We start from the raw sequence: 72,089 nt of genomic DNA on the forward strand, positions 1-72,089 counted from the left end.
CCCTCTGACAGAGAATCAATGTCTTCATGTTCTCACTTTATCCATTTTCTTGCGTACCCCTCTACGGCATTCAAAGGAACTTTAAATTATAATTCCAATTTATGGAGCGTGGTCCACGGTACTTGGGATCTTTAGAAAGGATATTACGCAGAGATTCGTTTTCGATGATGGTTAAACCTCCTGTAGCGACGTGACCGGAAGGACCATATTTGATTGAGAGTTTTTGCAAGAACAGTCAGATGGTTTAACCTCGAATTCCTCAATCTCGAGGTTCTGCAATAGCATTTTGCAATGGGTGAAGTGTAGGAATATGAAATAATTGGTATGGATTTGTCTTTGAAATACGAGGGAATTTTGTTGGTAACATTTTTTTTGTGATGGAGGATGTTAGCCAAATTGCATCTATACCTTTGTTGACAAACGGTTGTTGGAGAAATTATCGGTTTTCTTCATCTTGACTTTTCACACAAACTGTTTTAAATAGTCCATGGAAACCAATATCCAAAATAATGGCAACAAGTCTGTATCATGATGAGGAAGGTTCAGGAACTAGAGTGTCAAGACTTGTTTTGTAAAGGGAGTGTAGTAGAGAGGTATAGAATAGAGTTTGGTTCTAATGTGATGAAGACCAAGAGGTTTTTGTATGAAAGGAAGGAGACTATCTATGGAGACATCGTGTAACTTAGGTGACGTATAGTGGCGATGGCCATGGCTCCTTTCCCGTCTTGGATTTTTGTCAAATAAATTTACCACATTTATGCTATTGTTATATTGGCTTGAAAGGTTTCCTATACTTTTGATTTTGTCATTGCGTCCGTAAGGTATTGCAGTACCTAGTCTGCGTATCCATTACTCCTCTCTTTCCCTACGCTAGTTTTTACTTAGAATGGGACTGTTCGTAGGATAGCGAGTTTTTTTTCTAAAATACGAACTTTCATAGAAAGAATTGAATGATCTTGCTGATTAAAATGTTGATAAACTGTCAGGAATTTGGTGGTATTCATTCCCGAACGATGACCGCACATACTTTTGTTTAATCGTTCTGGTGTTTCATCGATATAATTATACTAAACCACACAAGTTGCATTCTAATCCATATATTAAGTTTGTCGATTTGCAAGATTAGACTTCTTGTATGGGAGGTTTTGTGTGTAGGGGAACTAGAGAAGTAAGAGTCGGTTATAAGAATGTTGCATGTTTTGCAATTTTTATACCACATTTTGATATAGTACAATGTGGTTCGTCATCGTTGTAGTCAAATATATCATTTAAAGTGATGGAACATGGTTTGATTATTTGAGAATTTTTGTACTGGAATAGATGGTCTGCAGACTGAACGTGTGATATGGTACTTTTTGTTGAAATAATCGGGGCACTATCCATACCAGATGTGAGCGTGCTAAGATTCACATCTGGGGACACCACAGCCTTATAAGACAACAATGGGTCAGATCTGCTGTCAGGTTCGGACATTTTTATACTGGGCGACGTCCAAGCCAGTTTTTCTTTCATTCCTCTTGTTGAAAAGTTCTAGAAGTTCCCGAGGGTATTCACAACTTCGGAAGTTATGATTGTCTGACATTAATTTCTATCATAGATTATTAACTGAAATTTGCAGTATCCCTAAAAGACTGAGGCTTCAGTGTTTGAATTATAAAATGTAAAACTTATCGGTGCTGGATTTGGTTCTCAAAAAATCCTGTTTGAAATTCACTTTGATAATCAAATCCATTCTGTATTCAATATAAACCCGGAAACGATTGTCAAACGAATGTCAAATTGAAAAAAAATCTTGTTTGATATTCAATTTGAAATTCAAATCCGTTCTATATTCAGTATATATATATAACCCGGAAACATACGTATGCGGACGAATATCGAACCCAAAAAAATCCTGTTTGGTATTAAATTTTATATTCAAATTTGTTATATTCAATATACAACGCGGAACGAACAGAAAAAAATCCTGTTTGATATTCAATTTGATATTCAAATCCGTTCTATATTAAATATAACGTGGAAACGAATATAAAACAATTATCGAACGAAAAATAACTGTTTGATATTCAATTTGATATTCAAATCTGTTCTACATTCGATATATATAACCCGGAAAAAATCCTGTTTGATATTCAAGTTGATATTCAAATCCGTTCTATATTCATCATGTACCCCGGAGACGAATATCAATTGAATATCGAACAGAAAAGAAAATTCTGTTGGATATTCAATTTGATATTCAAATCCATTCTATATTCAATATATAACGCGGAAACTAATGTCAAACGAATATCGAACAGAAAAGAAAAACCGATTGATACTCATTTAGAGTTCACATTCTTTAGATTAACCAGAAATGAATATTAAACGGTAAAATTTTACAGTTCGCGTGATTTATCTAAATGAAGGTTTCGGCTCATGGGGAAAATCAGTGACAAATTTCGGGTGTCTTCCCAAAATTAACTGTCAAAAGAAAAGTTTTCTAAAACATCAGCGTTTAAAAACTCCAAGGAAAATAAAGCAGTCATGTTATTTGAAAAAAAAATAAATGTGTACAAGTTTCTGCTCATTTGTTCATGCTTCAATTCTTTAAGTTCGAGCAAAATTTTGCATATTTAAACAAAAGAGGAGATAACCCACTGGACCAAGGACATGAATATTTTCATAAAACGTAAAACATGCATCTTCACAAGTATTACATCGATCTATTAATGTACGAATGTTCGACTATCCACAATCAATATTTCCACCCAGTTTCACCGTTAAGTTTTAAGTTTTACTAAACAAGACCGGATCAACTTTGTGTACTAAACAGTGCAATTCAATCGCATCTGTATAGTGCAACCTTATTATAATTAAAGGAAATGGGCTGAACGGAACCTATTCCGGGGCTGCAATACATTCCTTACACATGAATGACTGATGAGAAACGGGAAAAGAAAGGAATTGACAAAGAGGGGACCTGACAACGAGGAAAAACAGTGAGGACGAACTTGCACTTACGAACTTTTCCAAAATACAAAATGACAAACAATTTCATGCAAAAAAAAATTGAGTGTCTACGGCATTCACATAAATACTCTACTAAAGCTATAGAGAAAACAATAAAAGAAAGTGTTTGAGTAGAACCATAAGTTATCCGAACCTTTATATATAGTCGAACAGTTTTATCATTAACATATTACAGTATGACACCCCATGGTACAATATCAGAGATTCAATCAATAGTCTATCCGTGCAGGTCCGGGTGTCAAAAGAATAGGCCTGCAGCAGCGCTAAGCTTGTCGTAAAAGGCGACTAAATAGTGCTCAGAATCTTAGCCAGGGGCTAGGGCGTTCTGCTCACAGAGCAACTGGGTTGTGTGCCCCAGGTGGTGGAATTGGGTACCCCTGGTGTGTTACATGCTGGGGTTGTCAGGCTATAACACGGAAAACCTGACCGCAAACCATAGTGGTGCACCGTGTTGGGAAAGATGCCAAGTTCCTTGCACGTTAAAAAAAAACCCTACTGTGGTATTCTCCCGGAGTAGGAACCATAGGGCTCCACCACAGGAGGCTAAATTGCCCGACCCTACCCACCTCTCCCTATTTCCCAGTGGCAATCAACATTTGTCGACCCCATTATCTTTGTGTCCCATCCCATTTTCATTTCATCATTTCATGTTCATTTCATCATCCACTTCATGTTCATCGCCTGAATATAGCTGAAAAATTGATGCTCGGGCATTAAACCCAAACAAACATCAATCAAGTCCGGACATCATGAAAAAGATTATTTCTCGGCTAATTGTCCCCTAAACAGTCAAAACCCTCACATGCAATCCAATCCTTCCCTTTGTTGTATGACACCTTGCAGTAAGCTTTTAAAGAGATGCATTCACAATTAATCAAGTTAATATCCAAATAGTATGAAAATGATTGTTCCTGGTCCATAATTCCAAAGCAGTTCAAGTCACAACCCCGAAAATTAATCCCAGCATTCTTTTAATGGTATGAAACTTTGTGGCTCAATTTCAAAGAGTTGTAATCATGTATTACTCAAGTTATTGTCTGGACATCATGAAATTTTGTTTCTGGTCCCATTTTGATTCAAGTCACAACCCACATAAGCAATCTCAGTATGACAAGTTGTGGTTTGAATTCATAAAGATCACAGCCCTTGTATTCAAGACATGAAATGTCTTTGGACGACAAAAACACCTGCAACAACAGCATGATACTATTATATGGCTGAAGTTTAAATGTGAGAATATTTATTTGGATCTTATAAAATGCTTCACAGAGCTCAGCTTGATACAACCCCCAAAAATTATTCTCTGCCTACCTATTGTTGTACATGGGTAATCTCATGGTACAATTTCAAAAGAGAATTATACACTTATTGCATATGCCAACAACAATGTTGATAACAGCACCATGCCAAAATAAACAACATAGTGGTATAAATTGTCTTCTTGAAAAGCATTTGTCTTTGAATATTGACCTACTAACTCCAAGAACAACTGATCTTTTCCAAAACCCCCAAATGGTTGATTGATAATACACAAAAGCCTTCAGAAGAGATGTTGTGAAAACGTCTATCAGACACAATATGAAAAGAAGCCCAAAGAAATTGCACACTAAAATCTTAACAACACCATGTCATTTTAAAAGCCATTGAACACTTTCATATATTTTATTCAACATTTTAAACATATGGAATATTCTACATAATCTTGTACACAATATTTTATACTTGACACAATCTTGTGGACACCATATGATATTTTATCCAAGCTATGTAATATCTATGAAACATTTACAGGAAACAACGCAATGTATCATTTATACATTCTTGTTAACATCACAGATCATTTATACATTTGTGTGAACATCATGGCTCATTTATACATTCCTGGGACCATCAATGGTCATTTACACAAGCTTGTCAATACCCCCTGGATCCACCACTGCATTTAATCATCCCCCTTCATTTTCTAACTTTTTCTGTAATAATCTTATTCTGTATTTGCTATTCAACTCATCACTAAGAACCTTGATACAATCAGATATTGTTTGCTTAATCAGGTCCTTTTCTGATGCTGAAAAGTTACTCAAAACATAATCAGCCACTTGACTCTTTGAGGCGGGTCTATCAATGCCCACGAGGAGCCTTGGCATTGCCTGAAATAAAATTGATTCAAAATGAAATGAATTTTAGTGAGTATTCTTTTTTTGTTATCAAAGTGAATATATGTAAATAACAATTTTAGAGCATTATTAGGATATACTAATATAACATCAGTTGTAATAATAATTGACCCCAAAAAAATTTTGCAATGTTTTACAATTTCACAATTTTACAAATTTACTTATTTTAGAGACCAACCTATATCAACTTCTCTCATATTTAGTAAAAAAATATTGGTTCACTGCATATAATAAAGATAGTCTTCATGCACCCATAACACTTATAATAACCACATTAGGCTAGAAATAATACACAACACACCCCAAATGACTAATGTCACATAACTGACATTGTCCAGGTATGGAAACATATTAACGCTGATAAACAGAATATATATTGATTTTTCTATTTCATACCAATTGGTTAACCCAATAACACCTCCTCCCACTGTCTCGACCAATCAAAAACCTTGGGCAAAGCTCTTGGTTAGTACCTTTCTCCAGGTTGTGGTATAGCAGGGGCAGACCCAGTCACTTTCAATACAAGGGGCCAGCCAATTCCTCAAAAAAAGTGAGTGCTAAGACATTGTATTGCCATTTTTGTTAATTTAACACTTGAAAATGACAAATTTTGAAATAAAAAGGGGGGATGCTAACTCCCTAGACCCTTCCCCTGAATCCACCACTGCATAAAAAATGTAGTATTTTACTAAAGCCTGGTCACTTTCAAAGGACAGAATAATTTTCTCTAATGATACCTGTATAATTTCATATAGTATTTTGAGATCATGGTAGGTGTTAACTTTAACAGCAGTATTGCAAAACGGTTTTTGTGGCAGTAGAATTGATGATGTAGTAGAGATTATAAAAAGATATGTACTACTGATAGCAGATCTACCGGAATCTCATGACCTCAATGTCATCTATGAAAACAATCCACTACATGGTATTTAAAGTTTTAATTTTCCTGTACGAATGAACTATATAAGAACATCAGCTTGACAGTTTGTCTAATCATTTAGCGAGTACTCAAACAATAAAATGTGTTAACTTGAGCTACTATTTTGATCATGGTGTGAATATTGTGATACTAAATTTCATTCATAATCAGACAAACAGAACAGGAAGTTCAATAACTCAACATCAACCTTTTACAATTCTTCATTTAAGTACAAATATAAATCTAAAAAGTTCTGCTATTAGGGTGCTTTCATGGATCAATTTGTACCCCATTACCTCAAAAAACAGATAACGATAGAGCTTTGCATGACCCAGCTTAATAAGACTGCTGAGGTCAAACCCTGAACAGTTAGAGCAAATATGGAAATACCTTACAATCTTGATACAGTTTTGAATTTTGATTATGATTAGATATTTGACACAGAATAAGAGTTGGACTAGAATTGAAGAGCTCATTGTTTTGGCCCCATATTCCTTATTTTTTATAAGGCAAAAAAATTGCTGTTCTTTTTCCCTTTAATGTGTTCCTTGTGACATACTGCAAATAAAAGAATTTTTGTGAGGTTTCAGTTTTTTTTTACAGTTTTGTTGAATTAACTTTTCATGAGAAAGTAAATTTTACTATCAAAGGTCCCTCAATTTATATTTCACTTGAAATAACTGAAGTCTAAGTTGTATGGATGAGGGATTGGATACTTTATGATGTATTTAAAATTACCCCAACTTGAAAATTTGATGATTTTATTATATCTGTCAGAGAAAAACATTGATCTTTTAATACATTTTCAAATACATGTACTAGTATTAAAGAGTAATCAAGGGAACCAAGATTCTAGCGGAAATCAAAAATATGTAATCCAGGGACAAAGACTAGACATTGAAAACAGACATCCATAACAAAGAACATAAAATAACCAAAATAACACATACAAAGTAACAAAAGTAAATGAGCAACTTGGACTCCATTCAAAAATGGGCCAGGTGCACCGGTAGGGCAAGCATCAGAAATGTCTTCAATCAACTGTATCAATTTTTTTATAACCTACCTCAGACTTTAAACACTGCTGAACTGAGCGAACACCATTGTGACCTCTACAGAAAAAAAATTTCATCAGTTGTTATATATAATCAAGGGCAATAACTCAAAAAACTTGTCACCAGTTTTATTAATCTTGTACTGTTGGATAAAACTTCACAAATTTGAAAAGTATGATTCTTTAACACATCATGATTTTTTTTAATGAAAATGGTGAATGTTGTAACTCTTGGTTGCTATGAAAACTCCAAATCATATAATTACACATATTAATCAAAATTTTTGCAGCTGTATAAAAATGTTTGCACAAATGTTTTCAGGCACTGCAGGCCCTTGTTAGGCTGTTTGTCAATCCTGAGCACCTGATACCACTCCCAATTTCATTAGGTAGTTTATATTTCAAATGCTTTATTTTTTTTTGTGTGTGACATCTTGTTTTTCTTATCATCAGCTTTCATATTTTATTGCATTTAATATGTTTGCTACATTGTGTTTCTGTGTTTTCATGTTTTAGCTACATACTTTGATTGTGACGTCTGTGAATTGTCTTTTTTATGTGTGGAATTTTTTTTTTTTGCAGATATTTATACAAGTGAATCAATACTCCAGGTGATGTTTACCAAATCACTAAACAGTAAAACTGTTTATTCATGACCCTAAGGCCATAAAAACTTGGTGGAGCTTAGCTCAAGATAAATCCAGAGGGGTCAAACCCAGAACAAATGGGGCAAATTTTGACACAAATTTGAGCTTGATACAGATCTGAACTTTGTTTGTGATAAAATATTTGACACAAAATATATCAAAGTAAAAAATAAGCTAAAATTTTTAAAAATTACATGTATAAAGGAAGTTCATATTATATATTTAATGTCAGTCTCTGTTAGAATCAGGCAGGTAGGTGAAACATGGTATGAAAAAAAAACATCATTTTGATAGTGTAATTTTACTATTTGCACCATCAGAATCAAGGAAAACAGACAAGATTTTCCATATCAAGTCAATGAAACTTTGGTGAATTGTTTAATTGTATTGATGTTGTAAGCTTCCTTTCAGTTTTTTGTAAATTTCCAGTTTCACTATCTAGAGTAATGGGACTTTGTTCATAAAAATAGAGGGATTTCACAGTTATTGGAACACAGTTGTGATTGCACCCATTTACATCAAAATCCTTTGTTAATTACTATTAATGTAAACTCTCTTTATAATTGTTATAAAGTTTAGCTCATTTTTTACTTCGATGTATTTTGTGTCAAATACTAAGTGTAAGTATTTGTAAGAATCAGGCAAAATGGAATTCAGAAACATGCATGTCAAAACCCCACTGATCTGACAATGTAATATCACTCAAGGATACTTTCTCTACTTAAAAAGACCATTATTTGATCTCTGCATCACTGGCTTTGCTCAGAAATTTTTCTATAGAATGTTAGAAAATTGTGGTTTTTGACCGAGTTGTCTGCCCTAGAATGTTCATTTTCACTGCATTTCAATGGAATTCTAACTCAATGTACTAACATATGGAAAATATTGGTTTTTTTCCCTTGATTCTGATGGTACGAATAGTCAAATTACACTATCAAAATGATGATGGTTTTTTTCATACAATGTTTCACACACTGCCTGATTCTTATAGAGACAGACTGGCACTAAAGAACTTCACAACAAAAAGAAAGTGATCAAATTTTCTTTAGAACAGCATGAATTGAATTGTTTACTGCTTACCTTGCACTTCCACCATACTTGAACCTTATTTGGCCAACACTTTTGTCAAGTTCGTCATGAATCAAAAACACATCTTCTGGTTCGATTCCAAAATACCCAGCTGCAATACAAATAAATAATTTGAATTTTATTCTGTTTCCAAGTCATGGCAGGAATTTTCATGACAATGAATAATTTTAGGAGAAAATTTATGAAACTTCAAAGTGAATGCAGATATAGAACAAATGCAACGAAAAAGTGAACTGTAGTAAAACCAGAACAAACCTTGCCCTTAACAGGACTAATACCCATGTTGAACCCTGTACATTTGAAAACCAATGTGGACTTCATATTAGACACAATATTTACGGTGGATAGACTAAGCACTTTTGACACATAATTTTCTAAAACATCCAACTCCAAACAGTAATCAGTACTATTTTTTATTGAGAACACAATAATTGAATATGACTGCTGTATAATTCCTGCCAATAAGCACATCTGCATATGGTAATCTAACACTCAAGTTTCATAACAATTCTGTAAGTCATTAAGGAAGAGTTGTGGACAAGGCATAAAACCAGGTTTTGCAGAAATAAGCATAAGTTCCAATGGTCATCATTTCTACAATTTTTGTTCAAACAAAAATTCCTGACAATATGCACATTTCTATATGTTAATCTAACACTTCATTGAGTTTCATTACAATCCTGCAAATTGTCGAGGAGGAGTTGTGCACAATGCATCAGACCAAGTTTTGCTGAAATATGTCCAAGTTCCAACAGCCGTCACTTCTATAATTTTTGTCCAAACATAAATTCCTGACAATATGCAATGTCTCCATATTGTAATCTAACACTCCACTAAGGTTCACAACAATCTAACAAGATGCTTACAAGAATAATTTGAACAGACAGAAAGACGGTTGGACAAACAAACAGACAGACAGGGTGAAACCTATATATGCCCCCCGGAAACTCATTTGCGGGGGTATAATAAAAAGCTTCGCAGGTCCCAGATGTTGAACCCTGAACAGTTTGGAAAAGTTTGAACAACACACTGAAACATGATACAATTCTATAATCACTAAACCAGATAGTGATAGAATGTTTAACACCATAAATGAGAGTCAAAAGATTTCAAATTTGCAATAAGACAACTTGCTTAATTCTGACCCCTTTTGACACCTAATTCTAGTAAAAACTTTACTAAGGTCATTATTATCTTAATTTTTTTGTGTTCATATTAAAATAACAATGTCTGTGAATCAACAAACTTTTGCAGTTTAATATGACTTTCGTCTTTCAGAGGTTGTATGTTGTCAGTTACAAAATACATGCTAGGAGTTACCATTTCTTGATAAACAGTTTTTACTACACATATCAACCTTACAAGCACATGGAAATCTTAAATTATATACCTGTCTTCTTAACACTTTTACCATTCAGGTTCATAGCTAGTTTTGGTTTCAGTAGAACACACTGTTGTTGATTAGGTAATGTATAAACAGCTACCATACCCCCACATGTCTTCCTTTCTGTCCTCCAAGAAGTCCCAAGCTGTGCAGCCAATTTGTTTACTACTTGCATTCCAACGCTATGTCTTGAATTTGGCATGTCATAATTGCATAGTCCAACTACCTAAAACAATAATTGCTATTTAAAAAATCTACTGTTATTTATATATAAATCTAGTGCTATACATATAATTTATTTATTCATATATTACCATGATAATACATGTATATAATTCTATACTACTACAGAGGATGAGCCATGTGTGTCTGCAATAAACTATTTTCAATGATATATAGTTTATTCTCACTGTTAATAAATATGTTTGTTTGTTTATATTGTTTTGGTAGCAATCCAAATATGTGGATTTTACCCAACAAAAATTATGTATTAAATTGGAATAAAGTTGTTCATAAAAACAAGGCCAAAATTTAAATCAGAGCAGAAAACACAGCATAGCAAGTTCTTTCCCTGAGTTCTATAACAATAATGATTACCAACTGACCTTTAAATTATTGAAAATTGGATTTCAGTCTAACAGAATTTGTCAGAAAGTAAATAATGATTTGTGGGTTCTCATTTGTGCATTCCTATCCAGAAAATTGAGGTCCCAAATAATACAGCTGGACTAGTTATGTAAGCATTCCTTTCTAGTAACATTGAGTAGAAAACAAGGTCCTGGGTTATAATTAGAAGGTCTTGAGTTCTTTCAATTCTTAAAATGCTATTATAAACAAACATAACTGTTATCTGGGTATTAACTTTTTTTTATTTCAAAAGTGCCAAGTCTTAGGGCAGGGCCTACGGTTTTATGACGTTTGCCTCTTACAGATCATATCTGTCTCATCCTATAAAATCCCCGCTTAAAAATGAATCCGTTTTTACTCTAATATAAACATACCAATATATTTCTTCTTTCTTGAGTTTTACTTTCAGTTTCACCCTGGTCAAATCTATTTGATGCCATATTTGAACAGAAATGGTTTGATGGTTGAAGTAAATATGCGTTTCTCTTCCAAACATCATCTGTTCTTGCTCTCTGATGAAGAAGTGATGAAATTCTAGTATGTGTCAACTTATATAGCAACCTATGACAAGGACTTCTCATGCCTTATGAAATCCCCTTGTCTGAATTAATAAAACCTTTATTACTCTCATAAATTCTGCTGGTCATAAACGCTTACTCGACTAAGACGCACTTTCAATTCTAAAATTAGCTCATCATTAGACAAGGTCATTATGTAGACTGGTTCCCGATCGCAATATTCAGTATGTTTCACATATAAATATAACCTCGTGAGAGAGTAGTGCTAGTAGCTGATACCTGGAACGTAGTCCCATGAACCAGGATAGTCATTATGTAGATCGACGCAACCACAATAATGTCTTTATAGATTGCGTTTTGGCAGGTTATTAAAGAAATTAAAAGTAAGTTACGAATAATTAAGAATCAAGCTATAAATTATATTAAATGGGACATCCCGATTGAGTCATTAAGGTCTTTGAAAGAATCATGTGATGGCTGCATGCTTCCTAATTATATAGAATGTCAGTTGTACTGATACGACTTTAGCCAATACGCTATGCCTATGATGGACGGAGCTCAATGTCTGCCCTCAAACTGTTTTGTTAAAGCATGTTAAATTGTTGTGTATGGTTCACTTCCATGTTACTAAAAGATAAGCTTCATTCAGTGAGGCAAAGCAACTTGGTAATGTATTAGGTTGAATAAGGTAACCCTGGCATGCAACATGCTGTGGTCATCAGACCATGATATGGTAAACCGGAGCGCAAACAATAGTTGTGCAACATGTTGGAAAAGATGCCACGTTCCTCTCACATTTAAGAACTCAGCTGTGATATTTGACAAGAGTAGGAACCTTGGCTCCACTACATGACTAATGAGGCAAAATCGCACAACCCAACCCACCTCTCCATATTACTAATGGCAATCGAAATTTATTAATCTTGCTATCTTTGTGTTACATCCCATTTCTCATTTCATCATCATTTAATGTTTATTTTATCATCCATTTTATGTTCTTTGCCCAATATACAATGTAGATTGAAACATTGCTGCTTGGGTATTAAGTAGCACTCTAGATAAGGAACATGCAAAATGTGATTCATGGATGAAAAGCCAACATAATTTTATTTTTGATATTTTGTTTGAAATGTCACAGTGAACAGAAATAAACATGTGGTTTTTCATATAACCTGTGCTCTTAGGAGATAAAAATTATATAGAATGCACTGTAGATTTCAAAATTAAGGGAGATAACTCTGTAAATGGCACTCAAATACAATAGAATCTACTGTATTTTCAATGTCGATTATCTCCTAAGAGCATGCAGATTTGAATGAATAATTACACATTACATAGTATAGACCCATAAAACAACTTAATTACAAAAATAAAAATATGTAACCTTTTTTGGGGTGTATCACATTTTTCAGATTTTGCATGATTCTTACAAAGACAGCTACTTAAACACCAACAATCAGTCAATCAATCATTCAGTGAGGAGAATGTGTGAGACTTTGTTCTGGGAAAGCTAAATACATTTCTACACAGCCAATGATTTCCAAATCATTATTGAATAAATAAATATAAAATCGTATCCATTGACGTTTTAAGACAAAACAGGATCTCTGCACTTGTGCAGTTGTCTACTCTCATATCAACAAATTTTAACACTTTTGTCAAAATATTTTTAGCCATTCATAGTTCTGGTCTTACATTCTACATATACAGATGTCGATCCATCCATATTATTTTTTGGTTATTTTTTGGTTGTCTTTTTTGTATAAGTTCACCTGGATAAGGCCATGTGAGCTATTGCCATCACTTGACATTTTTTTTTATAGTTAATGCCACTGACAGGCAAAAATGAACCATGTGAGTGATTAAGGCTCTTGGGAGCCTCTATTTTTTTTGTTACTTACCTTTCATCAACTTGCTGCTAGCCTGTCATCAAGTTAAAATTGCTAGTTGCCAAACTGTAGTTGAGGAATGGCAAATTTCTTTTTCAGGATCTTTTATTTTAATTCAATTTATTGGTACTGAAAATTTCTTATGATTTTCTTAAGTGGATCTCAAAACTTGACAACTCTGACAGTACTGGTATGTGTTCTCAATTTGTTTTGTTTTCTATATATAAGAAATTTGGAACTTAAAATTTTCTGTGACCATTTTAAAAGACTGAAATGGATATGAAAATATAGAAAAAAATAATCAGAATATAGGTATGAACACTGAGGGTTGTGTAATACTTTAGTATTTTTAAATGTAATTATATATTGAAGATTTTAAACTATAAAAGTAGAACAATTAATTTTTTTTCACACATTTGAAAAATAAATTGTCTTATTCTTTGCCATTAGCTTTTTTTGCTTGTGCAGGCGTAGATTGCTACCTGATTCAGTTGAATGATAGATAATCCTATAATTTTGTGATTACAATTGTCATAAAATTTATAAAAATAAAAATGCCTGTTAGCAAAGAATTTTTTGGACAAAAGCTTGAAAATATTTGGATACCAGAAAAGTAAAGTACCGTGAAATTACTTTAATTCATGGATACCAATTTCAGTGGATTAGGGAAGAAACACAAATGCGTGGATTCTTGAATTCGTGGTGTTGGGGTTTTCTATACAAACATCGAAGGGAATCTTATTTTTGTTGGGAACCAAATTTCGTGGTTTGGCCTACCCACGAAAACCATGAAAATTGGTACCCCACGAACAATCATACTTTCACAGTATCATATTACATGTATATAAGTTAGATGACATTTCCTGCCTCCTTTGAGATATCATCCTAACTTCAAGTGCACTTTATTAATAAAGATGAAAAATTAAATTTTACAAAGAACTTTAAAAATTTTTATTACAGATTTGAAATTTTTTAGATCAATGGTTGATTTTGAATATAATTTAGACAGATGATAATTCCATGACATAATGACCAGTACTGTGGTTTCAATGGACAGTGGCCAACAGGCGACTTCTGAGAAATCAATTGGTTGTGGGGTGAAATTTACTGATGCTGATGATGATGTTAGCGAATCAAGCAAACTGTTCACAGAAGGATTAGGTTGGTTTATTTATATGTACATATAAATTAATTTGAGATAAATACTGTAATCTGATTGGTTAAAATAATTTTGTTATATCTCAGTGGATAAAAGAAATATTAACATGCCCCTATTCAGTTAAATTCAGAGCTACTTTTCTCATGTTTAAAGATAAAAATATGTTTTAAAATTAATTAATAAGAATTGGCTATGATAAAAATTTTGTCTATTGAAAAATAACCTAAATTTTCTATGTGCATATTGTTTATTGCACGAAGTGCAACAAACAAAGTATATAGTATGAAATAGACAAAATTTTTTTTTATTGCCAATTCTTAAATGTATCAGTTTCAACTTATTCAATTTAATAAAAATAGACCTACAAGTTGTAACTTTCACCCAATGTATGTAGAATCTAAAAACACTTTATTCTACTAACTGATTTGAAGACGTCTTCAAAATCCTTGGATTTTCATTTTAGATAATCCTTTCAAAATCATGGATACTGAAATCTGATTGGCTGCATGATTAGAAAGCTCATCTGAACAGAAAGTAGAATGGATTGTTACATGCAGTGGCTGAATAAAATGTTCAGGGGGTCTGATTTTAATTACTTAGGCCACATAATAAAAACCTCTATTTACTGCCAACCCTAGACTTTTTTTCTGCCTAAATGAAAAAAAAATTAAATTTCTGTTTTTTTTAACTCTGCTATTACTTGGTTCAGTCATCATTGTAACAGGAGGAATAAAGTTTTGAAACACAAAATTTGAGTTTATATTGAGATTAAAGAGGGTATTAATTAATGAAAATGGCAGTCATTTAACATGTGGAGTGATTTCATAAAAAAAGAATGAAAAAAGTCCCCTACCTACAAACCTTGTTTTTCTCTATTAGGTGACTGGAACCACACATAATTTTTATTTGGTCTTGGATATCAACTTATTATATACTATATTAAATATGAATGTCCAAAGGTTGTATACTGCATCTTATAGTTGTCATTATTAACTATTTAAGATATGTGTTGATTGTACATATAAATTAGAAACTCTTTCATGGATTTGTTTAATAGTTCTGTTTGTTAGAGATGCAAGAGTAATCAAGGGAACCAAGATTCTAGTGGAAATCAAAAGAATGTATTCCAGGGGCAAAGACCAGACATGTAAAACAGCAAAGAACATAAAATAACCAAAATAATACATACAGAGTAACAAAAGTAAATGAGCACCTCAAACTCCACTAAAAACTGGAAGCATGGACCAGGTGCACCGGTAGGGTAAGGGTCCTCTGCTTTTCTAGAAACACCTGCTGAGTTGCTCATAAAAAGTCAAGTCTGGTGTAAACGAAAGAGGAAAGGAAAACTATGACACATTGAACAAATCAGTTTTCATGGTATAGTGGGACAATAAAGAATAAAATTTATGGTTCTGTCCCTAAAATGTAATTATTACCATTTATTATCCCGCTTGCATTTAAGTTTTTTGAGGAATATATGAAAATTAATTTCTCTTTCTGCCTGTGCCCCTGTTCCTTATCAGTGCAAATTCATTTCGATAAAAAAAACATAAGATGGATCAGCATCTCATTTTTATTGAGACATCAATCCCGTTTTAGCTGTTATATAAAGAAGTTAATCTTTAATTGGTTTAGATGCTGACATGATCACCAATGAGTCTGAAGTACAGATTGAAATGAAGAAATTTGAGGCACCAGATGGGGGATTTGGATGGATCATTGTTTTCAGCAGCTTTATGGTCCATTTTATTTTTGGTAAGTCCTGCAATTAAAGCAAAATTTGCAGAGTATCTCATTCCAACTTATATGTATATGCTAGTGTCATAATTCAAGCTTCATACAAGATAAAAATGTACAGGTCTCTGAAATATCATACAAGTGTGTTCTACACAGCCAAATGTGTCACATATGATAATCATATGGTGCTTGATTCATATGATAATTATATGGAAATTATATGATGATCATATGATAATTTACATATGATAGTCCTATGATTATCATATGATTCTCATATGTCAATTTTGGCCTGAAAACATGTGATAAACATATGTTTGTGAAAGAAGTTATGATTATCATATCATTATCATGCAATAATCATATAATTAAAACTGAAACATATGATAAGGATATGATGCTTATTTCATGTTATTGCCATATGTTGCAAACCATATGATTCTCATGTGTGGCACATTTGAGTGTGTATGTATGTTTAAAGGTAAGTTTACATGAATTGATCGGTTAGCGTTGAATATTAACCAGTTCCCGATTCAGGCACAGGGGCTCGTTACAAGACTATATAGGTCATATACATTAGCAGGGCCTTGATATCTATAAATATTCATTGCAATTTGTTATAATATGGTTTTCATTCTGGCCCCTGGTCAATATCATAAGCGACCCAAAGATCACTAAAATGTACCTCTTTTAAAAATATACATATGTCTATGTGTTTTTTAGCTAGTTTGAGAAAGGGAAGTTTACATTCAAAGATGAACTGATTGATTAGCATTGAATTTATGTAATATTTCCCAGTTTACGATGCAAACACAGGGCCTTGTTACAATGGACTATATAGTTCATATACATTATCAGGACCCCGATATCTGTATATAGCCATTGCCAGTTGTTTAATCTAATTCCTGGTAACCAGTTGCTTTGATTGAATACATTCACGTCATCATGGTTACAAAAGAGTAATCATATCAAGGGAAACCAATATTCTAGCAGAAGTCACCTGATTTTAGAGCATATCACATTCGTGCCATTTCCGATGTCGAAAGTAAGCCAAAAATCAATGGCAGAGAATATTTGACGATTATTAACTTTGAAGACTTCAGTCTTTGATTTTAAAATTTTGCACAAATGTTTAGTACTATACAGTTTAAATTCAACTGATAGCAAAATCCAAAATTTAGTTTTCAAATTAGGCCATTTTGAACATTTTGTCTTCCCCTTTTTTTGCTCACCAAGGCTAAAAGGCTATATAAACTTTTGTCATCTCTTGGCATCTGTAGTAATCTTTGTCATGGCTGTTGTTGTCTCTTGTCCATTTTTAAGTTTTCTTTAAAAATCTTCTCTGAAACCACTGAATAGAATTTCATAGAACTTGGTGAAAATCATCCTTGGCATGTTCTAAAAATAGATCATAGGGGTATCTCCATGTATTTTTGTTTATATCTCTAAAATCATTACAGATAGAAGAAATCTGAGACATCCTGGGCTCTTTAATGGTTTGAAAAATTCATCTGTCAGAAAAATCTGTTCACACCTTTTGGAGTTATGTGCACAGAAAATGTCATTTTAACCATTTTCCCATTTTTTAAATTGTTTTTATTATAATTTTTATTTTTTTTTTTTACGATAATCAGCCCATGGTTACATGTTATATGCAGACATAGTGTACAAAAATGTACAATAATACTATTATGATATGCAAACAAATATATTCTAGCTGATTGGTATGCACTAATTTATAATACCAAAAAAAACTGGGCTTACAATTAAAGTATTGCAGTATGTAACAAACATCATGGTAGGACTCTGTAACAATATACATACATGTGTGCACTTTAAAGTAATTTTCTGTGTGACCAAGAGTGCTGACCTACATGTATACCAATAATTGAATGAAAATAGGGTTTGAAATGATAAAAAAAAATTGATGGAACTGAAAAGTGAAAAAGTGGAGGAGTATTCTCCTACATGTACATCAACATTACTGAGTTTTATCTTGTTTCATTATCATGATAAAGTTTGTGTTCTATTTATACATATTGACATGATAAAGGTGAAAGCTTGCCATTTCTTATAAATTTAATCTTGTTTTTTTTTCATATCTAATGGCAGTTGACTTCACTGTATTATACAAGTACCTTACTGTAGTTTTTACTACTTTGTCTACCCCAGACTTGACTTTTTATGAGCAACTCGGCGGGTGTTTCTAGAAAAGCAGAGGACACTTACCCTACCGGTGCACGTGGTCCATGCTCCCAGTTTTTAGTGGAGTCCGAGTTGCTCATTTACTTTTGTTACTTTGTATGTATGATTTTAGTTACTTTATGTTCTTTGTTGTGTATGTCTGTTTTCCATGTCTGGTCTTTGTCCCTGGATTACATTCTTTTGATTACCGCTATAACCTTGGTTCCCTTGATTACTCTTTCAATGAAAGTTGTTTCTTAAAACAGTTAGAATTATATCTGTATTATTTAATCTTCTGTAATACCAGATTATATACACTATTAATAATTCATCATGTAATGTTTTCAAATAGTATAAAAGATAAGATTTTGGAAGTAAAAAAGCAATATTGTGCTTTAGTTTATAACTATAATAATCAAAATTAGAAAATGAGAGCCTACATTTATGTATCAACCATCAGTTATTTTTTTAGATTTTCTATGTTTTTGCATGTTGTTAACAAAACAGTAGCTGATTGAGGATTAATGTAGATTGTAAAAATAACAATTATGTAAAGATCTATAATTGTTGCAAATTTGGGAAACATCTGTTGATCGCATTTTTTAATGTTTTTTTGGCACTTTTAGCCTGATATTCAGTCAACTTAAATAGAATGATGATTAATGTTCATAGCAAAAATGATCAGTATCTGACATGATATATATAATTCACCTGGTGCACCCTCCTTCCATCTTGCAAGAGATATTTTCATTTTTTGTCTACCATTAAAATGTGGAAATTAGTACACCATGAAAATAAATATGTTTACAATAGTCTTTTAAGATAGGTTATTGCTGAATACTGGTAGTCGCTAAGATAGATTTGACTGTATGTATCTGAATGGAGCTATCATTACAGGTGGCATTGAGCGGTCAGGAGGACTGTTATATCTTCAGTTTAGAGAGAGGTACAACCAATCAGCTACAGCCTCTGCTTGGCTATTAGCAGTGGCCTCTGGTATCAGGTTGATGTTAGGTGAGTTCTTAGAGAGGGAATAAATCTCAACTACAGCCTCAGCCTTGCTATTAACAGTGGCCTCTGGTGTCATGTTGATGTTAGGTGAGTTCAGAGAGAGGTATAAAAATCAATTACAGCCTCTGCCTGGCTATTAGCTGGGGCCTATGGTGTTATGTTGATGTTAGGTGAGTTCTTAGAGAGGGAATAAATATCAGCTACAGCCTCAGCCTTGCTATTAGCAGTGGCCTCTGGTGTCATGTTGATGCTAGGTGAGTTTACAAAGAGCTATAGCTTCAGTCATCAATTTGCAATGATTTCTGATTTCAAGTTGTTGATAGGGGCTTTGAGTGGCTTATATGTAAAAACTGCAACAGAAAATTTCCATAAAAAAACATGACATAAGGGTAGATATAATTTGGCTTAAATACAAGTCTTTGTAAGAATCAGGCACAATGGCTATAGAAAATCTGAAAATGCAAGTCAAAGGCCACTTATCAACATACATGTATCTGACAAAATATCTTCTGTGATTCTCCACTCAAGGAAGTCTTGTCAATTTGAAATAACCATTATTTGATCTCTGCATCATAGGTTATGTACAGAATTTTAGAAAATTGAGGTTATTGACAAAGTTATCTGCCCTTTGAATGTTGCATCATAGTGCATTTTTATGAAATTATAACTCATTTAACTAAAATTATATGGATAATCTTTCCTTGCTTCCTTGCTTCAAATTACACTGTCAAAGAGGTTGATTATTTCATACTATATTTCACATGCTGCCTGATTTTTACACAGACCCAACTTATTTATTTTCTTTTTGTGAAAAACAGCTGTTAAATGTTCTTTTGTGCGGACTTGAGAATTAATGAATGTGTAAATTAGAACTGAAACATGTCTCAACCAAATCCTGAGTATATACGTGATTGAAATCATTTTTCTGGTTTGAGTTTTGTGAAAAGATCAATTTTAGACAATTCTTTACTCTACCTCTAAATTTCTTTTTATTTACCAAAAATTTGTTTTTTAGGTCCTATTGTCAGTGCCATAAGTGAGAGATTTTCCTGCCGGACTGCAGTAATGTGGGGAGGTTTTGTCACCTGTGTTTCCATGGTAATCTCAGGTTTCTCTCCCAGCCTCTATTATCTTTTCCTCAGCTTTGGACTGCTTGGAGGTAACTTTTACACAAGCAGTATAACAGACAACCTGTTTTATGATGCTTTCTGATACATAAAATAACAATAACTAAAACAAACCCTGAATAAACCTAAATCTTGTCTCAGTCTGCACTTTTTGAATCCTTTCATATCAGATTAAATGCATTTTAAAACTTGGTTTGAATTGAGACTTTTCATTTGATTTAGACATGTTTAACTGTATATATATTCATATGTTCAGTGTTCTAAGAACTTTGAAAATTGTAACTTTCCACAGAAAAGTTCCACATGAAAATCAGCTTTTCATTTATCATAATCTGCTTTCCAAGCTTAAAATATATAAAAATTTCTTTAATTTCTACTTTCCAAGGGAAAGTAACAATTGAAAAATAACTTTCTCTGACTCAAATTTCACTTGCCTTGGGTGAAGGAGAGTGGAATCCTAGAACACTGTATGTTCAGTGCATTACAAATTTAATTCTATCTGAAAGAATATTTTCTATTTTTTTGTTTTTACTATTGGGAAATTTCAAATCATGCCATTCAGTCAGAAATATAGAAAATGTTATGCCCTGTCTGAAAATATGCATCATTTTCGAAAAGTACTGTGACAGTATTATATCGGAAACAAGATTGTTATAATCTAATTGAAATGAGACCTATCAACTGTTCCATTCAGTCACTGCATGTACAATCTAACAGCTCTATTCTACCTTTTGTTCAAATGACCTTTCTGATCAACCAATCAGAACTCGTCTGTCATGATTTTGACAACATTATTTAAAGGGGAAAACCCGAGGATTCTGAAACGATCATCTGAACAGAAAGTAGAATGACATGTTGTTATTTTGGCACTGCAAACCAACTTGTTTTTGTGGATATTTATTTTTTGCATTGCAAGATATTGAATAGAATTTGTTTCTATTTATTTTTTTGACCAACGCTCTATTGTCATGTTTTCAATAATAAAGGGACCTGTGCACAGTGATTTATTATTGCAATTTCTTGCTAAATAAATTTCTCACAAAAAGAAGTTGATTCACACTATTCTAAAGTTCATTTAGCTCTGTTAGGTAATGAATATTCTTAGAAAAAGTCACCACTTTTAATTTTTTTAAGGACATAATTTGCACATTAGTGTAAATTGGGCTTCCCATTTGCTAACATGAGGTAAACCACTATAGTTTATGGGAGCATCTTCAAAATTTTGTTGCATTTAATTTAAAGTTACAGTTTGTTCCATAATTATAGTTTTTTTTTTAATTAGTATTCTTTGTAGAAAACTTAAGACTCATTCAAAAATTATGTGCATTTTGCTTGTTAGAATATCATAGACTTTGCCAAATCATGTGCTTTTTGCTTTTTGGAACTTTTGCTTGTTAGAACATTATAGACCTCATCAAATCATGTGCTTTTGTGCATTTTATAACATGACAGACCTGGCCAAATCATGTGCTGTTTTGCTTTTTAGAACTTTTGCTAGAACATTACAGACCTCATCCAGTCATGTGCTTTTGTCCTTTTTAGAACATGACAGCCCTCACCAAAGTGTGTGCTTTTTACTTGTTAGAACATTACAGCCCTCACCTAGTTTTCATGATATGAAGTGGTTCCTCCCTGAATTGGCATGTTATGCATATTTTACAACTTAATACACAGGATCCCTGTTCATTGCATAACCTGTAGCTTTTTGTTTGAAAACATCATACAATTACAAGGTAACAGAAATTATCATTTGAAGGAAATTTCAATGTAGAACTGCATTCTAGTTAGATAAATCCTTCTCTAAATATATATTTAGATGCCTATATCTGTGTACAGTCAAAGTATAGTAAAACCTGTCTAAACTGAACAATTTCAACCGTCAAAAGGGGGTTTGGTTTAGACAGGTTTCAGTGTGACAGAAAACATTTTGTTGCAGTAACATATTTCTTACAAAAAATTTTGGATTTTCATCAGCAGTATGTAGTTGTTTTATCCTTTTTATATGTTTTTAGGTCAATTTTAAAATTATGCAAATGAAGAGGGATTATTCGTATGACATTTTTATGTATAGAGATTCTATGCAATTAAGAGGGTGTGGAAACTATCATATACTAGTACAGTATATGATTTTTAAAATGAAGGTGGAAATTAATCAGATTTTTTATTCAGACAAAAGTAAATTGTTTAAATTTTTGATAAATTACTAGAATATGGGCACTGGTTTAAGCTATAAATAGCCTTGCAGCAATTTCAATGAAACTTTGATGAATTGTTTAATATTTAGGTATTGCCATCACTTGTGTCATTGTTGTCGTCGTCCATCATTGTTAACAATTTTTAAAAACTCTTCTCCTCTAACACTACTTGACCAACTGGAACCAAACTTGGTTTTAATGTTTCTTGGGGAATCCTGCATAGAATTGATGTGGGGATTTCTGATTCATCGAAAAACATGGCTGGCGTTACTAAAAATAGAACAGGGATCAGATATTTGTTTTTTGCATATATCTCAAAAATCATTAGGTTTAGCCAAATTCTGAAAATGGGGTAAAAGTGTTCAGCATGGTGGGATGGATCGATATGTTGTCAAATTTTCTTTTTAATCTGATGAGCCTTGTCGGAGTAATTGCCCTATTTCGATGTTTTTTTTTTATTTTTAATGTAATTTCTTTCAAAAATTTTTCCTCTGACACTACTTGACCAATTGGAACCAAACATGGTATGTATTAATATTCCTTGGGGTATCCTGCATGAAACAGTGGAGGGGATTTTTGATCCATCTAAAAACTTGGCTGCTGTTACTAAAAGTAAAGCATAGGGGTCAATCAGACGTTTTTCTCATATATCTCCATAACTGTTAGATTTAGCCAAATTCTTTCAATTGTTGAAATGATCTTTATGATAAGGCCTACAAAAGATTGTGGGGATCAAAGTTTTTGGATGAAGAGTTAGAGTTATTCCCCTTGAAAGGCAAAAAACTTTTTTTTTTTTGGCAGTTTTCAGTCAATATTTGAAAACTATTAAAGATAAAATGAAACTTTCAGTTGATGAAATGATCCTTATGATAAGTCCTACCAAATTCTTCTTTGAATGAAAATGTCAGACAACTCCTTGTTAGAGTTATTGCTCTTGAAAGCAAATATTTAACTAGGTTAAGGATTCGGGCTCCTGGGAGCCTCTTGTTTTGTTGTAAGCTTCCTTTCAATTTCTTTTTCTTTCTGATTTTATGATTTAGAGTTGTAGGACTTTCTTTGTGAAAAAGGAAATTTCACAGGTTTCAGGTTAACTCAGTGATGGTTGTTCCTATATTCATGAAACTTCGGAAAATAGTTTTTTACTATTGAGTTTACAGTAGTTACCTCTTCAATTGTTATGAATTTCTAATTTTCATTTTTCCAGTTTTTGAATTTAATTCATAGAGGGGGAGGGGGGGGTTTCCATGATTGTATAATAACTTCGAAATGCTTCAAGCTTATTCCATTAAACTTTGTTGAATTGTTTTGGCTTTTTTTTTGTCATGTAAGCTTATGTTTGATTTTTATACATCTTGTGTCAAATATTTAATCACAATCAAATTCAGAGCTGTATCATGTTTGAATTTTGTGTACAAATTTACATACGAGACAGTCAGTCAGGTAAATCAATTTTCCACACTTTTTTCTGCCATGCTTGCTGATGTATATATATTTGCTAGGTAACAGATCAAGTTCGAATTTGTTCAGGTCACTTGATTTTTTATTAGAACCTGTATAGGTCCTTGGACTTTGAAAATTGATGTGGACTCGGTTTTACACTTTTTTCATTAACAAATTATGCACAAGGTCAGATCGAATTTAAGGGAAAATACTTGCTAAATGCAAGTTGAAATTCAATTTTGTTAGTAGAAATTATTTCCACTTACTAAAATTTGCTAGTGGAATTCTATATGTCATTTAAGTCCAGAAATAACCCAAAAAACTTCAATTTTAGTGAGTGTAAATTTTCAGTACTTGCTAAATTTAGCTAGTAGAAAAAATTTAGAAATTCAATCCCTGGAGGTCAGCATTCTGTTCTCATTAACAGTACAAGTATTTATTTCAGGTATAGGAAGAGCTTTAGCTTATTGTCCTGCTGTAGTAATTGTGGGTTACTACTTCCATAAAAAGCGTGGGAAGGCTGTCGGCATAGCAACATCAGGCGTTGGATTTGGAACCTTTGTTATCCCACTGGTTATAGAACTTGTGTTTAAAGAGTACTTGTTCACTGGTGCTTTCCTTATCATTGGGGGTATAGTTTTTAATTTGTCAGTTTCTGGCAGTTTAATGAGACCACTGTCAGTTTACAGGAAGATACAAGATATTGAGAAAAGGTGAGCATTTTATGGTTGTGTCATCATATGGTGCTGTTGTAGTTGTCAACCGTAGACATTAGGTTTTTGTGTGATAACTTAAATATTCAAGTAAAAATTCAAGTAAAAACATATGATATTGTTCTAAAATATTATATAGGTTAAGATTTGAATTATGTATGAGTAAGTGACCGAAAAGGGACCAAAACAAGCGTTTTCTTAAAGTCTGGACGGTTAGTTGACATAATAATTATATTAATCTGTTTAAAGTTGTACCACTTGGTGTCATACCACTGTAAGAAGACTGGGATTTATTTATAAGGAGTTATAAGTTTACCCATATTAGGAATTAGAAGCCTAAAAAGGGCTAGAAACAAGTTTTACTTATGTCAAGCTGATAACTTGAGTATAAAGGAATGGATCTTTTTAAAATTTTACTGTTAAGTGCAATTCACCCAAAGGAAGGTTGTAATTGATTTATATTATGACTAGAGCTATTTAGGAACTAAGACCCAAAAAGGGGCCTCTTATATTCTGGTTAAATTCTTATTCTCCATTAAATGTCTAGTTGCAATCCAATTTTTAAGTTGTAACAAGCTTATAATTTGTGTCAATACTTGCCCCAACTGTTCCAGGTGGGACTTTTGTGGTTACAAGATTATCATATGAATCAAGCAAGACATGGTTACCATGGGTGGCACTAATGGCTGCTTACAATATTTGATTTCGTGAGATTTGAATTCTTTGAAGCCAAGTCAGAAAAAAGATTGCCAGCAAACTTCACTATAGTACTATTGATGGTTCTCAGTTATTGATTTCTAGCATAGCTTGATACATGTATTTATCATTCATTTATCATACACTATATGCTTGAATGAGGTAGAAATTAAAGGTACCAAAGATTTTTACATTCAGTTGGTCTATTCATTTGCCACTGTTATTGTCTTGATCGATCATCTACCATATATAACCTGGCAAGTGTTCAGAGTTCACGAAAATCGCCGGTCCTGCCAGTCCTGACAGGTAAAATTTGGGTAGGACCAGCATTTCAACCTCTTGTGCTGGTCCCATGACTGACAAAGGTTAAAAAAATTTTGTGAAGTCTGATTACATGGGACCAGCAAATTTTCAGTTGGACTGACAAAACGTTTGCCTTTGTCAGTCCTATGTCAGACAGCAGACAAAAAGTTTTCTTGAACTCTGAGTGTTCACTTCAAGAAAAAAAAAACGAACATTATCACTACATGGTTAATCATGAGTTTACTAATAGAGAAGTCATAAGCGAAATAGATTTTACAATCCTTAGAAATCATATACCACTTGTTATCATCTCTTATTATTTTTAAAATGTTAAGTACTTCTCCATCTAAGAATCAGGCAAAATGTGTATAAGGTGTAGCACATGAAGGAAAAAAAAACAGATTTTATTGCATTAACCAAGTGTTTATACTCGATAACATCCAGAAATAACCATCAAAGTGTTTGTAAAATTTGCCTTTTTAAGATATCAATAGGTCAAATTTAGTTGAAATGCACTATTGAATAATGGCCTGAAAATTTTCCCACACTTTTTCCTTATATAAGCAGTCAAACAATATCTATGTCACAGATGCTTCAGGATAAATTTGAATAGCTTTGCAGTTGTTTTGTAGATGTATTGATAATATTTATGGCAAAAAAGAACAAATTGAGAAATATGATGTGCCACTCATTGCCTGATTCTTACACAGAATAATACTTAACTAAAACGATAAACTCGTTGGAGGCTTGTTGATTTTTGCCTAATATGAAATGACATTAGTTCATACAATTTTCACCGATGTGAGTTCCATGCCTGCCCGGCATGGGCCAACAACATGTAATCAACTTGTGGCTGAAAAGTTACATTTTCACTAAAGAGACAAGCTTCCTATTTTTTAGCCATGTGAGATTTCCTTTGGGTGAGATAAAACAAGTGTTTTTTTACATTACATTAAAACATTTGAGGTTGCACTATACAAATGGGATTGAGGTGCACTGTTTTGTTCTCAAAATTGACCCAGTCTAATTTTGTAAAACATAGAAATAAAAGGTGGAACTTGGTGGAAATATTGACTGTGGGTAGTAGAGCATTCATACATAAACAGATGCAATACTTGTGATGGTAAAAAGGTGTAAAATGCATGCCTTAAGCTATCGGGAAAGATTCAGGTCCTCACCGGATTGGGTTCTTTCCCCTGCACCAACCGGCTGTTTTTCAAAAATGCAAAATATCGCACGAACTTTAAGAATTAAAATTATGAACAAATGAGTAGAAAAAGGTACACTTTTATTTGTTTTTTTTTTACAATAATACCATGCCCGCTTACTTTTTCTGGCAGTTTTAAAGTGCCTGATCTTTCTTTTCATGGATCTCCATAATGTACGGTTTTGAAAAATGTATATTTCTTACAGGTAAAGTTTTGATTTGCTTGTTTAAGTGTCGCAATATCGCTTTATTTCCACAAATTGTCATAAAGTTATCTGCAGTGACCTATCTACATAGTGGAACCTTATGACATCCTGGAAATTTAAAGGAATTCTCTTCAAGCATGGCTTTCTGTATTGGCATATTAATAATGTTATCAATTTCAAAGATGAGAAAAAAGAATCAAATACTGCAGAAAATGCAAAACTAAGAAATCTGAGACACTCTCTCAGTGTTCTAGGATTCCTATTTCCTGTTACCAGGGGCAAACTTTGGGTCAGGGAAAGTTAGGTACTTAGTTACACTTTCTCGTGGCAATTTGAAAACTTCATATGCTGTAAGGATTTGTTTTGTTAGGAAAGCAGCCATTGACTGTGGGAAAGTTGATTTTATATGGATTTTTCCCGAGGAAACCTCATTTTCTGAAAAATCCTAGAACACTGTCTCTGAGAGAACTCGAAATCTTATTCTTGGATGTCTGAGATTTTTCTGTCATGTACTAATAGTGGTGTGAGATTCTTTTTCATGATAAGAATTTTTCCTCTTTTATTACAGCTTTTTTTTAATCTAATTTGGACATTATGTTTATATTTCAGGAAAAAAGAAGGACTTTTATCACCTCCATCAAAAACAAAAACAGGAGTTGTCCAGGAGCTTGAGCATGTAAAACGAAATGACAATTTTTTATATGATAGTGTAGATTTTACCATACCAGTGCTGAAGGAAAATGCTACTCTTCAGAAAAACAGTTCATTTAGTAACATGAAAAGAAGACTGTCTTCTTTTGTAACATTTACAAAGTTTAGGCAGTCAAAAGGTAAAGAAACGAAGAAAAAGAAATTATTTGAATTTTCTCTACTGAAAGATTTTAGGTTTGCCTGTTTTTGTGTTGCTATTCTGCTGTTTACAATTGCATTTCAAGCTGCCTTTACTTTTCTACCGGCTTACATCAAACAAATAGGTGGAAGTGATACAAAAGCTGCATTTTCTATTGTCATCGCAGGAGTTATGGATGGAGTTGGTCGAATTACATCTGGAATTATTTTAGACTTTAAAAGAATGAAGCCATACCGACTTAACATTTATAACTATGTGATGTTTTTTGTTGGTGCTGTCTCATTCATAATTCCAAATCTAACAGAATTTCTACCGCTTGCAATAGTATGTGGAATATATGGATTCTTAATAGGACTTATTATATCTCAGAAGTCGGTTGTGATAGTGGATTTATTAGGACCGGAAAAACTTAACTTTTCCTTTGGAATTATGATCCTGTTTCAGGGTATTGGAATGTTCACTGGGCCTACTATAGGAGGTATGTTTCGATTGGTTAAATACAATTTCCACTAAACTTAAGAGTTACAGTGGAATCTGACTAAACAAAACCACTTTTGGACTTGAGAATTTGTCCAGTAAACCAAGTGTTTGAAGTTTACCTAGGTTCTAAATACATTTAAAATTAATATGAAGAAACCTAAAAAGTGTCTGCTTTTAATAACTATTTTGCCAGATTTATTTTGGACTTGACATGATTATGAATCAGATTAGTATTCAGTGATTTTGTTGTTACCCTTTAATATTTATAAAGGCTTTAGGTTTATTCAGGGTTGGATGAAAAACAATCATGAATGGCGATAATTATGTGACTTCTGACAATAAACCATCTGATGGGAATCAAAGCGATTTCCGGTTGATAACCTTAAAAGTACTTCCAAGAAATCTGGTGGATGGATATTAAAATGTATCAAATTGATTACTTCGTATAAAATTCAAATACATATACAGAAGTTTGAAATATATTTTATTAATACCTTTGATATCCATATATGGATTCCATGTGATTGGCTACATTTAAAACTAAAAATAGGTTGTCAAGATTACACATTGAGAAACACGATGAAAACAAAATGAAACCAAACAAAAAAAAAGGAGAAAACGAAATTGAAATTGAAATTTTGAATAATCAGTCTTGTGTGGATGTGTAGTTATAGTAGTGATGATAGTGCTGATCCCATCATAAATAATTAATCTTTTTGGAAATACTGAAAGAAGAAATTACCATCAGCGGATTATAAAGTTTTTAAAATACCTATAAATATCTCATGACTTCCGAGGTTCATAGGTATACAATTCTTAATATATACTTCTTAATTGGTCATTAATTGTAAAAAATAAAAAAATTGTTCTTTCCATATAAACTAGAAAAAATAAAATATACAATTAACATTATTCTGAGGTCAGAATGGAATCAAAGGCTCGGTCTGAGGAGAAATTTTATAAACCTCTATCTATCCGGCCATCTGTCCATCATGTACCAGTACTATTGTACAATAACTCCAAAATAGCTTCCAGAAACTTTGGTGAATTGTATATATATTTTATGATGTAAGTTCCCTTCCCATTTTATTTATTACCAATTTCATCTTTCCTAGCAATGGGAATTTATTGAAAAAAAAGGGTGATTTTCTTCCACAATTTTTACAAAACTTTGTTGAAATGTATTTAATATTTCATGATGTATTGAAAATATTACACAAAAGGAATTGTAATGCATAATATTCATTTACTGACATGGCAGCAAAGAAGGATGCTTCTGCAGTACATAATTTTTTCATTTCAGTTTTGTGACTTTAAACACTGCAAGGCAAACAATGGATGGGTGTATCATGTAGTTTTGTCCCTATTTTCATTGTCATTTGGTAATGGTTTGCTGTGTTTTTTAGGTCTACTGAAGGATATAAATGGAACGTATGATGCCAGCTTTTACTTCGGAGGAAGTGCCATGTTCCTAGGTGCTGTTATATTGATTATCTCAAACACATATTATTATATTCAACAGAAGAAGATAAATCAGTGAAAAATCTGAACATATTTACAAAGAGGCTTGTCTTTGTTTTTCTTTGGGGTTACTGTAAGTAGATCCAAGACCTGAATATTTGAAACTCTCAGAATATACCATTTATTTGGAACTTTTAAATATGTTGTACTGTAAATTTGGATATTTTGGTTTTAGTTTTATTATGGATTATTTGACGCCTCTTCTAAAAGTGCCAAAATTAAACACACCAAAATCTAACATATGAGAGTATTTCGACTGCCAATATATTGGTAGATTCTCATTGCTGAGCGAACAACAAACAATGTAGAAACATATGCTTTTTGTAATTACCTAAAATGTCTCCAAAAAACCTTATAAAAAAGATTGTAAATGTATTCATTATCATTATTTATTTAATTCAGAAAAAAAATGAAGAAAGTAATCTGTCATTGGTAGAATTAATTCAATAATTAATAATTATTATAATTAATTGGTACTAATTAATCTAATTAGAATTAGATGGATTGTTTTCACACTGTGAAAGGCCAAAATAAAATGCACAAAATTTAAACATGCATGTTTTGTAAGAAAACCACCAAAATATCCCATTTTACGGTAATCTGTTTTTGTCAATCACATACAGTGAGTCCTGCCTAAAACGACCTCTATTTTATTTTAAAATTGGTTCAGATTAGACAGGTGTTTGGTTTACCAAGGTTTAAAAACCACTTAAATTGATATAAAAGTACTTTAAAAAGTGTCTGGTTCTGACAGGTTTTCAAATTATTCAGGCTCCAGTTTAGACAGGTTTTACTGTATATTCTGTTTACTAAACAGACAGAATCAACACTTTTTGAGAACCCTAGGCTCAGTTGAGATGTAAAGCCATAGGTCAGGCCAATGAAAATAATAAACTTTATAAATAACAGAAGGTCACAAATCTAATATAGTATATAGAAATGTCTCATTCATGGGCCTCATCCCCTTTATGCTTTGAATTGTTGTTAAGGAGATAGTGTTGTTGAGATTTTTTTCTAGGGATAGGAGTTATAGATTATTTTTATGGATGCCCTTGCTAGTTCATTTAAGTGTCAGTCTCTGTAAGAATCATCCAGTGGGTGAAACATTGTATGAAAAAAAAACATCATTTTGATAATGTAATTTGACTATTTGCACCATCAGAATCAAGGAAAAAAGACAATACTTTCCATATTATGTTGGTGCATTGAGTTATAGTTTCATTGAAATGTACTGTAAATGAACATTTCAAGGGCAGACAACTCTCTCAAACACCTCATTTTTCTAACATTCTATTGACAATTTCTGAGCAAATCCAGTGATGCAGAGATTAAATATTGTTATTTTCATGTAGAGATAGTATCCTTGAGTGATATTAAATTGTCAGATCGGTGGGTTTTTGACATGCATGTTTCTGATATTTCCCATTTTGCCTGATTCCTACAAACATTTACACTTAAGACTGTCCAAGCTTAATTGTATAAAACAGATCTATGTAATTTATATTGGTATATATTTTTATGATCTTATTGGTTACATGTGATCTAAATACTGTTACAATTGTTGTGATGTTCCTACAGTTATCGTATTAGTCAGTAAGCTTTCTTACCAAGACATATTTATATACATACCATGTCATATATTTTATATACAACAGGATTTCTGGGATGTAAATAGAAGGAAGTGAAGCAAGAATATTTTAGGGGGTAGACTTTGTGAAAAAGTCAAGATTTCATGCAAAAAGAACTTTTTTTTCCATTTTAAGGTGGGATAGGGGGCCTTTCCTTGGATCCCTGCCAGATACAGTGGTCGATTTTGAGGAGAGTGGAAAAATGTGCTTTAGCACATACATAATTTTTTGCAACAAATCTTGATTTTTCACTAATAATACCCAAAGACATATCTTGTCTGAGGATTTATGCCTTATGACATAAGACACGATTCAGGAATTTCAGAAGTTTTTTTCAGGAGCCTTTAGGCACCTTGGCCAGTATTTGAGGCTTTTTCTAAAAATTATCATTGTTCTTCAAGAGCATTCTTACAAAAAAATGATTTTGAATATAGTAGAACACCACTCTGAATTAATCGATGTGTACAACAGATTATTGTCTAGTCATGTTTAATCCTTGCCTATAAACAAAACTGATTACTTTAACAAAAAGTTGTATAAGTAACACGTATGGTAAGCAATGATGTTGCAACAGGAAATAGCACTATGACATCATATCTTGACATTCATGGTAAGCAATGATGTTACAACAGGAAATAGCACTATGACATCATATCTTGACATTCATGGTAAGCAATGATGTTACAACAGGAAATAACACTGTGACATCATATTTTTACATGTACAACTTTTTTGTTAAATTGACTATAGGGTCTAATAAGTATATTTATTTATACAGTTGTTTTTTTTGTTTTGTTTTGTTTTTATTTTTCTGTTGACTTTTGATAGGTGGAATGACTATTATATGCAATTATTTAGTGTGTTTTCATGATTAAGGTTATTTCTTTGTAGACCAAAAAATATAACAGGCATTCCTTAAATATTGTAATATTTCTTTCCCAAACTCTGGTATACCAAGTATTTTTATCTTTATTTAAGTTTTATGAATATAAAAAAATACTGTACTAGAATAGCCCTTTTTCATATTTACTGAATGCAAGCCATTTTAGCAAGGGATGTAACCCACAAACACAGGACACCCTGGTTGTAATTGTTAACATTTTTCATGGAAACTGAAACTATTTTCACTGTGTTAAATATCTGAATAGTTTGAAATAAGTCAATTACAGGTAAACAAGTACCAAACACGCTTGAATAAATCAAATTTTGATTTTAAAGTCTGTTGCTGTCCATTGCTGCAACTGGACAGGTAAACCAGTCAGTCTGGTTAGAAAGTTATTTCCCTTTGCCTAAAATTTATTAAATAGGAAATCTAAGTTAGAATTATGAAAATTCTGTTTTTTGATATTTTTTCCATTTCATGAAATTATTTTGGTGATGACTTAGCTAGCTTTATTCATCAATGTAAAAGCTTAACATAAAATGTGTATAATGTTTTTGAAGAAAAAATACATTTTCTTGCTTTTTTATACTTAATTTTCCTTAAACTGATAGATTAATGAGATAACAATTTAAAAAAATCATTTGGAGCAAATTCTAGAGTATATCAGAGAAAAATGTTGAGTGTGAATTGGAGTATTATCAACTGTGTACAAGTGAAATTGACAAAATATACATAAACTGCAGTGAATGAATATGTTCATGTGGGGGATATATTAATATTTTTTTATTATATACATATTATAATTAGGTTATAGTATTTAGTTTAGTGCTATTCTTTCAACAAATAGCATCCTATTATTTTCAAATTTAGCTTAATTTGCAAAACTAATTATTTTGATTTTATTTTTAAGTGTAACTTCTAAATTGCTTGATGGCTTTTGATGAAACTTAATATTAAGATTAGGTTTTTAATGCAGATGTTCATGAAGAAAGATACTTTTTGTCAGAACATCTTACTTTTGTATGTAGGATTTATTAATTTTGTACAAAAATAAAGAAATTTTAGCCTGTAACCCCCCTTTTTCCTCTTGATCTGTCTTGTCCACATTATTTATAGTTTTATTCCTGTTTCTATATATTGAGCTGTATTTTAATGTTTTTCATCCATTTCATTCCAACCTTCAATCTTTTCCAACATCAATATTTCATTAATGTTCATAAAACAAACAGAAGTAAAAGAAAATAAGCCATAATCATTTTTATTATAGTTTTGGCAATATCAAACCTTCTCAAGGGAGATAACTACCATGAAACATTCCATTCCAAGAATATTTATCTGTAGTGAAAATTTCTCTGTAGTTTAGATTATTATAACACAATCTAACTCACCGTAATCACCAAAAAAATTCCAAGTAGGCCTTTTATACATGGTCTCAGAAATGGATGAAACTTTATAGTTATGCGTAGTACCACTCTCATAGAAACTTTACATGCAAGGTTTATGGCTTATATTTTTGGTTGCTATGGTAACCAATGTAGCCATTCTAAGCACAAAAAAAATTGCTGACATTTTTTCAATCCATTGAATTCTTGCATGAATTGTTTATGCAGGGTAAATATTCATTAATGTTGTTTTCTTGTGCAGAAATGCCATTTATTTCATAATTTGCTTTCATTTTTATTTTCAAGCCTGGAACATGGTATCAAGTATTTTCTAGTCTATTTGATTGACCAGTGTACCATTGATGTTGACAATAAACTTAAGTGCTTACCTATTGTTAGATTTATTTAGAAAACAAAAATGTTCCCAAAAAATTATATAGAAAGAGGACACAAATATTGCAAATGATTTATCCATTAAAAATGGAAGCCAATATATTGCAAAATATTACTTAAATGAATCATTTACTCATTAAGTTTGCAGACACCTAGTTTATGTAAAGGCATTTAACAGTTTACAAAAAATTTACATTTGATAAAGAGGACGTCCATGTAAAAACCAGGCAGTGGGTGGCACATGACAAATTTTGTTCTGAAAAAATTTTCATCTATTTCATACTACAAATGCATCTTTTCTCAAAGTTGAATGTTGGTTTTGGATTAACTTGAATGAGAAAAGAGTAGTAAATTACATAGAAAGCATTGTAATTTATTGAAAAAGGGGGATAACTCTTTTTAATTTGAGCAAAATTTGGTTGCCATGTTTAGGAAAGTTTAAAATCATTTTCTGAGCCATCCATTTATAATGCAAAACAAACTTTATAATTTTTGACTTAAATATGTTTACAGGTATATACATTACATTGGCACAAAAAATTCAGTGGGATGAAATTTACCATGTGCCACAGGATCTGCCTGATTTTTACATGGACGTCCTCTTAAATCTTAAAATGAGACGTAACCCAAATATTATATTTGTCTCAGTACTGTGTTCATTTAGTTTTTCTAAGAATTACTTGTAAAAGTTTTCTTATACATTGGTTTTCAGAAAGGATTTACCTCTCCATTTTTAGCTCACCTGGCCAGAGGCCAGGTTAACTATTTCCATCACTTGGCAGCCATCATCATCGTCAACAATTTTTCAAAACTCTTCTCTTCTGACACTACTTGACCTATTGGAACCTATGTTTCTTGGGGTATCCTGCATAGAACTGTTGTTGGGATTTTTGATCCATCAAAAAACATGGCTGTCATTACTAAAAATAGAATGTAGGGGTCAGACAGTAGTTTTTCGCATATATCTCCAAAAGCATTAGGTTTAGCCAAATTCTGACTACAACGAAGTGTTTAACATGAGGAGATCTATCTGTGTTTCATTTTTCGATTTAATCTGTTAAGCCATGTTGAAGTTTGACATTTTTTTGGTTTTTTTAATGTTATTTCTTTCCAAAATCTTTTCCAACACTACATGACCAATTGGAACCAAACTTGGTATGAATGTTCATTGGGGTATCTTGCTTAGAACAGGTGTGGGGATTTTTTATCTTGATCTGTTGAAAAACATGGCTGCTGTTACTAAAAATTGAACATTGGGGTCAGACAGTAGTTCGTATTTTTGCATATTATGTCTCCAAAACCATTAGGTTTAGCCAAATATAAGGCCTTCAAAAGTATTGAAGGGATCAAAGTTGTCAGATGATTCTTTGTAAGAGTTATTGCCCTTTTTTTACAGTTTTCACCCAATATCTTGAAATGATTATTATGATAAGTCCTACCAAGGTTTGCTTTAGTCAAAGTTGTTGGACAACTCCTTGTTAAATTTATTGCCATTGAAAGCCAAAATTTAACCAGGTGAGAGATACAGGCTCCTGGTAGCCTCTTGTTTCTGTACTTTTACCCTCTTCATTATAAAATTGAATATTATTTTGCTCATTAATTTATATTGATGGAAACTAATTGCATGCAGTGTAGTAAATAAAGAATTGAATTAACAGATCAGATATGAAGAGATCGAAGTTGGATATGAAGAAATCTGAATTGGGTATGAAGAGGGACAAAGTATGTTAAGTCTTTCCCTCAAACACCTGTGTTTTCTAAAAGAAATCCATTGTTACTTATTTGAATCAAGTGGAAAATTATTGGTTTTTCTTGTAATATAAATAATTGCAATAAATTTTAGTTTCTCACATTTTGTGTTGTCTTATTTGATTCCAATTTAGTGTGTTAATCTTACATAGTGTTTATACACAATGACAGCATTCATACAAGAAAACTTTGAAAGAGTATATGGGCTGATTCAGAGATTTTGGAGGGAGCTACGGGGTATTATTAAATCTCAGGCCACCTTTCCCATTTTGATTTGGTACTGGAGTGGTAAAATTAAGAAAAGAGGGCACTCTAGGCCATCATAACAAATTTCATAGATTCTCATCCAAATTTTTTTTTGTAAATTAGGGGTGGGCAGGCAGGCAAATTGTATGTTTTATTTTTTTTTAAGTGAAAAATGCTGTTAATTGGAAAGAAATTAATCAAATTTGAGAAAATAAATGATTTTTTTTTTCAGGGAGGAAGAAAAATTGAGTTTGGAGGGGATGAGAATTTATTATATTTTTTTTTATTTTGGCAATAACTTGCTTCACAAGAAATGGAAAGGGGCATTTTGAGTAGAACGGTTGTTTTGCCAAATATTGTGTTGTGTTATTTTTTCTTTCGATAACCATTTCGTTGTGGTAAAATAAACAAAAGAAATTCAATAAAAGAAATTATGACTGTAATATTTTTAAGTCACCTGGCCTAAGGCCATGAGAGCTATTGCCATCACTTGGCATCCGTCATTGTCCGTCGTTATTTACAATTTTTTTCAAAACTCTTCTCCTCTGACACTACTTGACCAATTAAAACCAAACTTGGTACAGATGTTCCTTGGGGTACCCTGCATAGAACTGATGTGGGGAGTATTGATCCGTCGAAAAACATGGCTGTCATTACTAAAAGTAGAACATAGGGGTCAGACAGTAGTTTTTTGCATATATCTACAAACCATTAGGTCCAGCTAAATTCTGAAATGGATAAAAGTGTTCAGCATAATGAGATCTATCTGGGGTCAAACTTTCGTTTTAATCCATTAAGGTCTCACTAACCACTTCCAGGTCAAATGGCCACCCCCCTATGTAGTACCAAAAACACACTGAACCTAGACATATGCATTGTAAGTGCATTATTTGTGTGTATTGTGATTAAAAGTAGTCAAAATAAAGCTGAGAATGTGTACTTTAAAATCATATATGTAATTAACTACAAAAGTGTATGAATATTGTTTACATGTGTGAGTAATTTGCCTCCATGCTGTCAGTTAGCAGAACAGGTAAAAATGTGGATTTTCAGTATTATTTATTCAAGTAAATTTTGTGAAGAATTTCTACTATCATCGTACCATTAGCATAATGATTTTGGAAGCCTTATTTTCCAAGCTTCGCAATGGTATGCAGCTTTAAGATGTCATTTGTCCTGGGAATTCACAGTGAGACTTTGAAAATTACTTTTTTAACATGTAAAGTAATGGAAACGTTAGAAGTGGTTAGTGAGACCATAAATTAAATTATGGCATATTTCAGAGAAATGCATAATTTGGGGAAAATTGCCTTTCCTGGTCATTATTTCCATTTTCCCATAAAATCAGTATAGTGATACTGGTAATCTGGCTATATTTTAAGAGGTGCATTGTGCAAGGTATTTTAAAAAACAACATAGCAACAAGATTTTTATCAGTAACAGTGACTCATAACTTGACGTCATCCATGAAATATTACTTAATATCATAATTTACAGTAGCACTCACACAAATCTGCGGTCAATAACATAGTGAATGGAAAGAAGTAAAAATAACCATGAAATTCATACTGAATCAAAACCAGTATGCAAGAGAAATTTCGCATCATTCATTTCATTTAGATATCTCACGTAATCTTAGAAGAAAAGTTTCTGAAGTTGAAGGGTACGCCTAGTGGGAAACAGTTTGACTAATTAAGGTGGGTAATATCACGAATATTTAACCTTCTTTACCCATAATATTCTATCGCCATATTTTTTAAGAGCAAGGTTAATGAAATTACAGGTAGCTTTACAGATTTTCCAGTAACTAGTTTAAGCTGTAAGTTAATGACCCTCAGATTAATGTTTCCGGTAGAGCATCAGGTCAAATCTTAATACATATATATCCTTTAATTTGCCTGATAATTTCAAGATGTAGACTTAAAATAGCAAAAAGTAATGTTAAAGAGACAAAGGTTTATATATTTTAATCTTCAAGGCAAAATGAATCTTTTTTTTTTACTGTGCCAGTCAGCCCGTTATTACCTTCGCATCACCCCGCCATCTAAACAGACAAGCAACATGTCAATTCTTCTGTATGTTGCTTGTTTAATTTTGTGATGTAGAAAGTAAGGTTCTGATAGTTATAACTGAATGATTTAGAGGTAACGTTACAAGCCAACATTTTATGCCTTTTCTCTGTAATTTTCTGATTTCATTTGATGTTATAAAATGGTTATATGGTATATCAACTTTATACCTGTTATATTTAATATGCAGTAGGCATTGCCTATATAAGCAAACACTGTAAGCTTTACCTTACTCGTACCGTCTGTGCGAGACTCGTTATAATTTTCATGGAAATTAAAACCCCTTATAGACACACAAGGATGGGGGTTCGAATAAGATTTTTTTTCGCAAGCGCAATACTTTTATTTATAATTCAGCAACAATTGAAATCAATACGTAAATATTTTAATCTGTTTTCTTAAATAATGAGGGGAATGGTTTCTTTTTATTTTGTTTTTTGTTATGACTTAAAAAATCACTATTAATAATAATTGTTTCTATTACAGTCGTGAATACCCTTCTTGAGTCCCTAAAAACTGCTCCTTATCGGGATTCTGTTAGTAGCTCTATTCAGTATAAGTGAAAGAACCTTGGTTTGGGGTAAACGGATAGAATTACAGTATGTCCTTTTACTGGCTGGACTACTGTATTGATGCTCTGGACAGATTGTATGGTCATAATTCATATTGATAGTAGACAGCAAAACAAAAAACAAAAAAAATGGCAAATTTACCTGCTTTGACAAAGGATTCAACAGTGGTTTAACTAAAAGAGTCTTTGTGCTTACATGATTTAGAAGCTGTAAATATATTTGGTTCAATCCTATGGTAAGCAAAAGCTATGTAGTTTTAGTGAACTTAAAAAAAAAGAGCATGGGAGATTAAACTGACATGTATATATTTTCAATGTGTATCGAGCTTCTAACTGATAAAAAAGTAAAAAATTACTTTCCTTACTTTAATACATTACAATCCTTTTTCTATAATTTGAAATGTGATTGTAGTTAGAAACAGGGCAAATTATGAAGGCTTCATTGGCTCAGTATTTCAGTACTTTGATTTTTTATTGTTAAGAATACGAACGAGTTCATTAGTTAGATGTAAAATTTAATGTGAAAATTAAGAACCCCTAGTTCTTTATCACACGAGACAGGATTTACCCTAGCTTAATTAGCATGGAAATGTTTCTGATGCTGTGTCTGTATAATTTTATCATAGTAACTAACGAGTTTTGTATAAAAACAAAAATATATGACGACTATTAGCACAAGTGTTTCAGTGTTTAGGGATGAGTTTTCTTTCTCCTAAAATGATGTCTATAAGAATTAATCAAATTAAACAGGTGCAGGTCAGAGATTTCGAAAAGGGGTCTAGGAAAAACTGATTTGGGGCTATCAAAAAAGTGGATAAAAAGTATAACTGAATGAAAACTTTGTACAAAATTAACCGAAAATCTCGAACTAAGGGGATCCAGGGATTGGAACCGCTACTGAAAATGATTTAAAGTCTTCAGTGCTAATTTTATGCATCCTACAATTTGAAACAATTCTAACATTAAGCAATTTTCTCCAATAACGGGATATTTAAATCATATTAAGAAAGTTTCGTTCCACATTTTAATGAGTATTTTTAACTTATGAAACAACAAAATGATAAATAACGCCTAAAATTGAGGGCCTCTTTTCAAAAAATACTTCCTTTATTCTAAAATTTTGAAGACAATAATTCATTAAATATAAAGTGACAATTCATTAGAAAATAATTTCCATGGTATTTCTATCAGTATCAAAGACGCCATATATCTTTTTCTTTATTCTTTTGGCGCGTTACAGGACTTCCGATAAACAATGCGCATGAGCAATCCTTTAGAAAGAAGCAAAATGGCGACTCCTGCAAAAGTCACCAAGCCGGAGGGAAAAAACAACCACGACGCTGCAGATGAACAAGCTGGTAAAGATTAAGCATCAAGTAACCTTAATACCAAATAAATGATCGCGCTCTAAATGCATAACATGTACCTCGCAACCTGAACAGCTGAGAAATACACATTGTTTTGATTTGCCATGTGCAAAAAATCGGCTTCTTTTGTTCATCTATTTAAATTGACGCTTAGCGTATATTTTGAAAGCACGGCAGGTTGGAGAGGTTTTTCTCACCGCATTGTCTCATTTTTCTTGTACTGTAGTATTTAATTCACAAGGAATACATCTTAATAGCACCGAGATGGTTTTTTTCGTATTTTTTTATGAACCACAAACACGTGCTTATTTTTGTGGTACTTCCGGTGATATTGTATGTTAGGAGTGATTTTATGAAAATTCCTTGTATCCGCACTTATTATTTGCTAGGCTGAAGTGTTAAGGGAACAATTAATCTGATAAACTTTTGGATGGCCTGAATAGGCAGATTATTATTCTGCACATGAGTGGTTTAGGTTGTACATATACATTGTAGAAATAATCAGTGATGTAGTGATTTTCAGTCCTTCAATTCATCTCTGATTGATACCATTGTCTTATGTGATAGCTTTTTAAAGTGGTATTGTATTGATTGCTGATTTTGATAAATATAGTTTCATTTTGATGTGTTTTGCTTGAATTGCCTCCCTTTAGCTTGACAGTGGAAATGAATATTTTTCATACAATACCTGTATTAACATACCACTATCAAGGGGAATAGGATGGCTATATTTTAGACGTATGTGCACTAATGTTGAAATACCATTTTCAACTGAGAAGTAGTTCAAACTAGCAAGTTGACAGTTATTGTCAATTGATGTTTTTTTTTTTTTTTTTCAGACAAAGAACAGCAAGAGGCAATAGAACAGATAGATGAAGTACAAAATGAAATAGACAGATTAAATGAACAAGCAAGCGAAGAGATCCTCAAAGTAGAACAAAAGTACAACAAATTACGACAACCATACTTTCAGAAGAGATCTGACCTCATCGCAAAAATTCCAAATTTCTGGGTGACAGCTGTATCCTTTTAATATGAAACACACTACTTTTATACTTCTTTGTATTCCTGTTGCAAGCCTATTTGTGTCATTGTCTGAAGTTATACTGTGATACATGCATTTGTTTTATTAATATAATATTTAAACTAAAGAGGCAAATTATAAGTTACGGTTCACAATTTAACGCACTTCAAATTTCCTTAACAGTTTTCAGTTTGTAAATCATCCCCAGGTATCAGCACTTTTAAATGAAGAAGATGAGGAAGCATTACAGTTCTTAACAAAAGTTGAAGTGCAAGAATTTGAAGACATAAAGTCAGGTTACAAAATAAATTTTGTAAGTATTTGTTATTATAACAGTATGTATGTGAAGTGATTAAATGATTTTATTTCAAATGAAAGACAGGCACTGGTTAAGTGTATTTATGCTCTGCTTACAAAGTTTGGAGTACAAAAATCTTTGTCTTTCCATTTGTCAGTCCACTCTTCTAAGATCAGCTCTCAAACTGCTCAAGGGATTGTGATGAATGATTGGTAGAATGGTTTAGCATCCATACAATGTACATGAATATGCATTATTCTTGTCTTATTTGTATTTGATAAGAAAGGAACGGGCCAGGGTCCCATGCAATTGGGTAAGGCTAAAATAATGTGCGTTTATGGTCTTCTGACCGACCCTAACTTTTTTATTAGAAATTCTGGAAATTCTAAACTCTTCCTGTACAGGTATTTAAAACAACAATTGCTGCCTCCAGTGCCAGTACTGCCAGCATTTTGCTGCTGACTTTTAAACAGTGTACCCAATTAAAAGCAGGAATAAAATGTCTAGCTCCATTTAGCAATTCAAGAATTTTCATTAATATATTCTATGAATAGCACGATAGTGACGATTATCATTTGAAAAACAATGATTTATGTAAAGTAATGTCTCTAAATAATTTTTATCTTACTCCTACATTGTCATTCGGAGAAGTAGTGACTTTTTTCGGTGTTAGACAGTTTACTTTTACCCGTTTGAATGAGCCTAATGAAGCTAATAATGTTGCAAACTGTATATGGGTTGCTGTAGAAAAGGCAGACATGCAGGCTATAAATGCCTATAAAAAGAAAACTAGTTGATAGACAAGCATGTGCACCATTACTGTGTCTTCTGTTTCTCTCTGTGTAGCTTAATAGTCAGGAACCTACAATCAAAACAAGGTGCTCTACTATCAAAATAAAGTTTGGATTGAGTTTGAAAATTTTGACCAAAACCATTTAGGAACAAGGGGCCAATTTTCAAATCTGGAACAAGCTAGGATTGTGTGTCCAGTCTTTTCCTTCAGAATTCTCGAAGACTAGACCAAATTGTAGATAGTATTGGATTCAGATAGCCTGAAACAAGTAAAAGTACATATCATTTCACTTGCCCAAATCAATTTTTACAAGCTAAAGGCAAGCACTATATCCATACTTACAGTCCTTTCCTTCAAAATTCTCAACAACTAGCCCATAACAAGAAAAGTACACATCACTTCACTAGCCTTGGCAGGGGTCGAGCTGGGCTTCGCCAATGTCGCAATTTGCGATTTTTTATTTGATATGGCGATAAAAATAACCAGTTGACAATTTTCTTGGCACCTAAGTTTTGTATATTAAAATTGATAGGAAGCTTATCAGTAAGGGATATTTTCTCCAATTATCAAATTATGTTGACACCTGGTCAGAGTTAACTGACCATGACCAATTTACGACTTAAGGCAATTAATGGTAATTAGACCAGACGACGGTGAGTGACAATATAATCATGGGAGGTGTCAATCAAATATAAATATATTATTGAGCCAATCAAAACTGGTCAAAGGTAAACACAATTATGGCCATGTGCACATGGCTACATACAAGCTTCATAGCCCTGTTTAACCATGTGATACATTCAGAAACAGACTTACCTAATAAAAGAATGTATTAAATCCATTTAACAATGATTATCCCATCAGAAAATGTCTAAACACTCAGAAATGAAAGAATATGGATGACATTTGTTCACACTTTTGCCATGTGACTTTTTGGCGGGAAAAGCGGTAAACAAATAGAATGGGGATTCCCAAAATCTAATTAAGGAAATACTATTCAGATATCAAGATAATTAAGCAGGAACACAATTAATGGTCCATGGTACAAAATGTAGTTTGCTAGAAATTTTATCAGTTGAAAAAAAAAGAATCAAGTTTGTTAAATTAAAAAAAAATAAAATTATGTTGTAAGATAAATTAGACCATAAAGGACAGGGACTATCTGAGAATAGTAATATAAAGTCCTTGATAGAAATAAAATATCTGTTTCTGGAGTAGTACTTTATTATTTTATGAAAGTGACAGACTAGAGCTGAAAACCTGCTTCATACATGCATCAAGAGTGAATCTTATGTACATGTATGTCATGAATGGAGAGGTTATTTTGATGAATTGACAAATATTTTTCATCAGTGGACTTAATACAGTAGATTCCGCTTAATTGCATAGCCTATTTGCCAGTAAAAATTATGCAAATAACCGGGCTATTCTTATAACCGAAATTACGATTTTACCGGAAGTGTGAGTTAGGTAAGACGACGATATAGTGGATCAACCAGGGATATCACTGTTCAACATTTCTGATCTGGTATTTAATTGTTATAGACCTTCTCATTGTATTGTTCTTTTATCAATAAATAATAATATATATTGTGTTTGTCTTCGTTTATTGACCTTCTTTACGTTGTGTGTATTTATAAGTAAAAGCATGTGTTCCTCATCTATAAATAGTCAAGTAATTTCCTGACATTTCTACGAAAGAAAATCCCATATTTCATATTTCAGCCAGGATTGTGTGTTTTTATTCCTCTATTCATTGTACACTGATAGTTGTTTATTATACGTGTCATTGACCTGGATATATTCCTATGAAGTGTGGATAGTATGGGGCACCTTAGGGTAGTTGAATTTCATTAGACATTGTACTGAATGAATGACTTAATTTTCATATGATATTTATGCCTAGTAACCCAAGCTCACTCAAAACTGTTCAGCTCATTAAAGAAAATTAAATTTACATTGATAATCATTCGTAGTCGGAAGAATTTAAATAGGGACAAAAAATACCCCAAATAGAATTTGGGAAAACCTGTCTTTACCTGGACGAGGCAAAATTCTCTATGCAATAAAACGAAATGCACCTCCAAGGCCTATGCAAATAAGCGATTTTTTCCCTAATAGAATAATAGGAAATGGTTTTGTGCAGGAGAAAATTATGCTAATAACCGAAATATGCAATAAAGCGATATGCGATTAAGTGGAGTCGACTGTACTGTCATTTTTTTTTAAAAGTATAATTTTTTTGGCCCCTTTTGGGGGTGTTTCACATATTACAGAATTTGCATGATTCCTACAAAGACTGCTACTTAATATCTCATATGTTACTTCACAGCATTTTGCCAGTAATCAGTACTTTGAAAATGATGTTATATCAAAAGAGTTCCACCTAAATGACACAGGTGAACCATCATCGAAATCAACTCCAATCAAATGGAAGGCTGGAATGGTAAGAATTATTGTGCTCTTCAAGTCACTTGAAAAAAATTTAAATGAATAATCTATTGTTATTGAATTTATTTCTGATACATGTTTAACTTTGACACGATTTTTGGTTCGAAGTATAAAACAAATAGATTTTTTCCGTTACTATCTATCAAAAAGTGGGTAGGCAAATGTACCAGTTATGTCACCATTCTTCTCATCACCAGGACATGTTTAACTTAAAAAATAATTGCAGATTGTTGAAGATTATATACATGTAGATGCTGTGGTATGGCTTTAACATTTGAAAATTTACAATACCAAGGAAGGCATTATACAACTCTAGATATCTAAGCATCTATAATCTATAGAAGTGATTTTGAACTGTACATTAAATATCTTCTTTTGTAAATTTATAAATAAGTCATGGCATTGATATCGTTTCGGTGGCTATTTTTTAAAAGATTGTGGCCTGAGATTTAGTTTGGGAGTAAAATGTTCAATAAAAATTGAATGATTGGTACATAATGTTTCTTGAAGCATGTTTTAAAGTATCTCATAAAGATTGATATGAAATGTACTTGACACATGTTTTTACAGGTTCTCCCAAAGATTGATATGAAATGTACCTTGACTCATGTTTTTACAGGATCTCACAAAGAAATCAAGTACACCAAGTAAAGGTGGAAGAAAAAGAAATTTAGAAGAACAGGAATCGTTTTTCTGTTGGTTTAGTGACCATGGTGATGCAGGTGCTGATGAACTTGGAGAAGTTATAAAAGACGATATATGGCCAAATCCATTACAGTACTATCTGGTAAGGATATTAAGATCCTGGTGAAAAGTTTAGGTTGATGTGAAACATTGGGAATATGTTCATTTCTAACGTCCATCATTTTTGTATATAAAATGCAAGGTGTCTCTAGTGTGGAAGATGGCATGTACAAGTTCTTTATCTTTCATTCTGCAACATGCTATTATCATAGTAAAATTGATAGATCATAATGAGACAAGATGGTCTCAAGGTAACATGCTCACCTCCAGTGGGGAGGTTACCAGTGACACCAAAGACTTTAGTCACTGCTTCTCTGCTAAGCATGCACAAGGTATTTAAAAAATAGAGTGATGACTGGCTGACTTGGAGTCAGAATATTGTATCTGAGTAGGGTGACATGCCTATCTACCACCCATTTCTTCTGTGAGCTAGTACAATAAAACTCTGGCTGAGCATGTACTAGTTTAAAGAAGGGCCTTTTCAATTGGTAAATTACTGTAATCCTGAAATGCATGAGGTGTCTTCCATAGAATGTTAAACCATAGTCATTAAATTTGGGTGTCAGCTGGATCAGTACAGGTGTTTATTTCTTTTCTATTGGTGTCAGCCATTTGAAAAAATAAAAGAGGGAAAAAGGTGTAAAAAGTGCCTTAATTATGCAACTTCATCGATAAAAATTAGACATGATTTTTATGGCTTTTTAGCAGAATTCCACTATTTCAAATCCGGATTTTACCGTTACAATTCTTTTTTTTCTTTTTTTTTCTTTTTTTTTACTGAATATTTACTTTTGGTTTTGCAGATTTCCACTCTCTTTGTAGACCTCGTAAAATCATGTCTGAAAAATACATAATTTTATTTGCAGTTAATATTATTGTAAACCTGGCTAATCATTAGATACGGTTACAAAGGAAAATAAGCAACAACAACTGAACTCTGTTAAAAAGGTATTCATGGCAACAAAAGTAATTACCAAAAAAAACACTTCAGAGAAAAAGAATGTAGTACGAATGAACCTACTTGAGAAAAATATAAAAAGGTCTTAACTGTGATCAGTCCAAGAAATTGACTTTGTGAAATCTGTTTTATCTAAAGTTACTACCTAACCAGTGATTGCTTGTTGATACAATATGAGATTGTCTCATTAGTTTACATTTAATTGAATTTTTATAGGCTTCAGAAATAGAAGAGGATGGAGGAGGTATGTTCATGGAAATTTATTTTTTTTCACATATGTAAAGTGATACCTGATCTAAATACCAACATACTGACATATACATCACTTCTAGAGTACAATTTATATGCATTTTTATGTTGTGACCAGAAGACAAAACACTGCATTAGTGTCTCACACCGATTTACCTATGCATTTTTTTTTTTACAAAATTGAGCTTTTTCATCTTCTTTCATGTACCTTCAAGAAAGATGTATTCAATATTTCATTTATACATCAAAATAGGATACAACTTCGTAGGTATATGAAAGAGGACAACTCTGTTATGAGTTGTCAGTGGTTTATTCTGTATATATATTTTTTTTTTCAAATATTCTTGGGAGAAAATTGGGATATTTAAATCATCATAAATCTCAAAAAAAAAATTTTGCAGATGCTCTCAGAATGCAGGAAATTTTTAAATTGTCTTTGGGTGGATGCCCACAAACCCCTCTAGTAGGTTTGTGCAGCACAGTGTAAGGTGATTAAACCAAAAATACTATCAATCACACTGAGGGTTCCAGTTTTGGTAAACAAGTCTGGTGTCTGATGCTTCAGTTTAATCCTATGAATATGGATATACATGCAGTGCCATTAAGACAAACAAGCTTAATTTGCAAAAAGCTGTATGTCAGTGGTCACAATTAAGATCTGATCCTTCGTTTTCAAGGAGTGTAACCTTAATATTTCATCAAATCTCAGGAATATTAGTTCAGATACTCTGTGTCTATAGGTCTAGAAGTAATACTTGTACTACCAGCCTTCCACTTACCCAACAGATGCTCTTTTTTCTTTTTTTTTTTTTTTGGTCTAAAAGTGTTTTTTTTTGTTTTTTTTGACAAGCACTATTTAAGTCTGAATGTGTTTTAAATAAAAATTTTGTCTTCTTACTGACCCTAGTTTTAAATAGCATGTTCGCAGAAAAACAGTGTTTTTTTTCTTGGCCTAATGAGTGACCTCCTGTTTGGTAAACTAAAATATTTACATTTTAGATGATGATTTAGATGAAGAGGGTCTCATGGATGAGGAAGAAGAAGGTGAAGAAGACTTCGAAGGAGAGGATGATGTAAGGAGATAATCTGTTTTTACATGGTACATACATGTACTGGGAATATTATGCAAGATCTATACAATCTGGACTAAATTGTTCTTTTTTTTAAGTACCCTGCATCTGATTTTTGCTTTTGCAACTAGGGTGCAATAGATCTAAGTAAATGGCTTGGTATTAGATTATGTTATTATGCAAGTCATGAATATCAAAACTAATCTGTTAAATGTTCATGAAAATTAGATTGAAAAAAAAAAAATCCTTTGCTTAACTAATTCATTGTGATTCATAATTAGGGAATTTGAATTTCCCGCACCTAGTACGTCACCGTGAATGGCTGAGCTGTGATATCGTTTAGTCAGTTTATGAAGTGAAAGTAATTTGATAATTGATTACAATGTCCGAAGAAAGCACAAATTTGGGACTTTTCCTCTATAATTTTAATCCAAAATACACAGAAGAGATTTAGGCACAACATGTAAGCAAATGTCAGAAAACATTTACAAACTGATATTTGCAGCCAAGTTTAAGACTAGTATTTCTGAGGAAGATCTAATGGCAATTGAAGAGTGATAGTGTTGCTGGTAAAAAAAAGGGACGGTTTGAATATTTCTCTCTTATATCAGTTGTGCAATCATAAGCTTTACAAGACAGCAAGTTTTGGTTATTAAAAAAAAACTGGATTGTATAAATATCTATGGAATATTCTTTTTTTATATATATTAATATGTAGTACTTGTATCAGTACTACACTGACTTAGTGACTTCACCTGCTAATCAGAAGCAAATGAAAAAAGTAAAGTCAGTGTATGATCAACACTATTGATTCCTTAAGATAGAAGAGTTGTGCATAGCCCTGTGCATTTTGCATTAAAGATTATTTATGTTTGGTTACATGTGTATGATTTTTCATAAGAGCCTAACTTAATGCAAAGATGGTTTTCCCTTTTGATCAGGCATTAGTTTATAATATATATTTTTTTTTCATTGTAAGGTAGGTAAATCTGATTTGCATTGGTTAAGAAGTTGGAAAGCAAATGTAAGAGCTAAAAATTATCTGACTTGTAATGGGCTTGCTTGTAGTAAAATAAGATTGTGGCTGGGTTGGAATGATTAATGACATGGTTTGAAATGGTTTAGGTTAAATGGTATTAGACTTCCTGGAATGGAAAATTACTTAGGATTCTAATTTACTTTCAAAATGTGAAGGTCCTGAAATTTGTCCAAGTTTTTAAATCAATTGTCCACTTGAATTTTCATTACAATATAAATATTCAACAATATTGAACCATATCCAATTCAACTCATATTTTTTGCAAGGTTCTAAAAAGGCTTTCCATCCTATTGGCCAGGAAAAAGGGAATGCTATTTTTCCTTCTCACAATGAGGTATTTTTCCCCCTGGTTAAAAATGATGTGATTGTGCCTCATAAGTTGACACAATCACGTCTTTATAATGGAAGTACCAAAAGTGCTGAATAATATACCATGTAATGATAGCAGAGAAGCTGGTAGAAAGTAGATTTCTTTCAAAAAGGCCTGGCCTTGATTGTTAAGACTTGACCACAATTTTTGTTATGAGGATGAAGATTTTGATGAGTTAGAAGAGGAGGAGGAGGAAGAATTAAGTGATAATCCATTTAAACATGGTAGACCGAGTTCTGTTCAAAATTTGTTTTTGTTTTTTACTTGTTAGTTGTTTGGTTGTTTTGATTTTTTAAAGATCTGATGAATAAAATAGTAGATACTTCTTAATATTGATACAAAACATATCTTTGTGAAATAGTTAAGTGTGTACTTAATTTCTTCTATGTCAAAATCAGTGGTACTTTTCATTATTATGGCAAATGATGCTTTTCAGCAGGATTGAAAGGTTTTCCAAATGGAAATTACAATTAAAAGGGAATTTTATTGATTATATAAAATATAATTAGTTGACTATTTGTGATCTCAGTTATATTTTTTCCCACTTTCTGGAATTGAAAAGAGGAATGTTGTCTTAAAAAACTAATAACTACTAGTGAATTATACTCATGTGTACTTATTTTTGCCAAATCTCTCTCTTCAATTAATGTAATTGTACTAAATTTATGCCATTCTTATCTGTGTTATTGTTTTAAAGGTTGTCACTAAATCCTCGTAATATTCACTTCTTATTCCTTTTTAGGAGGGTGAAGATGAGGAGGGAGGAGATGATGATGGAGAAGATGAAGGATGAGGAGTTCCAAGTGAATAGTTGTTGTCATTTTGTCATTCATCGCCCACCAGTTGTCACCATTGTCATATCATTGAATAAAAACAGACGAAGAGACCAAAAATCATTGTGTCCATTATAAATATTTACGATGGTTTACATTTTTACAGACGTTTTAGTTTCATTTTAGAATACATTTTGTGAATGCTACCATGGATCATGTTGTTGGTGTCATGGAACACTCTTCTCTATATCATCAGGTTGTAGGACCATGGAAATTCTTCAAAATATTAACAATTTTTGATTGATTAAATTTGATTTATGATTTTTAAAATTAAAAAAGAAAACATCGGTTATTTTTGGTGCAAAATTAAAAGTAATTGGAACAAGAATAATAATATTGATATGATTGTTACTGGTGGCAAAGCTGAAAATCTTATGGGAAGTTTTTGTTTACAAAATTGGGTATTTAGACAATCTTTGTGGAAATGCTAAATTGTGGGTTATCAGTAGGAAATACATGTATGCATAATAATCATGTATACTGATGCTTCATTGTTTTCATGCAATTCTTTCATTTTCTACAAACTTGTCGGATGGCAGCTCATAAATGACAAGTAAATCTTGTAAGCTGGTTGTATGTTTTTGTTAGTGGATACATAGTAAATGTTTTGAAGAATTTCTGTATACTGTGAAACCATGGTGATGCCAATGATTTCAGGTCAAATATAAATATGATTGAACAAGATGTTTGTTTTATAGTTATTGATTAGTGCCATTACTATATTATCAGTGGTATTTGTTGAGGTGTACCCTACATTTTTCTTGTTGAATGCTTTACTCAATTGAGATTGAACAAATACAGTAACTGGGTGTTAACCCAAGTTGTCTTATCCTGATTCAAATCAATTTCTATATACTTGCCAGAAAAATTAACTTACAAATATGTAGTTTGACACGATGTGAGGTGATGTCTAATTTTCTACCCATGTTCCCTTTGCTATTTGGGGAGAGTAAAAAGTGTGTAATACACAATTCACGTTAGGAAAAGGGAAAGGACTGAAATTTTTTTTGTCTGAGGAACATGGTAATGGTATTATCATTGTCCACACTGTTTAATTACTGTATATCCTAAAGAATGTCTTGGTTTTTAGTAGCATAGTTTCATTGAATTCTGTGCAGTACTTTCTTGTGAGAAGATTTGTTTTAAAGTAATAATATCAAAAGGAGCAGAAAACATCAAAGAAAGGACAATAACTCCAACATGGGTCAACAGGTTAATTTGACCACAGATATTTCTCATCATGCTGAACACTTATCCACGCCAGCATTAGGTTAAATCGTACGGATTTGGAGGTATAAGAAGAAAACTGCTGTCTGACTTATCTGTTAGATTTTTAGAAACAATGACCATGGTTTTCGATGGATCAAAAAACCAAACGGTCATTTGACGGACGCCAAGTGATGGCAATAGCTCGCATGGCTTACGAACAGGTGGGCTAAAAAGGGAGGGTTCTCTTTTATGCATTACAGTTTTTTATAACATCGGGATAATTGTTGATATATACCCCTTTTAATGAACAAGCCTTTAGGGTTGATGAAACAGGTAGCCTGAATCGCTCACCTGGTCAAAAAAAGTCTAGGGTTTCTGAAGCTGGACTCTTCATTTAATCAATAGAAAGAATCTTGGTTATCTACCCGGTTTTCATACTATTAAGTAAATCTCATGGTCATTTTTTTCTCTCTTTAAGAGCAGTGACTGGCATTGGTCTATATAAAAAATTCTGCATAGGTCGGTCTCACCATGCTGATTAATTTTATCCGGTCAGAATTTGTCTCCACCCATTTGCTTAGAATTGTTTCCATAAATGTTTAATTTGACACCATTGTGCGCTATTTTTGTAACATTGGCCAGATCAAAAATCTTCACACACGTACATGCCAAGGTTGGCACTCGTTCCACGCAGTAGTTAAGAAAAAATTTCGAAGTTGGAAATACAAAAATTCTGTAAAAAAATCAATTTCAGTACCATAACTCATTCATCACGTTAAAGGATTTATCTGAAAATTTTTAAAAAGTTTGGCATAGGTCCATCTCAACACCTGAACAGTTTTACTCCCTGTCGGATTTTAGCTATATCCAACTGTTCTTGGGTTTAGTACAAAATTCTGCAATTTGACCCTGTGGTATATTTTTAGGAATAGTGGCCATGTTTTTCGCTTGATCAAAAATCATCACGCATAAATTGTTAAACATGTTCTACGGAACATTTATGGTAAGTTTCAATCCACCCCGTTGTTTCGGAGTAGGAAATGTAAAATTCGGTGAAAAAAGTCAGTTTCAGTACCCATAGCTAAATGTCAATGGAAAATTCTGGAAAATTTGGCGTTGGTCCATTCCATCGAGCTGAACAATTTTACTCGTTAACAGATTTCAGCAAAACGCAAATCGATATTATTGAGTTATTTCCTAAGTTCTGCAATTTTACCCCTGTGGTCCATTTTTAGTAACGACGGTCATGTTTGTTTTTAGGATTGTTAAAAAATACCAGAATTTTTCAACTAAGTTTGTTACATTCTATCAAGTAGTTTCATAGGAGAAGCTGTTTGATGAAATAGTTAACGAAGGACCCATGGTGATGGCAATAGCTCACATGGCCTTCTGTCCATGTGAGCTAAAATCAAGCATTTCATAAAATTAAACTTATAGTTAACGTGACAGGATCTCCATAAAATTGTAGCACAGAGCCGGGACTGGGTTTGATTTATATTGCGGTATATTCTGAAGCGTACGTTTACGAATTAGGATCTAGCATGATCAAAAGATTAGTATAATCTAGTTTCTAACAATATCAATATATTGGTCTCGATGTAGTTCAACGAAACGAAACTTGCGGTGTAAACCTTAACTGCTTGGATAATAAGAACCATAGGCGCGCACTGTATACGGAAAACTTGCTCAAGTAAACGCGCATGAATGTGCCTACTGCTCTCGGGAGCTTAGTACTGCCTTATTTTGAAGATGAAAGATTTAAGACATGAGTATTTCTTACGGTTCTAACGTACAAAATAGAATAGATTTAAATTTTCTCACGTAAGATAATTTTTAGCTGTGCGAGATTTTCTCACCCACTGGTTGAGACTGAACTCGTGCGCTTTCTCGTAAAAAAATAGCACGATTAAATAAAGAATTTATTAATGAACGACCATGACTTACCAATATCGAATATGTGTTAAAAAATTCTTTTAAAATAGTAATTTTATCACGAATAACCGGTGATTGATTGTTTCTTGCAGTTTGTTTATATACTGTTTTTAAGTGACCCAATTTTACGTCGTGACGTACATTATGCAGGTAAAAAAAATGAGATAAAGAATCTAACATCCACTTATCTCATGCAAGATTGAGAAATCTCAGACACCCGTATGGAGTCGCACATGTTTGGTGCAAAGGGACAAACACGTTTGTTATTGTTGGTGATATTGTGGTGGCTACCGTTGACGAGGAATGTACGAAAGTTCTTCGCATTTCACTGTAGGAGAGGAATAATAAAAATGTAACAAAGGATGAAACTGTTAGAATTGATAAGTCCTGGGCATTTTCGCTTTATTTGTTATCCAGGTTTTTTTTTTTTTTTTCATTTTAAAGTTTTGCTTTCGTTTGCCTTTCTCTTTATTTTTTTTTATTTTTTTTCCATATACACTTTGCGTTTTTAATGAAATCTACGGGAATAAACATATCATTACCATTGTGCAGTGACAAAACTAAAAGAAAGTACCATGCCTGATTTATTACTTTAAACCTGCATAGCAGATGACCAATGGGTTAATATCTGCCATACTGAGTATTGTTTTCTGTCAATAACTGCAGCACAGCTAACATAAACAATCAACGGCATATATTAAATCCTCCATTCGGTGAACTAGCACATTCGTCAAACAGTCCAATAATTGCCTTCCGATTACTAAGTAACTCGATCAGTTTCTTTTAATTTCTAATTGTGAACAAATACTCCAACATTTCTTGCCCAATGCAATTGCCATGCCAACAATCGAATCACCAGTATTAAAATAAACGTCAATCGCTGTAATTGTTCAAGCCCAAGTAGTAGATTCATATCCAATTGTCTCTTTAAACTTGCGACTCGCTTTTATTGTACCTATGGCTGGGACCATGGACGTATTCCTGGCCAATTTAAAGTTAGTTTTGACTCTGTTTGCTAGAGAAGAAAGTTTTTTGAAGTTTTCCAAACTATTATTTATGCACAGATCATCGAAAGCACTCTTTAAAATATCAATTTCTAACTTCGTAGTGTCATATCGTTTTGCAACCAGCGGGGAACGGTTTGAAATATGTGAATGGTTACCAGTCCCTAATGGCCGATAATTCCTCATTAGCTGTTTTTCGGACGAGATGGGACGGTTGTTAAAGCTTATCTGGTTTTCTACAAACGTTTTTATTCTTTCAGGTATCGTGCTTCCATCATCGTCGTCCTTAACGTCCTTCTCGAAACGAACTGACTTCCGCCGGGCACTCGATTTACTTTCTGATGCTGGATGGTGATGCTGAGACATGCTTGATGTTGACGGTGTGGAACCTTGTAGTGCATTAACCGTCTTTGGACGACTTGCTGGTGACGCTCTTTCAATACTTGGCGTAGCAGTCGAAATATCATATTTACTTTTGTTTATTTCTGTCAAAAACGTTGGCGGTGCTGACTGTCCACGCGTTTCGTTTAGTCTTTTATTGTTTTTAGGTCTTACTTTAGGTGACCTTGGAAATTCCCGTCCACCTCTACCAGACATAATTTCAGCCTTTCTTTTTTCAAGAGCACTCCGCTTTCTTTCCATCATGCGTACATCAACCACCATATTTTTATGAGCAGTTTTCAGTTCTCTATCAAAAGTTCTTTTTACTTTGTCACATTTTGATGCCAATGTCTTGTGTTTATTTAGCAATAGCTGGTTATGAGATGGGTTAACCATGAACTCGATGTTGACCACGTGATCTTGCCATGACAGATCATGTGTTCGCAGCATCAATAGTGCCATATCTACTGGCCTTGTGCAAAAACCGCTTCAATTCTGGAAAAGATAACAATGAATATAAATGACTAAAGACTGTTCTTCTGATATAATAACAAAATAGAGCTATCGGCTAGTCTTTCAACCACGGATCTAATGAAAAGTGTATCAGATGTACGCCACCACACCCTTTCCCACTGAAATTTCGCCTCTTGTTGCCTTTTATCATATCGACCTAAAATGTTTTACCCGCTCTTGTCTTTGTGCAGGCCCAATGTCATTCGCATGCCATACCTCCTATGTCACGCATGCCTATCGACTAACCTACATTTCAGACAAAACAGCCCAATTCGATCATAGAGGGCAACTCATTTACTTAAACCGACATCTGATTGCTTCCTTGTCTTCAATTAAATCAAACGAAATCCTTTTCAAATTGCATTGAATTGTATCCTTCCTCTACACGTTCGCGCTGCAGTGTTTGGGTGGTCTAGCCTGGATTTCATACAAAAAAAAATAAAGAATAAACTCAAATTGAAGATTCTACAAATATTTCCTCAAATGAAATTCCGACAGATCAGATTGCTTGATTTTGAGGGAAAACTCGAGAATTTGAGGAAAGTTTTCATGAAACCAGACCCAGATGCACAGAGTTTCGTGTTGAATCCTGGGTATTTTATTTCGTGAAATATGAATTTATAATTAAGTATTATCTTTACTAATGCCTTGCTAGAACAAAGCTAAACAAACTTCGGTTTGTATGGTGTACACGACCGCTTCACTCTTATACTAAGAGAGTGATTTGAAGTGCTTTTAACGATAATATTTTTCAAGATAACAAGGTTTCTCTTCATTTTAACAAAACAATGATACATGTGTACAAAGATTTTAGAAATGACTTGATAATTGATAGGACTAGCATTTCTCAAGTAGTAGGCTTTAAAAAAAATTTACTTTTATTCCTAATTTAGAATCAGAATATTAAAGAGCTATTGTTCTTGATTTGGGTGATGAATGTACAGTTTTCTACAAAATGCAGATATATAACGAAAATATGTATGATGTATATGGCAAAGAGACAAGAACCCCACCGGGATGAAAATGTAAACCCAAGGCAACCCATTGGTCTTCAGTGAACGACGAAGAAACATCATACTACAGCTAGGGCAGGCTGAAGCAGGCCCTAAAATATAAATTCATTAGTGGTGTTAAAATTGCGTATGTCGACCGAAAAAGCATTGTTTGTTCTGTGTTTTTTTCTGCACCTTGTATCACCTTCATCATTGACAGTGTCTGAGTTTTGTATGGATTAGTACTTACGACGAACATTAATGAGGCTGTCGATGTAAAAAATAAGCATATCCTATGATATGGGTGTCACAGGGCGAACTTTATCCCACTGATTTTTTTTGTTCCAATGTAATGTTTACTTTATATGCTATAAATGTCCAATAGTTTAAAAACTTCTAAAATCGACAGTGGATGGCTCAGAATATGAAATTAAAATTTCCTAACAAAACAACAAAATTTTGCACAAGATAAAAGATGTCTCCCTTTTTCAATGCATTTTAATGCTTTCTATGTAATTTATTTCTTTTTAACAATGTATTGCACTTAATCAAAAACTAACATTCGACTTTGAGAAACGATACATATGTAATTTAAAATGGATGAATATTTAGAAAAAAAAACCAAAATTTGTCATGTGCCACCAACTGCCTGGTTTTTGCTTGGGCTCCCTCTTAAACTTAAAAAAAAAATTAAATAAACACAATGATCATACTATATACACAATACAAAATATAATATAAATTTGTAATATTCGAAGTAATGTAGTGGTGCTTACCATTTTTCACTTTTTTTAACAACAGACTTGCATAATTTTGCTCCTTCGAGGTCCACTTAAAATTGAGGCAACGTAATTCATATTACACCTTTAAATACCCCGTTTAGAGCACGATCCTCTTTTTAACCCCCTTTGATTAATTAATTTAAGAACGACTACAAAATTGCATCATAGGGACACATTTAAGAAATGATAAAAAGGGGCTTACCTAATTTAAGGGTTGACGTGATCCAAATTGCCCCCCTCCTAAATTTCACCGTAAACGTTTAAATCCTATTTAATATATTTATAGAAATACGAGACAAAATTGCATCATTTTGATCCTTATTTAAAATTATTAAAAAGGAAATTAATCTGCAAAGATTATTAATTAAATTGGTTGATAAACTACCATTTCTTACGTAAAATATCGGAAGAAAAGGTTTAATTTCTTGCCATTTTATGTAGTCTAGATTTATGAACCAAATGACACACACACACATGTAACCAATTTATAGAGAGCAACAAATGTAATGTATACAAGGTGTATTGGGAAACCTTCTTCAATTGATTGTTTTCTTAATACACCTTTTCTATAATACATTTCTTACTCTCTATAAACTGACTTTTGAATAACTTTATCAAATCAAGACAAATTTTAAAACGGATACACGGACGGCTGCAATATTTTGATTAGTTTTTCTAAGATGACAACTACAGCGAATATTACAGTTAACTTCAAGACCTCAGGATAGTTAATCTTTCCATTACCTGATGATGGTTACAATTTAACTGGACAATGAACAAGGAAATTTAAACTTTCTATCGTTCCATTAGTTGTATGGAAGAAAGTTATTTTTTGTCGATTGTCCCGTTAGCTACCTAGGTAAGTTCATCAGGTGATTGTCATTTAACCAAGGGACGACTAAAGAAATTCCGTGAAGATAACTATATAGCTTGCTATAACAGTTCTTCAAGAAAATATCAAAAGCCTATACACTGCCGACATACACCCCAGGTAAATTTAATACATTTATAGTAACAAAATCAAATATTCTCGACCCCTTCCCATGGAGCGTTAATACTGTAAGTTTGTACTCATCGCTGGTTTAATAAGTTACAACACTGTCCGGTTTATTTCTTGTGAAACATGATGGTTTGATGCCATGGTTCCACAGTTTGTAGTGTTATTTTTCTTGTTTCTATATAATATGATTAGTCACTAAACCTCCATAGTAAAAGGTATCTACTTGCTTCTGTTACCGACGGCTCAGATGTGCGTTTGTATTATTTCTTAAAAGGTGAAACACATATAGAAATGTATAATCTTACCGTTATTTCGCGCTTTCCATGATTAAAATATTATAAAATCCGTATTTCGGTCGACATATTTTCACATTGCGTTCGCTCAAAGACCTTGATTGTTGTGAAGGATAAAAAGCAGTTTGTTTACAACAAATACTTAACAAAGCCTATAATCCTTAAGTACATTTGGATTAACTAGCTCTGTACAAGTTCTACGAGGGAATATTTTTAAAGTTGTGATTTAAACATGCTAATAAATGCAAATAAATCTGAAAAATTAAAATACGTTAAGAAACTATTACGTTGAACAATGGGGTGTTAGAATTTAAATCAATAGTTATACTACCAACAGTTTTATTCCATTAATAATTATTCTATCATTTTAAATAATTTTAATGTTTTCTTATGATTGTGACTGAAGAATAGATTTTAAGTAAATTAAAATGTTGTAACCGATATTTAAGTATATCGGAAATTTAGTGTATTAAAAATATTATTTTATGACCCGAATGATATATTTTATAAAAAGGGGGGTCAATGGGGTTTTCGTATTATTGTATATATTGGCCTGAGTTAGTTTTTCTATCCCTATATTTTCATCTGTGTTAATAATGATCAAACCTTTTATCCAAAAAAAATTAACAAATAAAAAACTAATTGAAAATGTCTACTACTTTCAGCTCATTTTCGTAGACCTGAAAAAAACAAAAAACAAAAAAAACATTTTCGCCTTTCGCATAATAACGCATCAATCTGTCGATTGCTTCGGGAAAATTCACAAGACAAAAGTTTACGGTTATAAACATAATGACAAGATAAAGTCAAGAAACTAGTCGCAGTTGCAAGCAAAAACTTATGATGAGGTCGTCTGTGAAGGGGTTAAAATTGGTATTTTTTTTTTTTCGTCTGCCAAAAATATAATAAAAAATTAAACCAAAGTAGACTCAGTCTTCAACAGAGACAAGTTTACACGTTAAGGCAGTTACTCCTCACCTCGAGTTCCAATAGTAAAAATTAACCAATTTGGTAACAAATAAAAAGACAAATGCTCAATGGGAAAAATGAGAATGAGGTCAAGTTTGCCTGGATTTACCTGTCATCTACAGAAACATTTTTTATTTAACGTTTATGCCTTAACCGCGGGAGTCACACAGACGAGCATTCGAATGCAAGGTGCCAAACTGGGCTAATTTGGTAAGAAAAACTGACACCGTGAATGTAGCAAAAGTCCGATCAATGTGTCATTCTCTTTTAAGAGGAGGAAATATTGACGCTTACTGTTTTATCACAATAGATGGATCGAATGCACTGTTGACATTGTTTTAGTTTTAAATTTCATATGACTTTGGGCTGATAGAACAGATTGTAGCCGCAGTATTATACAACAAGATTGCATGGTGAATTCTTAACAAAAATGTGTCGATCTGACAAGTGGAAAGGGATCTTTTCATCGTTGTTGTACACCCTTTGAGTTCTATTGTTAATTTCTTATTTGTCTAACATTTGGTAATGGGGTTGTAAATATTAGGCATTGAATATGTGGTTTAATACGTCAATTTGAATGCGAAACAAGTGTTTTTTTTGTTTTTTTTATTTAAATGGCCTTCCTGATCCTAGATTCAGTTCTTTTGTCGTTTAACGATGCTTTGATTACACGCATTGTATTTGAAAATGGGTTTGAATTACCAGATTTAAATTTGTAATAAAACACATGTTTAGATTTTCGGTATCCTCGTAAAAGTACCTATGACTGTACACAGTGGTACGTATTGTGGATAGTCCAGAGGCGAATTCAGAGACGCGTTCTAGAAAGGAGGAGTTCTAGGTTATTATTTGCTTTTTTGGGTCCAATTTTAGCACGAAATTAACAAAATTTCAGAAAAGGAGGGTTTAAAGCCCGGAATCTCTTTGGACCCACCACTGTTGCCCCTTTCTTGAATAGCCAGTTCTCCATACTGATGACACACGATCTTAATTTGAATTATAAGAAAGACGCATTTTAAAAATGAATAAAAAGTAACAAGAAGTTAGGGTGAACGGTTTATTGACGAAGTAATAATAATACACAAAATAAGTTGCACTACAGCTAAGAATCATGCAAAGTGTCATACGTGGTTGGAAAGTCTATGTATAATTTTACTTTTGATATTTATTTTCAAAATTAGTAAACATAAATTGACATGAGACTTTTCATATAACCCTTGTTATTAGGAGATAAATATTGTATAGAATGTACTGTAGATTTTAAAGTAAAGGGAGATAATTCTGTAAATGACACTAAAATACAATAGAAACTATATTGATTTTCAATGTGGATTATCGGCTATGAGCAGACAGATTGGAATGAATGATAATGCATTTCATCAGATAGCCCCACAAAACAACTTAAAAACAAAAATAAAAAAGTGTAGCCTTTTCGAGATGTATCACATATTACAGAATTTGCCTGACTCACACAAAGGCTGCTACTTGAAACTATGAAGAACAAAAAATAAAAATAAAAAATAAATAAATAAATAAAAATAAAAATGAATGCTTCTTCCTCGTCTATTATCCTGTCAGTGAGTGTATACAATCATTTTGTGTAAATAATAGAGAGAACAAGTTCATACTCAAATTCATTGATTGCGTCCCTCTATATATTAGCTTGTGCATGGTACTGAAAGGTTGGGGAAAGGGGGAATATGTATGAATGTACGAAGTACCCATAAAATTTCCGGCGATTTGACAGGACTTTAAAACTTTTTATGGACATTTGCACTTTTATGGCCATTTGGGCGGGCTTCCTTAAATGGATGTCTGCATTTCATCAGTATGTCCACTTTAAAAAGTGAAAATGTCCTATGATTAAAAATGTATATCCAATGTCTATCGCCCAGTATTTCAGTTAGTCCCATAATTTGACTATTTGTCTTGTCCTTTCTATGAGAAAAAAACTTCATTTTCAAGAGCAATGGACAAGCTTATAAACTGATGACGATTAGTATCATCGATTCTATGTTAATTGCTCATTTTAATATTTATAGGCATATTTTCATGCGTATAAGCATGTATACAGTGATATAAGATGCACATTTGTAGCCCCAACAATATGAAAGACTTACTTTATTTCTGCAGATCTTCTTTGATGAAACTTTTGTTGAAGGCCACTGGTTAATGCATGTTCGAGCTACAAATACAAATCATTTATTAGCAGAAGATTACACAGGCGCTTGCTCCCACTATCAATATGCAGCCCCACTAGTATATAACATATGCAAGGGTGATCCCATATTTTGGGGTTCCTTGCTTCAACTTAATTTTTTCCCAAGTATCTTTACCTCATAACCTCCAGAAATAGCCATCAAAGAGTTTGTAAAGTTTACGTTTGTAGATATTTATAGGCCAAATTTAGTTGAAATGCACCATGGAAAAATGTAAGGAAAGTTTTCCAACACTTTTACCCTATAAGCAGGCAAAAAATCTAAGTCACAATTGTTTCATGATATATTTCAGTTTAAAAAGACCAAGTTGAGAATAGACACTTTTGTGGTAACTTGGTGGGCATCCTCAATATACACTTCCGCGAGGTAGGGCTTGGGTAGAACAAAAGAATTTTCCTCGCGGAAGTGTATATTGAGCATGCTTTACGCATACTCATCGACTATCCCACAGTTAGAACAAAAGGGTCTACAAAAATGTACCACCCATTGATTGATTCTTACACAGAATGGTACTGAAGCATTTGTCTAGCTATGTCAAGATCGCAGTAGTTTCACTTTCGGTCCAAGCGATTGTAGAAATATTGAGTTGTTTTAATTAGAAGTATTTGATGGTGATACCTGTGTTTATTCGTTGAATTCATCATTTGTCAAGTGAGTGCTGAGCACTACATAGTGATATATTCGATTTCATTGGAAACAAAAATTGTATTGAAGTCCAGTCCTTGCGATGGTGTCTTGTGTCATCAACTTTTGGACATTGTTGTTCTCTTTCATATTTTCCCCGATGTTTTTCTTAACTCGGTCCTGCAAGCCTCGAATCGTTTTATTCTTTAATCAGTAGTTGAACCTTGGTCATGTCAATTACATTTACATGTTCAAAATAATCTTTCGCTGTGTACGAACAAAATCTAGCGGCATTTTAAGAACCGGAAACTGAGGAACAAAAAAATTGAAAGACAAACAAATGCGCTTGATGAAATGATGCAAAGCACTCTTATGCTTCATTTATAATGTTCCCCAAACAAAGTGGGGAACATAGTATTTTTTCTTCTTCTTCTTCTTCTTCTTCTTCTTCTTCTTCTTCTTCTTCTTCTTCTTATTATTATTATTATTATTATTATTATTTCATAATTCATATTGTCTGAATATAGCTGCAATATTGCTGCTCGGACGTTAAACCCGAACAAACAAACAAACAAACTTTCTCCCAACCCCTGTCTTGTCCGCGCATTTCCTCAGATATGACCAAACTTTAAAAAAATTCGCCTAAAAATCACCAAAAAAAAAATCGTAGAATATTTTAACTTGGTTTGAATCAGGCTTCCCATCTGCCATATTGAAATTTAGAAACTGAAGATGGCCGCTGCTCAAAAAAATTTAAATAAAAAAAATCGTAAAAATTCACGGGGTCGTAGATTTACTGATTTAAAATGCTCCAATGACAAGGGGGAGCTGGGGGGATCATACTGTTACGCTTTGCGTAACAATTAAACCTAGTTTGTAAATTGTTCTGACATCGGTGTACCTTAGGACCATGCAAAGAATAGTCAGGTCAAATGACAAATGTAACAGCTTTGAACCGAAACAGGGTCTTCTATACCCTGAGAAACACCTCTGTTGAATACAGACAGTGTATTTGAGGATGATCATCGTATTTTCTTTGTCATTTGACTGGTTCGAGTTTCGAGTATCTCTAACAATCTTTAATTAATAATCAATTTATTGAAGAGAGCCGGTTGACTGAAGTAAGATGACAGGTTTTAGCAACAGCCTGTGCATGTTTAACATTTGAAACCAACAATTGTCAAATTAATAAAAATTTTAAAAAGATGTGGATGTTAAGGTAAATTGCTGAAACAGATAAGCAACAACATTACATCATATTACTCAAGTATGGAAGGGTTTTAAAGAAATAATTTTTTTCAACGTCACAAATCCGACATTTGCAATATCCAAATTTCGACTTCAAACTCGAAATTTCTTTAAAACTCACAATTACGGCTTCCAAACTGTCGAAAAAATAAATGACTTTTAAAAATCGATATTTAGACTTACAATATCTCGAAGTTTTGACTTTTGAATTATAGAAATTTCAACTTCAAAACTCGAAATTTCGAGGTTTTTAAAGCTGAAATTTAGAGATTCCGAAAGAACGAAATTTTGAAGATTTTTAAATCGAAATTTCGAGATTCAAAAAGTCAAAATTTTGTCTTTGTATCTTGACTTGTGGATCCTATTTATAAAACAAGTCAACAAATGTTTTTGTCAATGTGCGGTTGTCAGTAGTAAGTATTCAACTGTAGATGAAGAATATTTCTCGTGATTTCGTGGATTGCATGATCACATCAGGAAGTCCAGTTTCCTTCGAAATAAAAAAGTAATTTTATGCATAAATAATGAAATGAAATTAATGACTAACCCAAGAATTTTCCTACCATTGCCAAAATTGAAAACCAGAGCCGTGGCATGATATGTCTTGTGCATTTCATTGATGCGAACTTTGTCTTGTTCATATTATATATGAAGATAGAAATATTAAAGAGTATTTCACTTTTATTATCGCAAGTATAACAAAACAGATATTCAAATCCTCGAAAGTCGACTAGATTCTTTTTATGTCTTGGATATAAACAACTAAGTTAAGGAGGTAGACCTAGGGTAAGGGACGCAACTCTTAAAAATCATTGGAACGTTTATATTCAGCATTTACACCAATCTTATGTAAGCATCTAATTAACTTGGATTCATTTTATTCTGCTTCAATCGAAAGCTTAAGACGCTTTGGTGAAATTGAATATGATACAAACATATCAATGATTTCATGAGTTATGTCCCTTACCCTAGGTCTACCTTCTTAAGCCCTTCCATCTTTTGATAAATCAAATTTTATGGAGCAAACAAATCCAAGCAACTACAGTTATCATCATCCGAGCATGACGGAAGCTGCTGCGAAGGATAATGAAGTGGAAAGATGCATAGGAAGGAAAGACGATGTCACAGAAACAGCTCCTTCTCTTTTAGCAGCAAGAAAATTATTCTTGAATGTCGGCCGATGTAATTTTTAAAACTGTTTGATAGGTAATGGACTTTTGGTTATCGTATAGCACATCACATGCAATTGGGTTGGTGTGAATTTAACTATATCCTGAACGGTTTAGAGTTGATCGAGTTAGTACGGAATAAATGCATTGGAGGCTGTGGATTTTTCCGAAACAATTTTTTTCACGGAAAGTCTAAAACAATTTTCCGTCAAATATACAGTTAAACCTATAACAAACTGAGAGTTTAACACACTTTTTTTTCATATTGCAGGCGACAAGTTATTTTTTTTCTCTTCAAAATTTGAAAAAAAAACTTTATTTTAAAATCCCATCCCCCAGAAAATGAAATGGTTGCTGCTTAAATCAAAGTACTGATTTGTCATCTGAATGGACAGTGGCGGATCTAGTGGGCGCTTCCAGGGGTCGCAACCCGCCCTTTTGTTCATAAATTTGGTTAATTTCATGCAGAAGTTGATCAAAATCGAGCACAGATATCATGAAAGCTTTTTATTTGAACCCCTCTGGATCACCCCCTTTTCCCCCTCAAATTTCTGGATCCGCCGATGATGGACATTGTGATTGAGTAAAAGAAGGTCTGTCGTTCTTATCCATTGAAATTTATCATTTGTTTTGTTTATGTATCATTTTAATCTTTTACTTGTTTTGAGTTCAGATCTGATTGTGTTATAATTCTAGTGTAGGTCTTTTGTTTGACTATTTATTCGGGCTTGAGAACCTTATTGATTATTCTCCGTTTCTTCCGCGCCAAATTTTGTCCGACCGGAATCTCAGAAATCATAAGACGGAGTCTCACAAAACTTTGTACACATATGCGATACCACCTTAAGTTGTGTCTAAGCGTATCTATATGTTGCCCGTTGCCATGGAAATCGACTTTCCTCCAAAAAGATTTTAAATTTGATTTTAAGGGTGAAAATGACATGACGAATACAATTTTTTTCATTTTTCGATAAGATTCAAAAGTCGCCGTTGCAATGACGACATATTTTTACCTATTAAGTGCTTCAATCTGAATGAAATTTGATGTTTAAGGGGGGAATAATATGCGGAATCCAATATTTAGTTTGGAATCTCAGATGAGGTCGGTTTTGGAAGCACTTCATGATCTTTTAGATCATAATCATTTCTTAGTGTTACTCCTTTTTTTCATTAATTTTAAGTGGGAGAGGATATTGGTTGTAATACGCCATATAGAAACTCTTTCCCGACCGCCCCAACAGATATAATAAAGAGGCTTTTAAACGCTATACCTTTTTTGGGAACAATCTTGACATCTTCAACAAAATGACGAGGTGCCACAAAACACTGCCTGTGATATTTCTGATAATGTTAGAGTTGTAGACCTTTAAACGTTTATGTGTTTGTAGAGACATGGACAGTTTGTTTCATTACATTATATCCAATACGTGTTTTTTTGAGGGGTCTATGTTCAACTATCTGTCATCTTGAAAGTGTTGAGCTAGACTAGACCAACATTATATATATAAGCTCAAGGGAGCAGCTCCCCGCAGGAATAGAGACCTGTATTCTAGTTGGACAGATACCTCTTCCACTAAGTGCCCACGTTTTCTTTTATTTGCCTCGCGCTTGACAGAACATGGGCTTCTGTTCATATTCGTGAATGGACCACGAGTCTTACCGTTATCAATCAATCTATAAATAAACAAAAATACTTTAAACTTAACCTTTCATTATGAAATTCAAAATGATTTTTTTTGCTGACCATTCTTGGAAAATTTATCCCTCCCTACCTAAAAGAATAAAATTTTATACTCCTATATAGTGTATTAACACTCTTTGAAATCTAAATTGTCTTGGTCATGGAAATTCAAGAAAGTTTAAAACTGGAGAGTTTATGAGGGTAAGTTTATAATAAAATGCTTCATGAAGCGCATTTATAAATATGACTGCGATTTTTGTCAAGGGAGTCTATTTATAGACTGAACTTGACTTAGAGATCGTCGGCAACTAAATTACATGAACTGGGTAGACATTTCCACATGTAACTACCAAAATAATACTTCGCAGATTATTCTCCTTGCAAAGTTTGCTCCGCCGCCGATCATAATACATGTCCAGTATGTGTTGTTTACTTTACATACGACACGGGCGTATAACGATATTAAGGCTATTCAATATTATTTTGTAGCACTGCAATATTTCAAAAGAATATATGATATTTACTGTTTAAATTTTGACGCAGAGAGCTGGACTATTTCGTCAAATTGACCCGAACATTCGCAGGATGGAAAGCTCAATCGAGATTTGCCAATTTATTTCTCTCGATCTGATTATGTTAATGAAGATCTCGGGTGCTTCTAATGACAGATTTTCGGAGCTGCATTGTACACTTTTTGTGCTGTAAGTCTAGATTACAGTGGCGGATCCAGGGGAGGGTGTATGGGGTTGGCACCCCTCCTTTTTTATTGGAGAATTTCATATGTGATTAATTTGATCCCAGGAACTTCTTTACATAAAATGCAAGCACTTTGTACATATATGTTAATTACTACATGTACATGCACATAAATAAAATAAAATGGTAAACACACATACATACTTGTAGCAAACAATGAAGTATTTAAAATACAAAATAAACAGAATTAATAAATTATTATAATTTCAAAGCAGAGACATAAACAATGTTCCTGTTTCAACTGTAAGGTTCAGTAGATAATCTTGAACTATAAAAAGGGGGTATCCAGTGAAATAAAGAAATGTCCTTGGGACGCGAGTGGACACAGAGCCATGACATTACACATACACTTGTACATGTTCCTAAAATCCAAACTTCCACACCGACCCTAGACCTTTATCGCATACCGTATATCACACCCCTAGACCTGTATCGCATACCGTATATCACACCCCTAGACATATCTCATACTGTATATCACACCCCTAGACCTATATTGCATAATGTATATCACACCCCTAAACCCATTTCAAGTACCATATATATCACACCCACAGACATATATTGCACACCTTATATCACACCCCTTGACCTATATTGCATACTGTATATCACACCCATGGAGCTATATTGCATACCTTATACATGTATCACACCCCTTGACCTATATTGCATACCCTATATCACACCTGCAGATATATATATATATATATATATATCACACCCTAGACCTATATCGCATACTGTATATCACATCCATGGACCTATATTGCATTCTCTAAATCACACCAATAGACCTATATGGCATACCCTATATCACACCCCTAGACATATATTGTATACCATATATCACACCTTGCACAGCACACAATTGAAGTACATTTTGTATGGATAAAATATAACAAAGAATGAACATGACATGCAAAAATCTGTTTGATATGCAGTATCAACCCTCGACCTATATCACCCTGTGGGCCAGTGGCCCTTGAGTTGATATAGGAGTCTCCTGTTAATACAGCATGTAATACAGATTTTGGCATGTACTATTCAGAATGGAATTTAAAGAAATAGTAATACAATGTACGTATGTATTATATCCATGTAAGTCATAACTGATTATCAATATGTTTTTTTTTTCAAAAGAAAGACACAGTTGTTTTAGAAATTCTATGTCCATGAAAGTGCATTGAAAATGTGTTGAATATGAAGGCTACCAAAAGTAGACCTTTCCTAAGAGCTGATTTTCATGAACATTCTTACATGTACAATGTACTAGGTAAGTGTTGAAGATATACATTATTTATTCATATACTTTGTATGTACACATTTATCTAAAATTTTCAAAACTGGTGATAGGTATACTGTTTTTTATTGCTAGTGTAGAACAGTATAGTCATATTTCTTAGCAAAATTTGCACTTTACATTTGTATGTCTGTGAACAAGAAATTTACACTGAAAACTACAAAATACATGTGCATGTACTCTAACTATGGTTACTGGCATATGCAGTACAGTATCAATTAAAGTTTTCATACATAAAATTATGATATTTATAATATAGTAATACTTTTATCTAATTTGTTTTCTACTTTACAATGTGACATTAATTGCTCATAGTAAATCAACATTCAGAAAATCCAGAAATTTTGAAATGGGGTCCAAACATCATTATAAATAAGCGGGTAGCTAAAATCATACATGGAAGAAGCCTTAAAGCAATATCCTTAGCAAGCTTTCCGTTTTCTGGATTTAGAAGGTTTTTGTCTGGTAAAAGAAAAGACTTTAATCTATTGTTTTAAACTCATCACTTCAAACCACTTTTATTATCTATCTGGTTATGAGGGGATGTTCTTTTAACAATGACAGGTGAAAAGTAACCATTTTTTATGATCTATCTGGTTATGAGGGGATGTTGTGTTAACAATGAGAGGTGAAAAGTAACCTGTTCTACTCTTTCTTATGTGTTACCTGTAATTAATATAGTTATTGAAACAAAGATGTGCTCATGAAATACACTGTACGTTTTTGTAAAGTTTGTTGTTATTCAGATAAATTTGAATTATTTTAGAGAAAGAAATATTTTTTTTTCTTAATTAATACAGCTGATGGAGATATTAAAAGAATAAAACCAAAGAACACTGAAATATAGTAGACATATACTATATTAACATTTTTTAATGTAGGACAAAAACAATGAATAATGACAGAAATATTGTTTGCAAAATTTCAATCGACCAGTATTGATCACTGTGGGAATATTGACCATGTGGTTTAAAAACCAGTAAAAACTTGGTACTGTTATAACCACCCAACCTTTATTTTTGATTTGCACGAAATTATATGTACATGTAACAATATTTCCCAACAACAGGAGGTTTCTCCATTTCATATGGTAAAAATACATATATATTTTCATGAATTTACATTGTAACATTTTGCATATATCGGACATTTTCATAATTTTTTCCCTTGATTTCTTTTCAGTGGTTATCAATTAGAAGTTTCACTATATGAAGTGAGAAGAAAGCAAAAAGTAAAACAGACCATTTCTGTGCTGGGACACTATTTAAGCATGAAAGAAAGTTCATGATTCACAAGTGCTGGTACATGTATGTGTAGCACGAAGCAGCTGTAAATATATATGTCCACATCTCTTAATAAAAAAACTATAAAAACGTAAGAGTTACTTGTATTGTAATCTCATACATATTTGTGAAACAATCATGCAGAAAAACGTGAAAGAAATGCACATACATTATTGAAGGCAGACAGGTACAAAACACTCAACAATAGTGATTCATCATAAAAAAGTGGTACTCATGGGATATGGGTTCACTAGTAACTTTTTTGTTTTGGAGAGAAAAAGAGATGGATTTATGCTCTAAGTACATTTGTCATAAAGACATCATAATCCCAGTATTCACCACATCTCTGTATCATTGACTTTCCAACTTAATTGGAATCTTAAATTGCTCAAATCTATGAACTACAAAGTTGTTTTTAGTTTAATGATCTCTATACTGCATAGTAATTTCTACAACAAGAGTTTTTATCCTTGTTTGAACTGAAAAAAATCCTAGAGAAAGGTAATCATTTATTGCAAATACGTGCACAGTTTTGACGAGTTAAACCCATAGCCTAATCTAGACAACAATGAAAAGGACAGATTTTAGCTTCAATTTATTACAAAAAGATTCTACATCAAAGTGAGCACAAACAAGGAAAAATTTTTTGCTCATTTCTCCCTTGAGATTAGGCCTTTGTTCAACTTCCTCCAGTCTGCTAGATTCATTTCTACTTCATGCATCTCCAAACCGAAATTTCAAGGTGTGGATCCATTCTTACTATGAAAATTCATCGAATATTGATAGTCAGTGATTCTCAGTGGAATTCATATTTTGTAAGAAATGCTTATTTAAGTGTTGGGAAATTTGAGGGCATTAATGTACGTGTACAGCCAGGAATACCAAAAACAATAATACATAAGAAGATCCAAAAATATATATTGATAAACGGACTGTATAAATATACACTGTGTTAAAACAAATGGTTATTCTTTAAAAAGACTAAGTATTGATCGGTTTGTTTAGCTTACAATTTGGTTACATGAATATTTTTGATTACTTTGAGGTCTTCTTGACTCAGTGCCTCAGCACTTTGATTATATTCAAGCGCAGCAATTTAATAATGGACCACGTCTAAAAAATCAGTTCATTTCAACTATTATTATGTAGTAATACATATTTTCCCATTCAAATCAATAGAAAACCAAGCATGCAATATATCCCGTTATTTGTACGCAAACTTTCATTCATATTTGGAAAAATTCGGAGACGTTCCGAAAACGTTTTTAAATTTATTTCACTATTGTCATCTGCTAAAAAAATGGCTGCACGGGATATTGACAGGTTGTTATCAAAATGGCAATGACCTTTTTATATGGGTTAACATATTTCCGTGTTTGGTGACAGTTATTGTGATTCCATTTTTCTTTCAAATAATACAAACAAAAAATGCATTCCTTTCAATTTTACTACAATTTATCAAACATTCATAAATTCATATTGCACTAGTTTATATATTTATTATGCATCATATTTGAACTACTGAAATAAAACACATACGACGTTGTCAAATGCATTACATCCAACAAATTAGTATAATGTTAACTGAAATATTTATTACTCTATAATAAAGTGTTCTTGCAAGCACGTGCAATATAATATTCTGCTCGGGACAATATTCACCAGTATCCATGCAATATCCCTATATTACTGATAGTCAGCTTTTGTGGCATATAAACCGAAAAAAGTACGAGTATATGTAATTAAAATAAAGAAATACAATTTGAAAAGACAATGATTCATATAGAAGTTATAGCACAGATACTGCAGTTCCGAATTTTTCTCAAAACGAAAATAAAGTTCGGTTTAAGAAACAATTTGAGTTTTCATTATAACAGCTATGAATTACAAAATACATTTTCCAGAAATATCAACCAGGAACCTTTAGTTACATTTTTCTTGTTTGGTAGCAATTAATTCATCATGCAAAGCCTTTCAGTAATACCCGACTTGTCTCACAAAAAGCAAATTCCTGCAGGTGACTATCAGGTTGCAATTTTGTAAGCAGATTAAAAATATTTTATTCTGTTTAAGGGCCAATTTAAAATGATCAAAATTTTAAACCTTTTTAATGAGACTGAATTTTCTACATTAAATCTGGTTTCGTTAAGTCGATTTTTTTATATTCACCGTATAGTTCTTCCGGTTCGGTTTCAGTTAAAATGGTAGAGCAATAGACCCTTTTTTGTTAACTTCCGGGTAGTCGATGAGCACGCGTATACTGTCATAGGGTAGGGCTTGGGGTAGAAAAAAAGGAATATTTCTCGCGGAAGTGTACATAAGGCGGCTTGCATTTACACAAAAGGGTCTATCAAGAACTAAAGTGCGAGCTCGCAAACTTTTTTTTTGGAAGCTTCGTTAAAATTATGTTAACATCTGTGAATAATAATGCATGCATTAATAATAACTCAATACATATAGATTGCGTTA

At 32.7% G+C, this 72,089-nt stretch overlaps 4 protein-coding genes across 9 annotated transcripts; 2 read left to right on the forward strand and 2 right to left on the reverse strand.

Moving 5' to 3' along the window:
* Positions 1-4,660: 4,660 nt before the first annotated feature.
* Positions 4,661-11,584, reverse strand: LOC148612747 (putative peptidyl-tRNA hydrolase). The gene is made up of 5 exons (XM_088594456.1): positions 11,284-11,584; positions 10,289-10,508; positions 8,890-8,989; positions 7,175-7,220; positions 4,661-5,162 (listed from the first exon to the last, which is right to left on the reverse strand). The coding sequence occupies exons 1-5, from the start codon at positions 11,488-11,490 to the stop codon at positions 4,959-4,961; spliced, it is 777 nt and encodes a 258-aa protein (XP_088450582.1). The 5' UTR covers positions 11,491-11,584; the 3' UTR covers positions 4,661-4,958.
* A 47-nt stretch (positions 11,585-11,631) lies between these two features.
* LOC148612748 (monocarboxylate transporter 14-like) lies at positions 11,632-36,283 on the forward strand. Of its 4 annotated transcripts, none has more exons than XM_088594454.1 (8): positions 11,632-11,810; positions 14,277-14,477; positions 16,111-16,230; positions 19,294-19,410; positions 20,423-20,566; positions 24,615-24,882; positions 27,904-28,622; positions 30,031-36,283. In XM_088594454.1, exons 2-8 carry the CDS (start codon positions 14,345-14,347, stop codon positions 30,162-30,164), a joined length of 1,635 nt encoding a protein of 544 aa, XP_088450580.1. In that variant the 5' UTR covers positions 11,632-11,810; positions 14,277-14,344; the 3' UTR covers positions 30,165-36,283. The 4 variants fall into 4 exon arrangements, with proteins under 4 accessions (XP_088450580.1, XP_088450578.1, XP_088450579.1 ...); XM_088594452.1 differs by having other exon boundaries at positions 14,293-14,477; XM_088594453.1 differs by having other exon boundaries at positions 14,322-14,477.
* A 4,018-nt stretch (positions 36,284-40,301) lies between these two features.
* On the forward strand, positions 40,302-50,946 carry LOC148612749 (protein SET-like). 3 transcript variants are annotated; one of them, XM_088594457.1, is made up of 9 exons: positions 40,302-40,424; positions 41,273-41,454; positions 41,648-41,770; positions 44,881-44,994; positions 45,619-45,786; positions 46,918-46,945; positions 47,950-48,023; positions 49,587-49,653; positions 50,172-50,946. In XM_088594457.1, exons 1-9 carry the CDS (start codon positions 40,322-40,324, stop codon positions 50,177-50,179), a joined length of 867 nt encoding a protein of 288 aa, XP_088450583.1. In that variant the 5' UTR covers positions 40,302-40,321; the 3' UTR covers positions 50,180-50,946. The 3 variants fall into 3 exon arrangements, with proteins under 3 accessions (XP_088450583.1, XP_088450585.1, XP_088450584.1); XM_088594459.1 differs by lacking the exon at positions 49,587-49,653 and having other exon boundaries at positions 47,950-48,049; XM_088594458.1 differs by lacking the exon at positions 49,587-49,653.
* Positions 50,947-54,098: 3,152 nt separating this feature from the next.
* On the reverse strand, positions 54,099-55,279 carry LOC148612750 (uncharacterized). Its single transcript, XM_088590550.1, has one exon. The coding sequence runs from the start codon at positions 55,248-55,250 to the stop codon at positions 54,294-54,296; it is 957 nt and encodes a 318-aa protein (XP_088446676.1). The 5' UTR covers positions 55,251-55,279; the 3' UTR covers positions 54,099-54,293.
* Positions 55,280-72,089: the final 16,810 nt, after the last annotated feature.

This window comes from Perna viridis, chromosome 7 (genome assembly GCF_037379345.1).
Source record: "Perna viridis isolate PV_CMFRI_1.1 ecotype Kerala chromosome 7, ASM3737934v1, whole genome shotgun sequence".
Taxonomy (NCBI): Eukaryota; Metazoa; Mollusca; class Bivalvia; order Mytilida; family Mytilidae; genus Perna; species Perna viridis.

What these genes read in the sequence shown, in the direction of transcription:
- LOC148612747 (XM_088594456.1), bottom strand. Translation starts at nt 11,490, where the DNA reads ATGAGAAGTCCTTGTCATAGGTTGCTATATAAGTTGACACATACTAGA. An exon ending in AAGAAAGAAGAAATATATTG is followed by an intron (nt 10,509 to 11,283) that starts GTATGTTTATAT and finishes TTATTGTTTTAG; the next exon opens with GTAGTTGGACTATGCAATTA. An exon ending in AGCAGTGTTTAAAGTCTGAG is followed by an intron (nt 5,163 to 7,174) that starts GTAGGTTATAAA and finishes ATTTTATTTCAG; the next exon opens with GCAATGCCAAGGCTCCTCGT.
- LOC148612748 (XM_088594454.1), top strand. Translation starts at nt 14,345, where the DNA reads ATGACCAGTACTGTGGTTTCAATGGACAGTGGCCAACAGGCGACTTCT. An exon ending in CAGCTTTGGACTGCTTGGAG is followed by an intron (nt 20,567 to 24,614) that starts GTAACTTTTACA and finishes TATTTATTTCAG; the next exon opens with GTATAGGAAGAGCTTTAGCT. An exon ending in ATACAAGATATTGAGAAAAG is followed by an intron (nt 24,883 to 27,903) that starts GTGAGCATTTTA and finishes TTTATATTTCAG; the next exon opens with GAAAAAAGAAGGACTTTTAT.
- LOC148612749 (XM_088594457.1), top strand. Translation starts at nt 40,322, where the DNA reads ATGCGCATGAGCAATCCTTTAGAAAGAAGCAAAATGGCGACTCCTGCA. An exon ending in CGCTGCAGATGAACAAGCTG is followed by an intron (nt 40,425 to 41,272) that starts GTAAAGATTAAG and finishes TTTTTTTTTCAG; the next exon opens with ACAAAGAACAGCAAGAGGCA. An exon ending in CAGGTTACAAAATAAATTTT is followed by an intron (nt 41,771 to 44,880) that starts GTAAGTATTTGT and finishes GTTACTTCACAG; the next exon opens with CATTTTGCCAGTAATCAGTA.
- LOC148612750 (XM_088590550.1), bottom strand. Translation starts at nt 55,250, where the DNA reads ATGGCACTATTGATGCTGCGAACACATGATCTGTCATGGCAAGATCAC.